The sequence below is a fragment of the Pan troglodytes genome, chromosome 9, assembly GCF_028858775.2.
Source record: "Pan troglodytes isolate AG18354 chromosome 9, NHGRI_mPanTro3-v2.0_pri, whole genome shotgun sequence".
NCBI lineage: Eukaryota > Metazoa > Chordata > Mammalia > Primates > Hominidae > Pan > Pan troglodytes.
In genome coordinates, this window is record NC_072407.2 from 92,116,027 (window position 1) to 92,186,416 (window position 70,390).

The following is a 70,390-nucleotide window of genomic DNA, read 5'->3' on the forward strand; positions in this document are numbered from 1 at the left end:
GCTCCCCACACAGCAAAGCTGTCCACTCCCTGGGGATCCGTGGGAGCACTGAGATGCTCATCTCCAAATATCACATATCTCACATCCTCAGAAAGGCTTATATAACAAGGAATCATTTCCGTGCTCAGAGCATTATCCACTGACAAGGAAAAAAATATTATATTAGTGAGTGTTATGAGGGACAGAGGCTCTGTGGCCCAATTATTCACTTCATTTGCTCTTCTTCCAAGAAAATACAGAAAAAAGGAAGCCAAGAGAGTTCAGCCCCATGCATCCATGAAGATGAAATGTTATTACACCTCTACAGCACATACAATTATGTATTATTCCTTAAGTAATAGAGAAAAAATGTGACCATATCACTGGGGAAATAATGATTTAATGTCTACGTCCGCATAGTTTGTTTCAGGACATATGCAAAATGTTTTTTTTTCTTCAATAGAAAACTCTTCTTGTATTATTTGTCTTTAAGATCATCAACAGGTAGACATCAATTTGCTGTGATGTGATTATTTATTGGAATGTAAGTTACGCCTGTTATAGTCTCAAACATCAAAAATTTGGTAGAAATTAACACATGTAAAATTTATAAGTTTCTGAAAAGAATACTCTGGCTTTATATTATCTGTTTAGCTCCTGATTCAATCTAGTCTGGGTTCCTGCCCTCTGCTACCTAGACCTGCTCTCTAGAATGGGCCTAACATGGTTAAGCCATGTTCACAGATCCCTCACCTTTCACTTGTTACGAGATGTATCTGATGGCATTAGAATTGTCCTGATTATGGATATTTTAGTCATTTTCTTTTGTTGATCAAAATGTTCTGATTTTGTAAATAATAAAGGTTACTTGTAGAATGCATGTAAATGCACATAGAATAGAAACAATTAAAAACCATTATGCCAAATCTAAGCCTTCAAAATTGAATTAAATTGAATAAACATGAAATACTGATGCCGCCATGAGAACTAGTGTCTTCATAACTACATGATCTGAATATTTTGTCCTCTTATTCCGCAGTAAAGTATGTATCTTGCTTTACATTTTCATCAAACGGTAAGTCAGGAAATTGAATTTTGATCATTGTAATATTACTATGCAGGTAGAGAAGATGCACATGTTTTGGAAAACTATGTATTACCTATATGTCAAAACTAATAAAACTTAAATGGGAAAAGCCTCAACCAAGGGACCCAATAAGGAAATAATTTGAGGCTGGACTGCCAAGCAGCTGGCTCTTACCTCTGAAGTTGTTGAGCATGTCTAGGACTCCAGTTATGCACCATGAAGTGAGCTCTGGGTTCACTGGCTGGGGCTTTTGCATCTGTGCCAAATCAGTTCTGCAAAAAAAATGGCCTCAGTTATATTTCCAGGCCCAGAGCTAATCACACAGTCATACAAAGATATCACATTTTCATGTAAGATGTTTCCTCACAATTCTGCCACTTTTGGTTATCTGGGTATACATTTTATTCTACACTCTAGGGGCAATAAGGATGTTACTTTTCCTAAACTTTACTTCCATAAAAACCCAATTTCCCCAGATACGTTATTCTCAGACATTATACAACTTCTAAAGTCATTAAAAGTCATTGCCTCCCTCTGCCCATCACACCCCTTGAGGGTATGCGGAAATCCTGGAAATATTTCAGAGAGCAGAAAACTCAGACAAAAACCTTTGGGACCTCAGCCTGCAGTTGTCACTAATGCTAGTCAGTGTCTAACAGAGAATGTTCACTGGGACAAAAAGCTTTAATCTTTTGTGCAAAATAAAGGAGTCTAATTCCAGCCTGAGAACCCTGCTGCTGAGGGGCCCGAGGCAACCATTTCCCTGAGGTCTTTCCTAGAACTGGGTGTATGGTGACGGAGGAGGCCCGGGTCATTGATGCTTTTAGGAACAAAACATCCCTCCTCAGCCCATCCTTAGGGAATCTCTCTCTTCCCTCTGTTTTTTTTTTTTTTTTTTTAACCTCCCACCCCTCTAGAGTAGAAGATGCCTCTATGATTCCTCAGAGTAATTTTGTATTAAGATCTGTGGGGTATGGTTGGTGAGGATGGATGGATTGGGAAAACAAACTTCCGAATGGCAAATTGTTTCTATGTATATTTTAATTCATACAAGTTTTAAGATGAAAACTTTCCAGACCAAAGAGAAGAAGACCTCAGGCCCTCTTTTGAAACAAAATTGGAAATAGCCACAGACAATGATGTTAGTACTCAAAATGTATGCATCCCCTTCATTCACAAGACAACAAACTTCTCAGAAATAGCATTTTTTTAGTGTAAACTCACCTTGCTGATACATTTCTCACATCCTGAAAAAAAATAAAAGATAATGTTAATTATGAGAGATTTTTCCTTCTGCATCTTTTCTCATACTCTTGTTTCTTTCTGTTTTAATAATGTATATCTTTTTATTTCCTGCGAAGGAATCATTCAAGACTACATTAATAACAGAACCTCAACTAAACAATAAAAAGCTTCGTCAGTGGGCATTAAGGAGAAAGGAGCTCAGCAAGAGACAGTGGAGTAAAGCAAAGAGATCTAGGTTTCCAGTGTCATTAATTTCCTAATCTTACTTCCAAGGAAAGGTCTGACCACACATGACAATGATTAAAACAAAACAGAGAACCATATGAGAAACAGAGTACATGGACATTGATGAGCAGCTTTGACAAACCTTGCCCAGGCAAGGGGAAACCCCTCAATGTCTTCAGCAAATCACTGCTGTGTGGGACATCAGAGAGAGGAGGAACTAGGGCATATAAATGGAGTATTATTAACCTTCCCCTGGCCTAGAGTTCTAACGATTTTAGTTGATCTCTCTGTGTGGATAGTACTCCAAATTATATTGAAGAGAACTTTGTTATATGTTATCTGCTAAAATGGCAAAAATTTCCCAAAGATTACCAAAGTATGCAGTAATACGTGAATGGAGAAATGTAATGGTGGAAGTCAGACAGCATGTGTCCCTTAGCTTACAGCAGTGACATATGCAGGTGATATTTGCATGTCCTGGCAGCATTGTCCAGCAAAGGCTTCCTGTCTCTGAGGACGGACCCTCCCTCCTCACCTGGAGCAGCTCCACGTCAGGCATGATGTCTCCCACAGCTCTCTGTACATGTCTTTCATCCTTTCTAAATGTTGGGTCATTCTCACTTGACTGTCTCGTAGTTGTTGGAAAAGCTCTTCTGCTTCTCTTTCCAGTGCCTGCAGATGCCGTTGCTCCTCCTCATCGAGAAATATAGGCATCTTTTGATATTGAATCGTGATTATCCTCTTCCTTACTGACACATAGTCCTGCAGAGACGTTTGGTTAAAAGGATGACATGTTCTCACTCTCAATAGAAAACTTCAAATAATTATATGCTGGGTGTAATCAAGCAACTTATAAACTTTCTGCCTCACTCTTGCAAGGAGTCTTGAATATTTGCTATCTTCTTCTGTCCATCTTTTTCAATGTTCCTATTCTCTCTCCCTCTTCAAATCAAACCTATATAAAGACTCCTGGTTTCTGTCACTGTGATGCTTCTTCACAGTTGTTACTGAGTCAATTGTTTCCTCTATTAATCTCTCTTTTAGGATTTTTCCATGTCTGCTTTGCCTACATGTTAAAAAACATTTAGCCATACACCATATTATGCAGTTGTTTTTACTTTTACCATATTTTTACTCTATATACTATTCTATTTCTTTCGTCTTCCTCACACCCAATCTTAGTGAAATGTTGTCTCATCTAAAGTGTCTGAAAAGGTTTATACCAACCTTCAAATTTGAACTAGGATACACATCATGCCGTTTATCCAATATACTAGAATTCATTTGGCTAGCTTGTGTGGGCTTCTCTGTTTGCAACTCGTATTATATCAATTGAAATCACTACATTTTCTTGGGATAAAATCACTATCTTTCAACGGGTAGTTTGAATTTAGCTAAAAAGTATAAGCTAACATTGTGTTTATTTGCGTGAAAACAAAGAAAACATTTTCATTCTTACCTTTAACGAATGAAATGTGCTAGTTTCCAGATTTAGATTGTTTCGTGTCTCTTGATCGATTTTCCATAAATAGTCCATTTCCTTTATAAGTTTCTCCTGCAAAAGAAGCAAGACACTTAGCAATAATGAAGACAGTATAGCAGATTTCATACCCTTATCAATTAAAAAAAAGAGGCTGTAATTGAAAGAAACATAAATTAAGTTGGAGTGAAGTAGTCAGATTTTTCCAAGTTAAACGAATATGATTCTAATAATTTGGATGTGAAAAGTGATAGAAACATAATAGAGAGTTTTAAGGGACCCTTCAGATAATATCATCAATTTTCTGAGAAACTGGCTTTTACATAACCTGACTTTGAAAAGTGTTCTTGGTGCTGGCCACCAGCTCCACAGCTCCATTCTATATGTTTGAGCAATGTTTTTAAGGAAACCTCCTTTAGTGAAGTCTCAACACAGCTGTGATTAGAGTGCCAAATTAGCCAGCAACATTGAAAGGACACATTTATGTGTTATGATTGACATGGAATAATCACCACCTCCACCATCTGCATTCTCATCACCATCATTATCACAGGCCCTCATCATTCTTATTTGGGATTCTGTATAATTCGAACTGCCTTAGAGGCATCACGTACCCTGCATTCCTCAGCAGCCCATCCTATTGGGCTATGGCTGTGAGCCATGTGCTCTGGTGACTCAGAGCAGGGCCCACAGAGCAATCTCTTGTCAGCCTCACAGAAAAGCTCCTTAGTCTCCTCATGGAGCACACAGATACTGTCTGAGCTCTTGATGTTCTGAGGTCTGGTCTGTCTGGCTAGGGAAGCCAGCTTTTTGAGTACCACATTGGTGTTGAAGTTGGGCTTCTCTGAGATTTTTCTGCACGAAGGGCAGCGCATTGGTGCTCTGCCTTCTTCTGAGCAGAGGCAGAGGCAGGGCCTGCAAAAGCTGTGCCCACAGTCAATGGTGACCGGGTCTATGAAGTAGTTCACGCAAATGCAGCAAATGAGCTCATTCTGGAAGACTTGCAGGTCGTCTGAATCCATGTTTCTGGAAATTAAAAAAAAAAAAAAGTGAGAATTTCTTTCTCTTATTTTTATTTGCCCCGATGAAAGGAAAAAAAGGCCGGTGGACAATTTTCCTTGTCTACTTGAGCTCTGTCCAATATGTCTAATAAGTTAGCTCCAGCACAAACTGAGACATAGTAAATTCAAACATGCTGGATTTATAAAGTTTTCCCTCAATAGCCATTGAAGATTCGGTCAAGGACTCCCTGAGAACCAAGATCCTAAGATGTTCAAGTCTCTTATTAGTAAATGATGTGAATTTGTATGTAACCTAAACCTATCCTCCTGAATACTTTATGTCTAGATTACTTTGAATGCCTAATACAATGTAAATGCTGTATAAATACTTGTAATGCCATACTGTTTAGGAACAGCAAGAAGATTAAAAATATGTACATGTTTGGCAGGGCGCGGTACTCATGCCTGTAATCCCAGCACTTCGGGAGGCCGAGGCGGGCACGTCACGAGGTCAGGAGATCGAGACCATCCTGGCTAACAGGGTGAAATCCTGTTTCTACTAAAAATACAAAAAATTAGCAGGGCGTGGTGGCAAGTGCCTGTAGTCCCAGCTATTTGGGAGGCTGAGGCAGGAGAATCACTTGAACCCAGGAGATGGAGGTTGCAGTGAGCCGAGATCGCACCACTGCACTCCAGCATGGGTAATGGAGTGAGACTCTGTCTCAAAAAAAAAAAAGTACATGTTCAGTACAGCTGCTTTTTTCTCCCTGTAAATATTTTTTATCTGAGATTAGTTGAATCCACGGGTATGAAACTTATGGATATGAACAACCGTGATGCAAATAAGAAAATGAGACAACAGTCCTCATGACATTTTTGTTAAACAAGCCGTGCTCTCAGTCATTCCCAGTTACCTAGACAAGCTTAAAGCCTGGGTGGAGGGTAAAAGCTGGGATGATTTCTGAGTCACTTATGTAAGCTAATTAACGAAGAAGCACATTCTGAATGTCATCCTGTCTCTGTCATTCTATCTCTCTCAATAATTCCATGATGATAATATATGAAAGACACTTAGTATCTATGGTATTATTCTATACTCCCTGCCTCCAAACTCACCTATGAAGTTTGCTCAGACAATTATAAATAAAGTAGCTTTTATCTAAGATTGAGTAATCAGAGTGGACTGTCAACTCCTAAAATTATCAATCATTAAATTTGTCCTTTTAACTTTAATATCAAAACTCTTCCTTTCAATACATTAAATGTAAATAATACCTATTATTTTTAATTAGGAAAGTTTTTTCCCATAGTCAATTCTGATGATTAGAGAGAACACTTTCACATTCTGAAATAGCCAATATTTCAACTCTAATTAACAAGAATTAATCAACAACTAATTATCTTCTAAAATAACAAAAAAAGTGAAGATATGTATTAGGTTTTCCACTCTACACTAGAAAATCCAGAAATGCAGTTAATGGAAGCATGGCCGCCAATTCACCTTTCCCCTTAGTGACTTGGAAGTTGCAGCTTCTTGGGAGCCCTTGCTAGTTGGTTAGATCTATTGATCTATTTTCTTTCTTTTTCTTTTGCTTTTTTTTTTTTTGTTGCTGTTGTTGAGATGCAGTCTCACTCTGTTAGGCAGGCTGGAGTGCAGTGGCGCGATCTCAGCTTACTGCAAGCTCCACCTCCCAGGTTCAAGCAATTCTCCTGCCGCAGCCTCCCGAGTAGCTGGTATTACAGGTGCCCACCACCATGCCAGGATGATTTTTTTGGATTTTTAGTAGAGACCGGGTTTCACCATGTTGGCCAGGCTGGTGTCTAACTCTAGACCTCAAGCGATCTGCCTGCCTTGGCCTCTCAAAGTGCTAGGCTGCAAACATGAGCCATCATGCCCAGCCAATTAAATCTATTTTCAACAGCTTGCAAATCTAGTCTGCAAACTGCAAATTTTGAAGACACAGCAAATAAGACCTTTGCAACAAGAATTTTCAAAGTAATTCAACATTTTTAACGTTCGCTTTGGCGTACATTATAACCACTACTACATGACCACATTCTGGTGAACATTTTAGATATTTTATGGGTTCTATCATTGCATTAAACTATGGAAATATATCTTTTCACACTTAAGAAAAATCTAACAATACAGAAAACAGTCACATAAAAAGAATCAAATAGCAAGGGAACACAAACCATATCTTACAAATTGAAGATACTTTATATTGATTTTCTGTAAAATCACTAAGACAGTTATTTGTTTGCTTAGAAAAGACCCAAGCATGCTGCCAGGTAAATTTAAAGTATGTTTAAGAGTAAAAGTGAGCATGATGGTTTTGCTGCACACTGTATACTCACAAGGCTACTATGAATGGTCTCAGTCTAGAAGCTCTGTAGATATCCAGATTAGAAGTCACTCCTGGCTCTTCAAAGCCCAGCAGCCACAAATCCAGTGGGGGCTCACTGAAGGAGAGAGAAATCTCTGGACAAGCATCCTTTTAAAGCGTATGGGCCCACGAAAGACCACACCCACTTCCTGAGGTTGATTAGATTGCGTAGAAAGGGGTAAATTGGCTGATTAGGTTTATAAAGTATTGAAAACCAGACTTGACGGCTCAAAGCTCAACAGACAAGTTTGGAATGAGATGCAAGAAAGTTGACTTAACACAGTTTATTTAAAGAAATATTTTAAGTATAACAATTATTTCACTAAATATTATCACATCGAATTTTTTTTTTTTTTTTTTTTTTGAGACGGTATCTCACTCTGTCGCCAAGGCTGGAGTGCAATGGCTCGGTCTCAGCTCACTGCAACCTCTGCCTCTCAAGTTCAAGCGATTCTCCTGCCTCAGCCTCCCAAGTAGCTGGGATTACAGTCACCCACCACTACCCCCAACTAATTTTTGTATTTTTAGTAGAGACGGGGTTTCACCATGTTGCTCAGGCTGGTCTCAAATTCCTGATGTCAGGTAATCTGCCCACCTTGGCCTCCCAAAGTGCTGGGATTACAAGCGTGAGCCACTGCACCGGGCCACATGCTAACTTTAAAATTTTGTTTCTCACTCTGTTTTAAAATTATAATTGCTTAAGTGCCTAGCCGTTATTTGTTTGAATATGTTCAAAGATAAAACATTAACTGGGATTACCAACATACCTGTGGTGTGTAACTCTCTTGTTTAAAAAAGTATAACAAGGAACTTAATTGTGTTTCACAAAATTGTATATATAAAGGTTGATATAATTAGCTGTATCGGCCTGTTTAACTTATTTTTACTATTTTATGACTATTTCCTAATGATGGATTTATATGAAAATAAAATCTGTTTTTTATTTATCCACCCTTTTGAATAATTTTAAAACTGAAACTTTACATATATATGTACATAACTATCTATAACAATGTTATGTATTCATATTTTTAAAATCATATAATAATTATTTACACAATAATAATAATTATTATTAGTTTTTTTTTGACATGCAGTCTCCCTCTGTCACCCAGGCTGGAGTGCAATGGCACGATCTCGGCTCACTGCAACCTCTGCCTCCCAGGTTCAAGTGATTCTCCTGCCTCAGCCTCCCGAGTAGCTGGGATTACAGGTGTCTGCCACCGTGACCGGCTAATTTTGGTATTTTTAGTAGAGATAAGGTTTCACCAAGTTGGCCAGGCTGGTCTCGAACTCCTGATCCGCCCATCTTGGCCTCCCAAAGTGCTGGGATTACAGGCATGAGCCATGGCACCTGGCTGCTATTTACACAATAATTATGTGCATAATTATCTTTAATGGTGCCTGAAAGTTATTTTTAACATGGTTGCCATACTAACAGATTTTGTTGTCGTTTACCATGATTTAATAAATCACCAATGTTAATACATAGTTGTATTCATAAATTATCTAATGTTTGGGGAGTTAGGTCATTTCTGTAAACTTAAAATTAACAAACCTTGCTAGAAGTTGAAAAAGTAAAAATCTATATGAAGTCACCATTTACATATTAATAGACATTTAAAAAATTATAAAATTCATAAAAGCCAGCATATCCTAGAAAAAGATGAAGTGGCTGTCTTTTTAATCAGTCCATGACATTGAAAATTAGTATGTTTTCTGAAGTGTCATTTGATCAGCATTATGCTTCAAAAAATATATCCAATAAAGTTAAGAAAAGGTAATCATAGATATATATATATGCAGACTTTTCCACAAATGTTGTTCTTTGAAAACAGATTCAAACACTTCTTAAAATGTTTCATATTATCTACTAAGTGTAGAGAAGAAAGACTTTCTGGTATTCTGACTTCTCAGTAAAAATTCAATTCTACATTTTGTAGACTGCCCTGTATTAGACAGAAACAAACAATAAGCAACTTATGAGATGCATATAAAAGAATAAAAAATAGTTGCAAATTTTAGTGCTGGAAGCTGAAAAAGTTATTATCTATTTTACTACAACTGTGTTATCATGCAGGATAGGTAAGAGAGAAAAAGTAGTATTTTCTTACCTAACTAAAAAATACTCTGTCATTCAAGTGAAAATATCAGACATTTATTGATTACCAATTCTATGCTAAAAACTGTTCTAAGTGCTTCACATGTTCTAGCTTACTTAATTGTTACAGCAACCCCATAAGATAAATAATATTTTATACTCATTTAAAGATTAAGAAACATAAGAACAGGAAACTTTAATAATTTGCCCATAGGCATACTCTAATTAAGTAGGAGAACTAGGGTTTGAAACCAGGCAGTCTGTCTCTGAAAACTGTTTTCCTTTCAGTGACATTAAATATGTTGCCAAAGTATGTTCCAAAGCCACCAAATTACATACAATATTTTGGGGGGATGCTTCTTGCATGCTGGCCGAATTGATTGAAAGTTGACAAAGCTTTCAAGTATTGTGCAGGTTTTGGTCCACTTTTTTGAATAGTAATATGTACACTGTCCTACATCTACCATACTGTCCAACTCTCTATCAATGACATTACAAAAAGCCTGTGAGCATGCTCAGCCAAACCCCATAACAAAGGCATTGTGGAAATCCTAGTGTGCAGCGCAGCTCTTCTTTTCAAAGCACAGAATGCCTCAGAGGGTCTCTTATGTGCGCTACTCTGATTACTCACAAAACAAGTGTCTGCTATGGACTCTCCTTACTGGTAGAGATTGGAGCCAAAATTGTAACAAACCTGCACGTTCTGCACATGTATCCAAAAATTAAAGTAAAATTTTTTTAAAAAGTGTAAAAAAAACCAAGACTAAGTCCTTAAGGAGCTCATGGTCTAGTAGTTGATACAAAGGAAGGGACAGTCATCCTAAAAGTCTTCCTAAAAGAAATGACACCTAAGCTGAAACCCAAAGGATGCGGGTAGTCTTATCTTTTCTGATAGTAAAGTCTAAGTGACAGCAGTTGTCATGAGAAAAGATTTTGGGGCCTGGCATGGTGGCTCATGCCTGTAATCCCAGCACTTTGGGAGGCCTAGGTGGCTTGACCGGTCAAGCTGAGAAGTTCGACACCAGGCTAGGCAACATGGTGAAACTCCATCTCCACAAAAAATACAAAAATTAGACAGGCATGAGGGTGCACACCTGCAATCTCAGCTAAGTCTTAGGCTGGATGATTGCCTCAGCCCAGGAGGCAGAGGTTGCATTGAGCAGGGATTGTGCCACTGACTCTAGTCTGGGTGACAGAGTGAGACCCTGTCTCACACACACACACAAAATATTAGTTCTGTTCTCTTCCTGGGTTGATATCCTTCTATTCTATCTAGGCCAGAATGCTTTCTGAAATGGAAATGTGCCTATATCCCTACCTGCTTTACCTTATTATGGGATTTTGATAAACTACAAGAAAGTAGTTACACTCCTCTCGATGTCTTCCAAAACGTACTTGATGTATTTGGTGCTCAATGTATGAATTGTTCTTCCCACAAATGCCTTGGTTTCTAGTAAGGGTGAATTCCTTGTATTTCTTTAACTTGCCACAATCATCCATACTTCTATCATTTTGTATAACGTGATTACCTTGTCAGTGGAAATATAAATAAATAAAATTACTTTGAAGCGCTGTGGCATTGCCCAGTAGAATTGACGATCACAAATTTTATAACCCAGACATTCCAGCTATCGGAAGATACTGTCCGAAAAGAGAATCTATTGGCTATTTACATTAGGAGACATGTTCACAAAATCAAAATACAAAAATCATTCCAAATGTACAACAGCAGAAAATGAACAAGTATATTTTATTATGCACCATTTATCCAACTTTGGGTTTTCCACTACAAACTCACTCTTGATTGTTTACATAAATAGATCTGGACCCTTTAAATATTTTTTTCTTTGCCACGTGTTAAGATGTCAGTCTTTGTGAGTAGAAAGCATTGGAGAGAAATTCCAAAAAAGCGCTTCCAATTTGCTTTGGAAATGACACCTCCAGTGTCTGGCCCGGAGGGCATACAGGGATATACCAATGCCCAGATTGTGTACTTCAGGCAGCTGCTATAGCACCCACTTCCTGAAGTTCATGGTGGCCAGGAGAACTCAGCAGCCACGAGCTTCTCCTGATACTGCCCTTTGCCAAATTTGCAGTGGAGCCTGTCTGGCGTGACATTTCTTCGTAAACAGCTTTACAAGTGGCCCAGAAGCCAAGTTTCTGGGGAGCTCTGAAGTGTGGATTTAAAGCAAGTTTTTCAAGCGCAACAGCACAACAACTTCTTAACATTTAGTGAGGCCAAGGGGTGAGGGGACTCTTCATTGGCGACTCCAACTTCACCCTGGAAACAATGGCAATTCCTTATATGTGCTCATCACGTATTATTTAGACTTCTCCTTACATTCTACTAGACAATATTTCCTTGCTCAAATGTTGTTATAATTAATCATTCTTTATATTAATTTTCCCTACTCACATTATTATATGTTTTCTCTGTCTTGACGGACCCTGAATCTTCCTTTCATTTGAATAAATGCTATCCATCTATCTATCTATCTACTTACCTATCTATCTATCTGAACACTTAAGGACCAGTGGAAAAAAATCAAGTACCATAAAACTACACATGGTATGATTTTACTTAAAAAAGTTCAAAACTACCTAAAGCCAAACCATAAAACATGTAAATAATATAGCCATGTGTGATAAAATTATAAAGAGTAACAGAGGAAATAAAGATAAACACAAAATTCAAGAAAGTGAAAAAGCACAACTGTCATTAGTGCATGGGGAACCCAATGATATTGGAAATGTTATTTTCTTAACATGGCTAGTAGGTTCACAAATGTTCATTTCATTACTATTTTTCTCTATACTCGTGTGTTATATTATAGTCTTTTACATAAATAAAATATTTTAATAAAAAATAATGATTTCTTATGCTATAGAGTGATTACATATACTAAAAGTGTAATTTAATCAGTGTCCCCACTAGAGCGCTGAGATAGTGATCCTCTCAGCCTTGGAAGGCCAGGCAGGGCGTGAGACCTCTGGCTTGGAGCAGTTGTGCATATTCTGCAGTGTGCTCTATGACAAACTGATGATTTCCCATGTGTGAAGCGACATGAACACATTAGACTTGATTCCCCGAAAATGCCAGATGAGAGTTTTACGATATTTGTCCATTCCCCTTGGATTTAATACTGACTTTGATTCTTCCACTTCAGAATAACCTTGTATAATTATAAATTTTGATTTTTTATTTTTAATCCACCACGAGAAAATAAAAGAAAAAATATATACACAGACAAATATATGAACACTCACATAACTGTATATACTATCCATCTTTATTTCTAATATACTAATTTTAAAATACATCAATATACCCATCATGACTCTTTCTGAGTGACATACCACACAAATTCAATATAGGTTCTCTAAGGAATCCTCTTAGGCTTCTTGTTTCAAAGCCTCTGAAGCTGCCTGCACAGTGAAGGTTGCAACAAAGCTTTCTCTTCACTTCTCCCTTAGCCTTGCATGGGTCCACTTTCCTTTCAATATCAAACAGAGCGTTAGAAATTCCTGGAAATGACTCCCCTGAATACTTGCTGTGGCTGCTTGGAGCATAAATGACATACCTGTTGATAAAACAGTATACTGTTTACTAGTTGCCCAAATGATATGGAAGAGAAACACAAGGGCACTCTACAATTCTAACATTGACTATTTCTAATTTAACAATTTGAACCAGCCACTTGTCAACTAAACTTCCACATTCAATCAACTCTAAAGACTAGTATGGCCAGGCGCAGTGGCTCAAACCTGTAACCCCAGCATTTTGGGAGGCCAAGGTTGGCGGATCACGAGGTTAGGAGTTCAAGACTAGCCTGGAAAGCATGGTGAAACCCCGTCTCTACTAAAAACACAAAAAATTAGCCGGGCATGGTGGCACGTGTCTGTTGTCCCAGGTGCTCAGGAGGCTGAGGCAGGAGAATTGCTTGAACCCGGCAGGCAGAGGTCACAGTGAGCTGAGATCGTGCCACACCCTGCAATCCAGGCTGGGATACAAAGCAAGGCTCCATCCTTAAAAAAATAAATAAATAAATAAAATGGAAAAGACTAGTTTATGAAATATGTATTAATTAATAATATTTGACTTCGAACAAATAACCCAAGTGGTAAGTGGTTCGATGCTACAACAGTAACAATGATTAAGTAACCACAGCAATCATGCTTGGTAATAAAGTATTTACTTACAATTTTTCTAATTCTTCAAGATACACTACACGCAATTGATATTAGTATTTCCCAGAGGAGGAAATTGAGGTCTGAGAAATCAAGTTGCTAAATGATTTGTCTCAAGGCACATTAAAAGTAAGTGCTGATTTTTTAATATATCATAATAAATGATAGCACAACTGTGATCGTTAAAGTCCTGTTTGTGATTAGTCAACCATCTGTTGTGTTTTTTCTTGTCATTTTTAAAAATGCCACACTACCATGTTGGAGTACTTAACATAAAACATGAAGAAATATCAAAAACAATTTTGTAATGCTTCATATGACCACGACAGATGAATGTTTTACAGAACGGGCAAAGACATTTCACGTCATAGACCTAGAAAGGAAGGACAAACTCTGAAGTGATAAATAAGGCCAGGAGCGGTGGCTCATTACTGTAATTCCATAAATTTGGGAGGCTTAAGTGGGAGAATTGCTTGAGGCCAGGAGTTTGAGACCATCCTGGGCAACATAGGTTACACCCTGTCTCAACAAATAAAAGTACAAATATTAGCTGGGCACTGTGGCACGTAACTGTAGTCCTAGCGATTTCGGAGGCTGAGGTGGAAAGATTGATCAAGCCCAGGAGTTTGAGGCTGCAGTGAGCTAAGATTGCACACTGAACTCCAGCTCGGGAGACAGTGTGAGAACCCGTCTCTTAAGAACAACAACAAAATAAGCTGGGGCGATGGGTAAGTTAAAAATATGCTGCCATTGGCCAACCAATCAAACTGTTTAAAACATGCTCTTACTCCCAAGCCAGACACTTTGATAATCCCTGGACAGAAAGATGGAGCCATTTCTGGCTGTCCGATGACCTAACCCCTTTCAAAACATATAAGATCAACCTGGGGATAGTCAATGTTTGGCAATAGTCAAGATTTAGGAATTAAAAAAAACCTCTAAATATCAAAAATATGAAAAAGAACAAATAAGTATGTGTTTATTATATACCTTACATATAGAGAGGTTTATTGGGTTTTGTGTATATGTAAACAAAAATACATTTAAAATAGGAAAGGGGCTAGAATTGCACACACAAGAATATAACCATGATTTTATATTTTTCTGATGGAATTAGGCAGATATTTATTTTCTGCCATGGCTTTCTTGATCTTCACAGTTTCTAAAATAAACATTATTTTAAAATAAGAAACAAAAAGATACTGAAAATAAAGATATGCAAAAATTATATTACATCATATGAGAGAATATTACATTTATCATTTACTACATATATCTTGAAATTTTCTATTGGCTTGCAAGAAATCAACTATGATATTTTTCCACAGTACAAAAAAAAAAGGAAAAAGCGATATTATAACAGGGAATCATTTTTTCTTTTCCTACCTATAAAAACATCTATCTGGTAACCCTAAGGATCAATAAATGCTCATTACAGAAACATTGGTTGATTATTCATGATTCTCAATAGTATTGGAATGAGAAATAAAATGAATATAGTAATAACTTCATGAAAATGTATTTCTAAACACAAAATAAAAATGTCAGAACAAAACTGAACTTAATCAGTCAGCTCTGGGGACTGGTTCCAGGACACTGATAGATACCAAAATTTGTGCATACTCAAGTCCTGCAGAAAAGACACATATACATGAAAAGCAGGACCCCTCTTCTGTGGAATTAACAAGCTGAATGTGAAAAAACCACTAAACAAATCAAATTGATTTATCAGAATAATAATCCAGATTTTAGTATAAATTATTTAATATTTCATCTTTTCAAGTGATTTTCCAACTAATATAAGTACAGCATTCTCAGAGTCTGAAAAGACTTTCTGGATTACCTTGCTCTGCCTCAGTGAGGAAAGGTAGCTGCCTAAGTGGAATCTGAAGCCACATCTGACCTCCCTTGGGTTAACTGGCCGTAATATAACTCACCACATGCTTAATGCCCTTTGACATCCTGGTCTTCATATTGTTAAGACAATGAAGTAGGCAATAATAGAAAACAAAATATTTCTGAAAAACATGGCTAAGAGTCCCAGTGGGACGTAACAGTTTTGCTTTATTTTGTTTTGTTTTTTGGAAAAACATTCATAATTTTCTTACTTTACATTTTTCATTAGTTCTTTATTGGCCACATCTGAGGTTCTCAGAGTCAAGCTCATGTAATGAGTATCATTCTGTGAAAAAAGTTCTAACATATCAAAGCTAAAGGAAAAATAATTGTTGAGGTTTGTTCCATAGAAATAAATTTACTCACTTAAAAGCCTGTTTTCTGGATTTATGTCCTTCCTACTTTGTGATATTTCTAACAAAATCATTTTCTGTATGCAATACTAATATTTAAAAAGATAAGTTTGAAAAAAATAATTTGGCAAAATAAAGTTTACCATCTTTAAAAATAAAAAGTTGGCCCTATATACATGGAGTTCTTTCCTTCAGTAATGTATTTTATTATGTTTTCTTAAGACATGGAATTTCTTTGCCATGTTGTCCAGGCTAGTCTGGAACTCCTGACCTCAGGTGATCCACCCACCTTGGCCTCCCAAAGTGCTGGGATTACAGGTGTGAGCCACCTCACCCAACAAGAATAACAACTTTCTAAAGAAGCCATTTTTTTTTCTCTCTCTCTCGCTACAGGATTTGGGAGACATGGTGGCAAGGTATGTTATTGGCCATCAGTGCAAGCTGGAGCACAAGGCATGCTATGAAAAACATCAAGCTGTTTCCAACAAAGTGAAAACATAATTTACTAACACCATAATGTGTCAGTGTGATTGTGTGTGTACTCATGTGTTTGTGTTGTATGTTGAATGTTACCTATGCCTTTTATCAGACATTAACCTTTTCTTACTTTTCCAAGTGACTCAGGGGGTTATGTTTTGAAGAGTTCAATGCAGAAGTTGCTAGAATACAATTTCCTCTTTTTAGGATTCAGAATCATAATTAGAGATCAACCATTTGGCGGCAGATAGGGAGAGAGGCATTTATCTTTCAGTGGCAGTAGGTTACAAACGGAGTGAAGAGTTAGAAAGATTCCCTAAGAGCCACAAACCCATCCTAGGATTGTGGAGGTACATTACAATATCAGAAGTGGGTTTGAATGAAGCATTTTCTGTTGGAATCTATTTCTTAAACACAGACATCAGAAACTTAACCAACTCAACCTACTTCCTTGCAGGAGTGAATCCGTGCTGCTGCACATGCCCCAGCCTGTGAATCCAGAGCTCACTACAGGGCCCATCACTGGACTGGTGGATAGGTTCAACCGCTTTCTGGGTGAGTGTCACCCTCCTGGTGGGATCAACATGCAATGCCTTCAATTCTGGTTTTCTATGGGCAGCCTTCCCAGTGTAACGATCTTTCATCTAGAAGAAAATAGTCTGTGAATAGGTATTTATATTTATAGTTTCACTATCATCAAACAGACAAAACTAAAAAAAAGATGGTGGAATCAGCCATATAGCAAATTTATCAGAAAAGTAAAACATGCAGAAGGGCTTTTTAGGATGTAGAACCATTCATGTATGGTTCAACCGTGATACAATTTCATGTATACAATTATTACATGAAGTATACAGAACTGAATTAATTCAGGACATTTCAATTTCAAATTCAGTGCAGTTAATGACTGATTTGAGTGACAGTGTTTTTTTAAATACATTTCAGGTGAAGTTTCATAGCATTTATAATTTTAATCATGTGCATTTTAATCAACCAAAGCATACACGAATAACTTATATAACAATGCAAAAACTGAGAATCTGTGAACAGTAGGAATGTGATTTTTTGGTTGATGCGGCCTTAGATAGAACTCCAGGATAGATCATGATAAATCCAGCAAATAAAAGAAGTCTGTGCCTGAATCTGGCATGAAAGTCAGATAATTCTTGCAAGGAAGCTGCACTTTTCAGAAGGCAGATTCAGATTTTCTCTTTAAGTATGAATTGACTAGTTTAAGTGGCAGATTATAATATTTCTGGCAAAGTGATAACTTTTTTATTTGGGTCTAAGGATGGCTCCCCACCTCATCTCCTGTCCCCAGCCTCCTGCTCTGCCCTGACAGAGAAGAGACAATGAAGGTTAATTTTATTGCTGTGGACTTGGCTGCAGTGCAAGAGGTTCCAGTTTTTCAGTTGTTATGAAAGGTCGCTAACTAGACATAGACATGACCTTCCTCCCCTTTATAATTTTGAGTTTATAGAAATTGTGATCATTGAAGTTGAGCCATTTACTTGTGCAGATATCCTAACACCCTTTGATTCCAACATTTTTCCAGGCAGAAGTTTCTTTCTAATCTTGACCTGTGTTTTCTAGTGAGAATCTCTTTCTTATCTGAACATAATAATTTATAAACTGCTTTTCACTGGAACAGTCTCTTGTTTCTACAGTGGAAATTTCCTTCACTTGGGAAGTAACCAATTACAATATCAGGCTGTTTGAGGATGTGAGAAGTTTGATGTTGAGACGTGAATCTTTGCATTCTGACAGATCTGACTATTTTGCTGCATGGGGAGCCTGGGTCTTCTCCTCTGGCAAACACTACTGGGAGCTGGATGTGGACAACTCTTGGGACTGGGCTCTGGGAGTCTGTAAGGACTCCTGGATAAGGAAGAATAGCACAATGGTTAAATCTAAGGATATATTTCTTCTTTTATGTGCCTGCTGTCCTGACCCATATTTCCAGGGATAACCTGGCATACGTAGACACTATGTAAAGCCCACATCCATTAGAAGTTTATAACACTATGTTTTCATGTGACTGTTTTCTTGTTCCTGCAGTGCATATTTTCTGGGATAATAAAATAACCACTTGGTACATTCCCCTTGTTTGAAGTTCTGAGACAGCTACTCTTCGGTTCTGTTGATCTCAACATTGCCCCAACTCCAACAAAATCTAAGTGTTTTCTTGATGGCGAGCCCTGCCATTCACTTTTGGAAGATATTACCGAGAGGTGGACGTTGGGCAGTGCTGGAACTGGGCTGTTGGATTTTGCAATGATTCTTGGACAATGAGAAATGACATGCTGGTTAACTCCAAGAAATTTGTTCTACTTTTTTGTGTCAAGAAGGCTACTGGTGTCATCTCAAGACCTCTTCCCCACTATTATCTCAGTATACAGAAAGGTCTCTAGGCCAGATGGGGGTGTTTCTAGATTATGAATGTGGCATGGTAAGCTTTGTTAATGTGGCCAACAGTTTTCTCATCTGTAGCCTCTCTGGTTCTTTCCCTTACCCTCTTACAACTTTGCTTTGTTTTGCTTTGCTTTGCACTCACAGAATCAGACATAGGTCAGTAACGTGACTAAAGGTATCAGAAACACCAACTTCTGAGAATGCTAAATACTGACTACTTGACATTCTTTATCTTTTTCTATGAAAGTTTGTACATTTTTAAAAGTGTGGAGGTATACATTTGTTTTGATTTTCATTAAACTACTGTCTCTTAGAATACTGCGCATGTCTTCTCTTATATGCTGTATCTTTTCTTTCCCTTGATTTCCAAGCCAGCCCAGGTATATGAATACCTGAGTGTGTTTATCCAAACTGATGGGTTAATGCAAGAGCACAGGTTTCTTCCCCCTGAACTGGAATTTTCTTTTCTCTGTTCCACATCTGCTAAGTCCCATTTCATCAAGTGTAAGTTCCAACATTTCTTCAGGGAATTCTTTCTTTAACTCCTGGACTAGATTAGGCTATTTGTTTTAAAGACTCAGAAAGCCTTATACTTTTCTTTGCAAAACTCACAGTGTAATAGTAGGCAGGTTTTCTGCTTCTCAAATTACAAGAAAAGAATTGTGTTTGTACTACACACAGGTATATTCCAAGAAAGTACACAATGCTTAAAATATAACTGATATTCATTAATTGTCTGTTTGAATAAAAGAATAAATGCACAAAATAATTATAAAAACATATGATGCAACTGTTTAAAAGGCTACCAAATTTACCCCTATATTCCTACTGATTTTGGCTACTGAATGTAACCAAAATCAACAGGGATACTGAGAAATATTATTTAATAAAGTTATAAATTGGACTGCTTATCAAATTGAAAGCTCAGTCCATTTTCTTTAGCTCAAGAACAAACTATCGATGGACACAGATCTTAAGAGAGTGACAATGATACAGATAAAAAGACTGAAAATCTGTAAGACTTTAGTAATTTCACCAATGGCATCCTGCAGACAGTTACCTGGGAACATGTCATTACCAGAATAGAAAGTAAGACTCACTTTTTGCTTCAGAAAATACAGAATACTCAGAAGCCTCATTACATTTTAATAAAACTCCAAATTTATTTAGGTCTTTGAAGTTTTTAAAATACATGTGCAGTAAAATATCCTTATTATCAGAAATACCTATATTTTGATCATGTTAATTTTGTATGAAGCCTTTCCTTAAGTATCGACTGGAAATTGGTTCCAGGACTCCCCACAGATACCAAAATCCTTAGATGCTAATAATCCTCAGATGTCCTTACATAAGTTGGGGAAGTATTTACATGTAGCCTAAGCACATCCTCCAATGTACTTTAATAATCTCTAGATTACTTAAAATACTTAATGCAATGTAAATGCATTAAGTGTAAGTAGTTGTTACCCTGTATTATTTAGGGAATAACCACAAGCAAAAAAGTCTGCACATGTTCAGTGAAAATGTAATCATTCAATTTTTTTTCCTGAAATTTTTTAATCCATGATGAGTTGAATCCATAGGTGCAGAACCCATTTATATGGAGGTCCAACTGTATATCAAATATCATATTTAATGGTGTATTTTCTAGTATTTAATTTAATTACTGGCAATATGGCACACAACAAACATATCAAAAGTTTCTGATATGTGTTTTTTGAATTTATTTAAAGCAATCCGGGAATGCCTCCTTTAATGAGGATTGCTGAGAACAAAGTCTAAAAAAGGCTGACTCCATTTATAAGGAGTAACTCTGATCCAAAAGTTTAATGACAGATGGGTTGCATAATGGGTTATTTCAATGATAGGAGTAATGCAAACATACAGTTCTGTAGTCATTTATATTTTAATAGCATTATACTGTTTTAACCATCCTCATCTTGTATATAATCTCATTGTATATTAGAATACTACTATTAGAGCAGTAAAGAAGAATGGATAAATACGGTCAGCTTTTTGCTTTTGTTTTCTTTTGTTTTTGAGACAGGCTCTCACTCTGTCACCCAGGTTGGAGTGCACTGGTGAGATCACGGCTCACTGCAGCCTCGACCTCCCCAGATCAAGCAATCCTCCAACCTCAGCCTCCCAAATAGCTGGACTACAGGCTGAACTGTCATGCCCAAGTAACTTTGTTCTTGCTGTTGTTGGAGAGACAGGGTCTCACCCTGTTGCCCAGGCTTCTCTCAAGCTCCTAGCTCAAGTCATCCTCCCACCTCAGCCTCTAACAGTGCTGGGACTATAGGCCTAAGCCACTATGCCAGGCCTAAATACAGCCAATTCAACTGAAGTTTACATTATTTGTGTTTCACTCTCTTTCATTATAAGAATGATCTGTGTCTTAAAATGTGTTCTTGAACATGAATTACTTTATGATTGCCCCTTCATAAGAATAGTTCTTAATGTTTAAGAATAATTCACAAAAATATGAAAATTCCTTCATAAAGAATGACTTGAATTAATAGAAGGAATACTAGATACAGGCAGTGGATAATCAAATTTTAAGTGAATTATCTTATTCTGTCCTACAATTGTAAGAGAAAGTGATCCTCCAACCTCAGCCTCTCAAAGTACTGGGAATTATAGGCATGAGCCACCATGCCTGGCATAAATATGGCCAATAATTTAAACTTCAGTTTAATTGGCTGTTCTTATAAGTTTTTGAGAGAAATATGTTTCTCTTATAATTGTGAGGACTGGATGAAATAATGCAGATACAACCTCCACTGATAGGGTAGAATCTCCACCCCGGAAAAGCAGGTCTAGGGTTGCTATGCCCAAGTTTCCCACTGGCTGTATCTTCCGTCCCTCAAGGGATAAGACAAAACACCGGGAGACACCATCCCCCTACCTACCCCAGCACAGACTTGTAGAGCGTGTGTGAGTGCTAGAGAAGCCCCTGTCAACTCCTTTGCAGTGATGCAGAGATTCATCTAGGAGGACTGACAGGCTGTAAAAACTGAGAGCTTTGCTCAATGCCTCACAGTAATGATTGATTTTGAATCGGTCATGAAGAGGTACATTCCCAAGGGCATTGTCAAAAACAATGGAGACCTTGGTTGGGAACATTAAAGAGGAGCTTGGAATCTTTAGCATGCTTTGTAGCAAGAAATAAACTTCTGACAGCCAGCCAGAAGTTTACCAGAGAAAACCAGGCAAAGAGAAAGCCAAGAAAAAGTGTCTTAGGATCTCTAATTTCTGGAGATCTGGAAGGCTGTGTATCTGTGCTAGCCTGCACCCACTCAAGAGCAATCAAGGTGGAATGCGGACAAATTTGTAAGCACTCCCCAAGCTAACCACTGATTCATCAATAAAGAGCCTTTAGCCCTACTGGCTGAAGAGCTAAAGCACAAATTCTGAGTGAACACTGGGTGAACAATAAATTATTCTGTTCCAGGGAGTGATTCCTAGAAGCTAGACTTAAAAATAAAATCACAATCATCTCCGGTGATCTGGAAGATTGACCATGCACTGTCATTGCAGTAACCAGAGAGAGGATCTCTGAGCTGTTAGTCCACTGAATGTGGGACATAATTGTCCACTTCCTGATCTGTGAAAACAGTCTCCACGCCACACACACATTGAATGGTAAAGGATAAAAATCTAACTAACTAGGAAGGCTTAGCCACAACTTTCGAAATACAGATTTAGGTAGAAATAGAGATAAATAGATACAAAGATTGCTGAGTTTCATGTTTAGCTGAATTCATAGTAAATATTTATCATCGTGAATAGGTTCATCTCAGAAGCCAAAAGCATAGCTACTCTCAGATGAAGGTTGCATATATATATACATATATATGTGTGTGCATATATATAATATACATATATATTTCAAAGCAGTCATTCATATGTATATTTTTCAATTAGTAAGCTAATTTTCCAAGCACTATTTTTCATATATATATATAGTCCCAGCACTTTTAGAGGCTGAGGTGGGACGATCACTTGAGCCAGGAGTTGGAGAGAAGCCTGGGCAATAGGGTGAGACCCTCTCTCTCCAACAACAGCAACAACAAAATTACTCAGGCATGACAGTTCAGCCTTTATCCAGCTATTTGGGAGGCTGAGGTTGGAGGACTGCTTGATCTGGGGAGGTCGACCCTGCAGTGAGGCGTGATCTTACCACTGCACCCCAACCTGGGCGACAGAGTGAGAGCCTGTCTCAAAAACAAAACTAAACAAAACAAAAACAAAAAGCTGACTGTATTTATCCATTCTTCCTTATTGCTCTAATAGCTGTATTCTAATATACAATGAGATTATATACAAGATGAGGATGGTTAAAACAGTATAATGCTATTAAAATATAAATGACGATAGAATTGTTATGTTTCCATTACCCTTGTCATTGGAATATGGATCCTGTCACCTTAGTAGTCAGCATAGTACCCAATAGGTAGTTTTTAAAAAATATATCATAATCATTTATTAATGTGGAGAAGATCCTTCCAAAGACAGCTCCAATGTCCTTGTCACACAGAGGCAGCAGTGGTCAGGAGCTCTGCTGACCAATGCTTTTGGTGCCTGTTTAAAAGGAAGACATTCTGGAAAAAAAAGTCAGGAAACTTCATAAAATAAACAACAAGAACAACAAACACCTTTTCTTCCAGAATAAGTATTTTCTGACACTCACACCTTCAGGCTGTTGCCCCTGTTGGAAGTGAGAGAATGACTAGTTTCTGGCAGTGTGACACCATGAACATGCTCCTAGGCTAATGGAGCAGACAGAAGAGCTCCCTCCAAGAGAGGCTCCCTGCAGCCCTCCCCTTTTTTCTTCTGAAAATGTGTGTCTTTCTTTTCAAGCCACGACTTAAAGTCTTATTTTGTTCCTACTCTTAGAAACAGTCAAAAAGAGCCCCATACCGTACCGGCCATTTTATGAATCAATGTAATTTTAACGCAGAGGGATAGTAAAGCATTATTTGTCTCTCTGGCCTTGGTTCCTTTTCCGCATACTGCAATCATTCAACTACATCTTACACTCTACCATGTCCACGTCACTGCTTATGACTAGAATAGAAGACTGAACATCACTTGTGCCCACGTGCAGATAGGGAGAATGTTGTCTGGTCACATTACCACTTTAGTGGAAGGCACTCTTTTAAAATTCATCAGCCAGGTCTGCTATTATAAACACTGGGTCAAAACCGTGGTTGACTTCAAAGTGTTCTCAGAAAGTTTGATAATACACTATTAAAAGACGGTTTTCCATCTGAAAACCTGACTGGTGGCAACCTTCAATTGGCCCCTGCATTTCCTCTGAGCTGAAGCAGCCAAGGGATGGAATCGTTTGCATGAGGAGTTCTTACTGCCACTACAGTTGTTAGAAAATATGGAATGATCCCTCTGCCCTCCAGGTGATTGAAAGCTAGGCAAAACAAGGTTGTTTCTTACTGAGCGCAAGGAAGCAATGTGTAAGAAAACTTTTAAGGCATAAATAATACAAAAGGGCACACATTTTTAGGACACATTCACATGACATTATACTGCAAAAAAAAAAAAAAAAAAAGAATGATTTTCTCTGATTTGAATTAAGATCCTTCACACAGTTGACTCCCAGGCCTGTTTTGTGCAGTTGGTTACAGGCTTGAAGTCAGAAGATGACTGGTTGTTTGCACATCCTCCGGTTTCCTGGGGCTGCTGGAGGACCCCTGAGGGGCTGTCCAAAGGAACACCAGGCGGAGGCCATGTTGTCTTTTCAGCACCGTCCTCTGAGATAGGTGGCAAAATAAGAGGATTCCAATGTAAATTGTTGCTGTCTGTTTCTGAATAGACACAGCTGTCTCCTCTAGTGAACTCTTCTGGATTTTCTGTGCGATCACAGCTGACATCGTTTCTATTATCCTGACAGCACTTTTTTCCTCCTCTGTAATAACACACTTTGTGGATGAACCAAAATCACCAAAAACTGCCACGGATACTGTTACAGGGCCACTCAAAATAATACCAACGCTATTGTTGGCAAGGGATTGGTAGAAACCCAAAAGAGAGGAGTTAAGAGAAAGAATTGTCAAAGTCCCCTGATGAATCTGTATATGTTCCATGTTTCTACCCCACTTTTTTCCATTATGCAACCATGAGCTATGAGTGGTCACAGGTTTGGCAGAACAATGTAGTTCTGCAGGTCCACCATGTTTCTGGACGGTAGAGAGTGGCTCGGAAGTAAAATAAGGTGCCACGTCGGAACTCATGGAAGAGCAGAGAATCATGACAGTAACATACAGCAGTGTCCATATGGGTCCAAGATTCACATGCAGAGTGCCAGATTACAGAAGCAGGCAAGGCACGCTTACAGAGCAAAACCCAGGCCTTGGTTCACTTTCCAAGGTACTACAATTCAGGGTAATCAGACGCATTCCTTAACCTTGACTCCTTACTGCATACTAAAGACTTTGATCAGTCTTCATGCTGTCCATAGGGAGTCTCCAAAACTCAGAGTAACAGTTGGCTTACATCTTCAGTGATTCAAGTCTGCAAGGTGTATATGATTGTGCTTCGGGGGGAAAGCAGAGAAGCCACTTTCTGTACTTACAACGGAGTTCACTTCAGTGCTACAAACATCACCGCAGCCCTGCTTGTAATAAAGTCCAGACTAGCAATCTGCCTTTGGGTTGAGCTGTTCTCCTACAAGATAAGCTGTTAAGTCATGCCTTGATTTTAGATCTCTCGGCCGGGCAGGCTAAGCATCCGGAGTTCCTGTGGGGCAGCCGGCTGGGAAAGCCACCCTCAGGTCCTTCCCTCCGACGCCACGACGGCTACTATGGAAGCGGCTATGGTGGCAGCGGCTGCGATCCGAAGGGGCCCCTCCATGCGCCACGCAGGGCAGAGGACGGCGCGGTGTCTTGCAGGCCAGGACGCAGGCGCTGGATAGGTCAGGCGGGCGCTGGGTCCTGGTTCTTCTGGCGCCTTGACTCTGGAGCCGGGCATCAGGGCTCTGGATATGGGACCTGGGGCGCGCCCCCGCGGCAGCGCTCCTCCAGGCGGAGGGGAGTGGACATGTAACCGGGCGGGTTCAGGGCTGCCCGGAGCATGCCAGGAGCAAGAGGAGGGATCCTGTGAGAGACAAGCGAGGCCAGCTGTAGAGGCCGCCTCCCATAAGTAGTTTTTTAAACCCATCCCTCTCCCTCCACTCACAAGTAGACCACAGAGTCTATTTTGCCCATACTGATATCTCTGTGCGTTCAATGCTTAGCTCCCAATTATAAGTGAGAACATAACAGCATTTAATTTTCTGATCCTGCATTAATTTGCCTAGGATTACAACCTCCAGCTCCATTCCCATTGCTGTAAGAGAGTTGGTGTGCCCAGAGTAAAGTCCTCCATTTAAGCTCCCATTCACAATTACACTGACTCCGTTGAGAACCTTATGGTGAAGGTGGGAACAGCCACTGCTGATACCGACATGGCTCAGTAAACCTCCATGAACACTTCCATTTATCTCATTTGCTCCTGAGAGAGTGGTGTATTACATCATCTGCCCATTAATATCTGATCCTTGATAGAGGTATCCTGGAGGGTTATATTTCTGTATGATATTCTGCTGGCGATTCCTCCGCAGGCACATTTCAATGAAAACCATAAGAATGAGGCCCAAGACACCCAGCATACAGCCAAGGATCAGATAGAACAGGTCACTGCTTCTGTCAGGGCTGGTTGCTGGCCTCACATTTCCTTCACTTCCTGAGGAATTCAGACGGGTACTCAAGTCTTTCGGATACTCAGAAGCTCCAGGAACGCATTTTACTTTAGTCTCGCAGATCATCATACTGCTAAACTCACTTTCTTCTCCTTCACAGAAGCACTGCATTTTAATGCCATAGGAAGTTTCTGACAGCAGATGGCCAATCATGTGCCACTCCTTTGAACCTTCTGTAACATCCCTCTTATAAACATTGTCATTGTCATTATCTGTGGGTCGGTAATAGATATAAAAGAATGGAAGCGTTATTATTTCACGGAATGTATGTCCACTTTAGCACAATCTGAGTAATGCTGACCGCCTCTGTGTACACAATGTGAGGTCCATTATTGGACAGTTGGAAAAAAGTTTGGGGAACCCAGTCACCTGATAAGGATGAGACGCTGAACTCTGAAAACTCTCTTCATAATGGTTGATAGCAACGACCCTAAATTTGTATGTTGAACCTGTTTCTACACTACAAACTTCCACAGAAATTTTGGAAGGAAGGATATCTTCAGCTGCCACCAGCCAGTCACTGGTCCTCATCCATTTATATCTGACCTCAAAGGCAGGGATTGAAGAATTCCCATCTGCCCAAGGAATTCAAGTGACATAGACCAACCTCTCTGACACAGTGGAGATAATCAGGTGATCTGGTGCCTCTGGAGCACCACTGTGCCTAGATGAATCTGTAAGCACCACTCCAAAATTGTTGTTTGAAGCTTCTGAAACAACAGGATACTCGGGGGTGCCTGTGGGTTGAGAGGATGCCTGGGTGTTTTTTGATGACGCTGTTTTTTCTTTGCTGGTTCAGAAGGTAAGCATGGCAGGTGGGTTTTCACCTGCAGCACTTCTTGCTACCATCAAGAGTTCATAAAGACTAGATGGCTCTATTTCAGCTAAATGAAGCTCACTTTCACCTCCTGGGATTCAAACCCTGTGCCAACTTCCCACCACACCAACTTCATACTCCAGATTTTGATACTTCACAAAATAGGCATTGATGGGCAGTCCACTTTCCTTGCCTGCCCTCCACACCAGGTTGTATGTATCTGCTATGGGGGTCTGTAGGGTTTCAATTTGATGGGGACCTCAGAAACAGAGATGCCACCAGCATTTTTCTCTGATGGTGATTCCACTGCACTGAGATGTACTTTCTCTGGAAATGAGCTGAATAATCCACTTTCTGAACCATCTCTTATTTTTTTCATTTTTCTGAGTAACATCAAAAAGTGCAACTGTTTCTGCTTTTGTTTGTTTCAAAAGGAACAACCATGAGAGGTGGTTCTGCCTGCATGGTACCATGTTCATTTGTAGTTTCGCAGATGTATTTCTCCACATGCTCCTGCATCACAGCCTGAGTATGGAGAGAGCTCAAGCCAGCTTGGGACATGATGAAATAGACAGGGTCTGGGTCCAAGATTCCAGGTCTTGATAAGTGTGACTTTTGGGATTTAGATCTAAGGACTTAAGACAGATGGCTGGTTATCAATCCGTGGATGTCATACCAACAAATGACTGGACCCAGCAGCCTGGTAGCACTGTAGGACAGAGTAAACAAAGTCTCCATCTACCACTTCTATGCTTGCCGGTGCCATAATTATAACTTGCTTGAATCCATTGCCTTTTTCTATTTCAAGTCTTCCAGTAGACTGCATAAATCCAGCCTCATTATCTGCTAAACACTGATGTAGCCTAGTATCTTGCATAATAACCCCACTGAATTTCAGTCAATTTCCTGCAGTTCGATGTCTTGAGGAAGGATGATTAGGCTGTGAATTATGAAACCAGTTATGGTTGGCAGGTGGGTTCCTACAAACATCAGAGATAAAGTGTACTGTGGAAAATAGAGACACTATCTGATCCTGTAGTCCCTTAGAGTAGGAGCGTGTTCAAGTACATTAACCATGTATGCCACATATTTTACATCTCCAGAGTTGTTTCCCACCATGCAGGAATCGTTTCCAGAGTCCACTGGGTCAATGCTATCTATGGCAAGATGAGAACACAACCTTCTCCAGTTGCTTCCCGGGGCAACATCCTGCCTGTTCTTTAGCCAACACACTTGAGGAGCCAGGACCCCACTAAACACACACTCCAAAGTTACACGGCTATGTGAATGAACAGCTAATACCTGTGAACGAGCAGGGGAAGAATGCCAAAATCATCTGAAGAAAGGTGACTCACAAGGAGCTTTTGGCCAATGGGTTCAACTCTTAATTCATGTGTGGCCGGATTATAAGCTGCACATTTGTGTGATCCCTTGTCCTCTGAGGATACATTCAAAATCTAAAGATGTTCTTGTGGAGGGATTAAGTAATTCTTTGTGGAATGCTTCAGCCACTTCCCCTGGATTTTAGCGCACACGTCAGCTTTGGGGTTACTCTCTGGTACCCTGCAGCCAATGAAACCAGCACCTTTATTATTTTGCTGTAATAAAATGCTTTGTGGATGAATCAAAATCACCAAGAACTGCTGTGGATACTGTTACAGGGCCACTTACAACAACACTGACCTATTGTTGAGAATGCATTGGTAGTAACCCAAAAGGGAGGAGTTAAGAGAAAAAAATTGTCAAAGTCCCCTGATGAATCTTAATATATTCCATGTTTCTATTCTATTTTTTCCATTATGCGACCTTGAGATGTGAGTGGTCACAGGTTTAGCAGAACAATATAGTTCTACAGGTCCACTAAGTTTCTGGACGGCAGAGGGTAGCTCAAAAGTGAAATAAGGTGCCATGTCTGAACTCCCAAAAGAGCAGAGAATCGTAAGAGTAACAGACGGTGGTGTCCATAACGGGCCAAGATCTGGATGCGGAGCGCCAGATTACAGAAGCAGGCAGGACAGGCTTCCAGAGCAAAACCCAAGCCTTGGTTCGTTTTCCAAAATACTGTAGTCCAGGGTAAGCAAACACATTCTTTAACCTTGACTCCTTCCTGCTTACTAAAGACTTTGATCAGGGACAGTCTTCATGCTGTCCACAGGATGTCTCCCAAAATGAGAGTAACAGCTGACTTACATCTTCAGTGATTCAAGTCTGCAAGGTGAATACACTTGTGCTTGGGACGGAAAGCAGAGAAGCCACTTTCTGTTCTTAGGGTGGAACTCACTTCAGTGCTAAAAGCACATCATAGCAGTTCTGCTTGCAATAAAGTCCAAACTAACAATCTGCCTTTGGGTTGAGCTTTTCTCTTACAAAATAAGCTGTTAAGTCGTGCCTTAATTTTAGGTCTCTCCACGGCGCTGGCTAAGCATCTAGAGCTCCTGTGTGGCAGCCAGCTGGGAAAGCCACCCCTGTGTCATGCCCTCCGGCGTGAGGCAGCGGCTGTGGTGGCAGCTGTGATCTGAAGGGGCCCCTTCAGGCCCGGCACAGGACAGAGGAGGGTGTGGTGCCTCGCATGCCAGGGCAGAGGCTCTGGGTTGGGCGAGCGGGCCGCGAGGTCCCAGGTCTCCTTGCACTGTGTGACCTCAACTGGGAACTAGGGCTCAGGGGTGGGTAACTGGGTTGGGGGTGGGGTGCGGAGTGACAGGATCCATCCCTGTGGCAATGCTACTCTAAATGGAGGCCTACGTACAGGTAACCAGGTGGTCACAAGGCCCAACAGGAGCAGGAGAGGAGCAGGAGGAGGAGCGATCCCAGAGACAGACAGGCAAGGCAGGCTGTAGAGACCGCCCCCAGTCGGTATTTTTTCAAGCCATCCCTCTCCCGCCACCCTCAAGTAGTCCACAGAGTCTATTTTTCCCATATTGATGTCTATGTGTGTTCAATATTTAGCTCCCCATGTAAGTGAGAACATACAGCATTTGGCTTTCTATCCTGCATGAATTTGCTTAGGATTAAGGCCTCCAGCTCCACCCACATTGTTGTAAAGGACATGATTTCATTCTTTTTATGGCTGTATAGTATTCCATGGTGTATGTGTACCATATTTTATTTATACAGTCTACCACTGATGGACTCCTGGGTTGATTATGTCTTTGCTATTTTGAATAGTGCAGCCATGAACATAGGAGAGTATGTGTCTTTTTGTTAGAACGATGTATTTTCTTTTGAGTATGTACTCAGTAATGAGATAATTGTATCAAAAGGTAGCTCCGCGTTAAGTTCTTTGAGAAATCTCCAGACTGTTTTCCATAGTGGGTGCACTAATTTACATTTCTTGCTCTATCTTTAGTTCACAAAATTTCTACTAGACTCAGCTCAGGGTTGCAGCCCTGACTGCAGCAGGTGCTAGGGCTTCCCTAAGTAGATACTGTGCACAGGTAAAGAGAGAGCTCAGATCCCGGGGTTGTGAGAAGAGAAGCAGAGGAAGGAGTTAAGGAGAGGGCCACATTTGGATGCCCTGAGGAGGGATGACAGGCAGATGTAAGGAAGGTGGTACTGTGCTAGTCACTGGTGACATCCTCCTAGTTCCAGAATCTCCTGGAAAGCAGGAAGCCTCACAATTCCCAAGCATGCTGCAGTTCTGGAGGGCACAGGGCTACTATTCTTCCCAGCTTGACTCTCTTTTCTCCCAATAAACATGGGACTCTGAAGCCAGGAGTCAGAACGAATTATCTACCACCCACACAACGTTTAAACCTTCGATTTATGATTGAATTACACACACACACACACACACACGTGCAGGCACACACATGCATCTGTCGCTGTAATAAAACGTCCTTAGCTAATGCTAGACAGATCTGTGATCTGTAATTATCTCTACCCTTTTGGGCAACAAGAATAATGAATTGATTGACAAAATTGATTGACTCCTGGAAAGTAGTGTAAAAATGTAATATATATGTAAGACACATGGTGTCTTCCCCCTGTGACATTAGCAGCAACATTCCCCTAGAATATTACAAATAATATCAGAGGGGGTGTACACACATAATGTACATACCTTGTAAAATTAGGAGTAGCATCTCCCTAAGATATTATTAATAGTATCACAGAATGTGTACACACATGGCTTATACCCCATATGATGTTAGGAGTTACATCCTTCTAGTATGTTAGGAATAATACCACAAAATTGTTCACACATGGATAACGGCATATGTAATATCAGGATTAACATGCCTCAAAAATATTACAAATAACATCACAGGGGGTGTGCACACATAACGTACATGCCCTGTGACATTAGGAGTACATTTCCCTGACACATTACAAGTAATATCAGAGAGTGTACACCTTCTGTGACATTTCGAGTAATGTCCCCTGGATAGTACGAATAATATCATAGGGTGTACATCCCCTGTGACCTGAGGAGCAACATCTTTCTTGGATAATGCAAATAATATCACAAAATATACAGCCCCTGTGACATTAGGAGTAACATCCACCTAGGATATTATGAATAATATCACAGGAAGTATACTCCGTGTGACAGTAGGAGTAACCTCCCCCAAGGATATAACGAACAAATGCAGAGGATGTACATGTGTTGTGACATTAGCAGTAACATCCATTTAGGATATTATGAAAATTATCACACTGTGAACACCCCCTGTGACATTAGGAGTAACATCCCCCTACAATATTGGGAACAATATCACATGGTGTATATTCCCTGTGACATTCGAGGTAACATTTCTTTAGGATATTATGAATAATGTTACAAGATGTACAGCCCCTGTGACATTAGGAGTAACATCCCATAAAACTATAACGAATAATTTCACAAGGTGTACACGCTCTGCAACATTAAAAGTAACATTTCCCTAGAATATTATGATAGTATCACAGAGTGTACACACCCTGTGATATAGGGAGTAATATCTTGTAAGTATTATACAAGTAATTTGATAAGGTGGACAAACCCTGTGACACAAGGAGAAACATCCCTCTAGGACATTACAAATAATATTAAAGGGAACACACCCCATGTGACAATAAAGGTAACCTCCCCTTAGGATATTACGAATAATACCACAAAGAGTACACACACAGTGACATTATTATTAATGTCCCACTAGGGTATTGTGAATAATATCACAGTGTGTACAATCCTGTGACATCAGGATGAACATTCCCCTACAATATTACCAATAATATAGCAGGGTATACACCCCCTGTGATTTTGGTAGTGCCATCCTCCTAGAATATGGAAAATAATGTCCCAGGGTGTTAACGAAGAGGGGCAGTAGAGGTAAAATCCTAGTAGTGGAGTAATATTACCCCTCCTCTCCCCCCAGGATATTACAATCCACGGTGGACACACAGCGTGTTTACGTTATTGTGAGTAATACCTTCTCCGCCTCTGGAGATTACCAACTGTCATAGAAGGGTGTACATCCTCTGCACTATTTGCAGTAATGGCATCCTCTTGACCCTGGATATTAACAACAATATCAGGAGAGGATGATATTACTCCCAATATCACAGAGGGTGTATACCCCGCCTGTCATATTATTCCTACTATCCAGAACAAGAGAGAATGATATTACTCGCAATAGTGCCGGGGTGTACACCCCCCTTGTGATATTGTTCCTAATATCCAGGGAGGGAGAGCATGATATTAATAACTCCCAATATCGCTATGGGTGTACACCCACCCTGTGATATTGCTCCTAATATCCAAGGGGTAGAGTATGACATTACTCCCAGTGTTTTTTTGGAGAGTGTTTCTACCCCCAGCGGCATTGGGGGTAGTATCATCCTCTCCCACGTTGAGATTAGGAACAATATCACAGGGGGTGTGTACACACCCTGTGATATTGAAAGTAATATCAGCCTCTTTTCTCCTGGATCGTGGGACCAATATCAATGGGAAGCGTACGCTTTCTGCAATATTGGGAGTAATGTCATCCTCTCCGCCTTTGAATATTAAGGGCAATGTCACAGGGCGGGTGTACACTCTCTGTGATATTGGCAATGTTATCTTCTCCCCAAACTGCATATTAGGAAAAATATCACAGAGTGGGTGTACACCTTCTGCGATATGAGTAGTAATATCATCTTCTCCCCTTCTGGATATTAGGAACAATATCACTCCGGAGTGTACACTTTCTTCGAGATTGAGAGTAATATCATCCTCTCCGCCTTTGAATATTAAGAGAAATATCACAGGGGGGATGTACAGCCCCTGAGATTTTGGGAGTAATATCGGGCTCTTTCCCTCCATGGATATTAGGAAAATATCTCACGGTGGGTTTACACCTCCTGCTATATGGGGAGTCGTATCCTCTCTTTTCCTGGATATTAGGGACAATATCACAGGGTGGGTGTACACAGCCTGCGATATTGCTGTAATATCATCCTCTCGCCCTCCGGGTATTAGGAACAATATCACAGAAGGGGCGTACACTCCCTGTGATATTGGGAGTAATATCATTTTCTCCTTCCATGAATATTAGGAGCAATATCCCTGGGTGGATGTACACCCACTGTTACATTGGGAGTAATGTCATACTCTACCCCCTGGATATTAGAGGCAATATCACAGGGTCGGTGTACACCCATAGCGATATTGGGAGTTATTAATATCATGATCTACCTCCCTGGATATTAGGAACAATATCACAAGGGGGGTGTACACCCCGGCACTATTGCGAGTAATATCATTCTCTCTTATTCTGGATAGTAGGAATAATATGACAGGCGGGGTGTACACCCTCTGTGATATTGGGAGTAATATCATCCTCTCCCAACGTGGATATTAGGAACAATATCACAAGGGGGGCTGTACACGTCTTTGATATTGGTAGTAATATCACCCTCTCCCCCTTGCATATAAGAAACAGTGTGATAGGCGGGGTGGACACCCCCTGCGATATGGGGAGTAATATCACCCTCCTCTCCACACCTGGATATCATGACCCACGGTGGACACACAGCGTGTTTACGATATTGTGAGTAATATCATGCCACCTCTAGAAATTATGAACAATATCACAGATTGGTGTACACCCTCTGAACTATAGGGAGTGATAACATCCTCTCCACCCCTGAATATTAGGAACAATATCAAAGAAGTGTTTATATCCCCTGTGATATTGGGAGTAATACCATCCTCTCCCACGTTGAAATTCAAAACAGTGTCACTGGGGGCGTGCCCACCCCATGTGATACTGAAAGGAATATCATCCTCTTCTCTCCTGGATCATGGGAACAATATCACTAGGGTGGTGTACACTTTCTGCAGTATTGGCAGTAATATCCTCTTCGCCTTGGAATATTAAGGACAATATCACAGGGGGGCTGTACACATCCTGCGCTATTAACAATAATATTATCCTCTCACTCCCTGCATATTAGGAAAAATATCACAGAGTGGGTGTACACCTCCTGCGATATGGGGAGTAATATCTTCTCTTCTTCTGGAAGTAGGAATAATATCACATGGGTTTGTGCACTTTCTGTGATATTGGGAGTAATATCAACTTCTCCGCCTTTGAATATTAAAAACAGTATCACAGAATGGATGTACACCCCCTGCGATATTGGGAGTAATATCAGCCTCTACCCTCCATGGATATTAGGAATAATATCCCAGAGTGGGTATTCAGCTGCTGCTGTATGGGGAATCATATCATCCTCTCCCTTCCTGGATATTATTAGCAACAATATCACAGGGTGGGTGTGCATAGCCTGCAACATTGGGAGTAATATCTCCCTCTCCCCCTCCGGATATTAGGAACAATATCACAGAACGGGTGTACACTCCCTGCGATACTGGGAGTAATATCATTCTCTTCTTCCGTGAATATTAGGAGCAATATCACTGGGTGGATGTACACCCACTGCTACATTGGGAGTAACGTCATACTCCACCCCCTGGATATTCGGATCAATATCACCGGGTGGGTGTACACCTACTGCAATATTGAAAGTAATACGATGCTCTCTCCCTCCATGGACATTAGGAACAATATCATAGGTGGGTGTACACGCACTGCGGTATTAGGAGTAATATTATTATTAATTATTACTTATTTATTGTTAACATTAACATTAATTACCAGTATCAATATTGAGAAATAATTGCTAACAAAAAGGTTTCATATTATTAACATTAATATTAATTATTGGTACCTAATATTATTGTTTTCTAATTAATAAGATCAGTATCAATTGTTAATGTCAGTCATTATTAATTAATATTAATAATTTTATTGTTATCATTAATATATTTAATAATAATTATCATTATTATCAGTATTGATTTTAAATCACTCATTTAACAAAAACTCAGGCTACATACAACTACGCAAAGGGTCTAACATTGTAAGCGTTTAGGGACTGCTTCAATCATTCGCTGACACAATAACACTTTTCAGCAAAGAACCCCTATGGCCCTCAACATCTACTATTAACCTTTATATTATTGTTCCAACCCTGGCCCTTTCTTTCGCTCTTCTATTGTGAACCCCCATCCCTATACCAGATCCTCTAATTAATTTTCAAATAGGCCTCCTATTTTTACTAACCTTATCAAGCCTAGCCATCTACACTATTCTATGATCAGGAAGAGCAATTAAATTCAAATTATGCACTAATTGGCACATTACAAACTGTTGCCCAAACAATTTCATATGAAGTAACCCTAGCCATTATCCTGCTATCAATTCTACAGATAAGTGGCTCGTTTAACTTATATTCACTCATCACAATGCAAGAAATCCTCTGACTGCTCCTATCATCCTGGCCCCTAGACATGATATGACTTGTCTTCACACTAGCAGAAACTAATCGAGTCCCTATATTATATATATATAATTTTTTATATATATAATACATATTATATAAAATATAAATATATAAATATTTGTATATTATATATTTTATGTAAAATATAAATATACAAATATTTATATATTAATATTTTATATAAAATATATAATGTACAAATATTTGTATATTATATATTTTATATAAAATATAAATATATAAATATTTGTATATTGTGTATTTTATATAAAATATAAACATAAATATTTGTATATTATGTATTTTATATATAATATAAAGATATAAATATTTGTATATTATGTATTTTATATATAATATAAATATATAAAGATTTGTATATAATATATTTTATATATAATATAAATATATAAATATTTACCTATAATACAAAATACATATAATATATATGATTATATATAATTTTTATACCCTCTGTAGAGGGAATTATTTTTGTTTCTATATCCATCCATAATAAAATACTGTGTCTGTCCATAATAAAAATACTAGTGGAAAAGTAGGAATTATAGTCACGTAAGAGATAAAAGAAAATCTGTTAGTATCAATATATTAACACATATAGGTGGTGTTGGTTCTTACAGGGTTTAGTAAAATGCATTCTCATTTTCTAAACAATTTCCACGTTACTGTATATTTATTTTTCTCTCTTTCATGATTGGAAAGAGTGCAACAATATACATCCCTATACAATCATCCTTGATTACATCTAAGGGAGCTTCGGCGGTAGTAAAATTACAGGGTTAATATATTCATATAGGTATTACAGGGTAACCAAACAAGATTCCAAATTCTTTCATCAGCAAAGCCCAGTGTAATCCTAAACCAGGTAGCCACTCTAATTAATGCAATTAACTCAGATACATAAATACATACATATATATGTATATGTCTGCATGTGTGGATGCACTTAAATGGTTGCAAATACCATCGACTTTTCCTCTCAAACAGTATTTTTGTTGAGAATGAGGTATATTCACTAGTTCATCAAAAATATTTTTTAAATTCTTAGATGATTACATTTGTTACAGTGACCAGCTGGATTAGAATTAGATTAGGTTTAAAATGATGAAAGAATCTGGGAGAGGGGGCAGAGTGTTGGTTGTTAATTAGCACATGGATCAAAGGAGAGCACTGAGGTGTTTAGAAGCCACAACATTGATAGGATAAAAGCCAGAACTAACAATCCAATAGTAAATCTCTTCACTGTGGTATTTTCTGCCACTTCTGCTCCATAAGACACAATTTAACCACTTTGACGTGGTATCTGCAGTATTCGATTTTAGTCTACATAGCATTTTCTCTCAAATGCATTGTTTCTCTCTCCTTCATCTTCCCTCCCTTCTTCCTTCCAGCTGTATTTTCTCACTAGAGAACACTAGTAGAATGTTCTCCCAAATTTCAGATTTCAGATACGCGTCTGTAAAATAACATTATGGAGACACATTTTACTTGCTACTGAATACTTGGTTGTTTTCATAAGTTCACAGCATTACTACTGTCCTCCAAAAAACGGTTTCCCATTTCCACAGCTAATCTCATCATTGACTCTGCCATCCGAGTTTCTTCTAGGCCACTCTGGAAGAATCTGGAAAAATACTTAAAATACATTTTAAGTATTCATCATGCACATGTATTGCATTTTATTTTATATATGTTCGGGTGAATATCTTTCTCCACTAATTGTTTGCATTTCAATTCTTGTATCATGTTTTTTGAAACACAGAAGTCCTCATGAATATAAACCAACTAATTTTTTTTAATTGTTAATTTTTGTCCTGGTTAAGAAATCCTTATGAGAATATTGTATCAGGACTTGAATCTTCAGGACTTGAATCTATTTGGAATTGACTGTGTGTTTTGAGGTAGGAGTCAATATTTAGTTACTTTTTTTAAAAAAATTCAATTAATCCAGCATTGTTCTGATCACCTTGTGTATTTCAATGTAGAAGAGCACACTAATAATGCGGGATTATTTATATATGTGGCGAGAATTCCAAAATGAAGCCCAGCATGGAAGGTCAAATGATATTAACTCAAAGGATAGATTAGTACAATGAAACATGATGGATAAGTGCAATATAGTTAGATAAAGAGAAAGGAAAACAACATTTCCCAGTTATCATTAACACTTCACTCCAAGTTTTTGCATGAAGCAAAAGATCCCGACTCTCTTCCACTGATTTTAACTCCATTCAGACATGTCTGTCAACTATTATTTCACTCAGTGGCAGTCAGAAATAAAGAAAAAAAAACAGAGAATATATTTCATGCCATGATCATGAATAATGATTTTTCAAAAATTAATTAATAAAGAACCAATACATATACTTTCAGTGTTTTTACCACCTTTAATAGTAACACAATAAATGAGTTTTAATAACAGAATGCAATTCAAGACATAAAACAGAACCTATTTGTCCTGTTTGATAAGGCACAAGGAAGAGGGCTTTCTGGGATGAAGGGGTTCCCACAGCAGATGAACACATATCTGATCTATCTCTGGTCAGAGGTGAATACAGCAAAAGATAGGCCTGAGAGGAGGTGAGAAGGAGCAATTAGGGATGGTGTATATAGGGGAGCTTTGATTAACATCAACGAAGCTCACAGTTCTAGCTTCACAATCCAGGAATAGTCCTACATGGTTGGTAGGTCTTGGGACATACTGCAGTGTAAGTGGGGAGGTGGTAAAGAGGCTGCACTGAATGTCATTCTTAACACACCCAAGACTAAAGAGTCCCTCCTCTCCATGTATATTGCCATTCTGATTCATCCCTTTCCAATACTTATTACAGACACCAAAGGCCCAATTCCAAGAGTCCCCCACATGGACCTCCCAGTAATATTTGCCGGAGGTGAAAGTCTGAGCACCCCACGCAAGAAAACTTGTAGGTGTTGCAGTGATATGGGGCGCATTTTGACGGTCACATCCAATACAAATGCTTCTGAAATCTCCACGTCGGAAGATATGACTGTTGGCTTCATTATGAGGCAGAGTAATATCCACTGCAAAATAAATAAATAAATAAATAGAAAGAAAGAAAGAAAAAAGAAAGAAAGAAAGAAAGAAAACATGCATAGGCATGTGTAGATAAGCAAAAATTGTTCTATCAAGCAGTTAATTTACCAGGAAACGTAAAGTCACAAGGACACTTTTGCTTGTAACTTCTAATAAAGTATAGAGATGATTAATATTATCTACAAGACAAACAAAACGCTAACCACAGATATTAAAGATGTTTTGAAAACTTACATACTGAGAGCCAAATGTAAGATCAACTTCTTTCAATCCAATTTTCAAAGCAAAATTTGCACATTATATGCCCTAAATGCTATGCTGTTATCAAGATCATTATTAGAAATGTTTCTTATTCTTAAAAACTAGTGCTATCATTTTGGAAAGAATGTGAAGATTTTCAGTTACTCAAGAACTGCTCTAGATAACTGGATAAAAATCCATAAGTAAATGTCATAAGTGATCATTTAAAGCAGATTTCTGCAAAATCTTTTACCAGTCTCTCTGTGGCCCTCCATGCTAGCTTGGGGCTGAAGCTGGATTTTAGACTTAACATGTAGCTTTTCATATTGCAATTAAACTGAACTTCTTTTTGCTTGTAATTTTACTTGTATTCGCAAAATGATTTCTTTTTATTTTTACCCATTAACTAATGTTCTTGGAAATACATAATATATATCCATTAAAAAATTAAAAAACCCCAAGAATCTCCAGTGAACTGTATTCCCCAAAAGAACAGTTCTTAGCTGTTCAAATGAATACACCAAAGAAATGTAAAATTTTGTATTTAACATTAAATAACTCACCTTCATTCTGAGCATTGTTCCATTTGCTCCTTTTTTAGATTTGCTACACTACTCCTTTTTCCCATTACATTACTCAGTACATATGAGGCCATAATGTATTTGTTTTTCACTATCTTTTAATCTTAATGCTATAAATAGGACTCTACAGACACAGATACAAAAGGGTTGCATGATTATATTGTTCACTTATGTCTATAAAGTAGTAAAATATTTGATAAAGGGTGAACTATTACCTATGTGATCCTAACAATAAGAAAATTTAGATAGTGGGAGTGCTGCCTGTGGGTGGAGACTTACCTCGGAATTGGTTGAGCCTGTCCCTCAGTCCAGTGATGGGCCCTGCCCTGAGCTCTAGATTCAGAGGCTGGGGCATGTGCAGCAGCACGGACTCACTCCTGCAAGGAAAAACCTGCAGTTACAACATCTACAGCCATAAAATAAATAAAAATCACTACTTGTGTTTAAAAGACATTTCATGAGAATCCTTTGAACCCACAAATTTGATAATTCAAAAATTATTCCTTCCTTTTTGAAATTAATTTCGATTTACAGTTTCAGAATTTTAAAGCACAGTGGGAGAGTCTGAGTCAGAATTCAGTCTGGTCTTTCCTATTTTTTGCCCCAAATGTTTAAGGTTCCTTAGCCTTATGGCCTTGAGAATATTTAGAAATGAAATTCTGAGTTCCACTTCTTGGCAGACTCCCCTGACACCTTTGTCTGAAATAGCGGGGTTCTGGGGAGACTGCTGCATCTGCTGCTTCCTTTTCAAGATAAAGAATGTGAAACTTGTTCTAGGCAGCTAGACCTGCCTTTTTGAAACAAGCTTCCCTAGAGACCTATACAGTTCTAACACTCCACAGTTTTTTCAATCTGTTTTTCAGAACTGTTAACTGATATGTGTATAGGTATGAACAACAAATCATCAACTTTTTCACTGCTAAAATACTTCTCCCACTTCTCTCCTGCTTCCTCTGGTGACTTTCTCACCATCCACAAAAAAAACTTCATCTTTCACCTATGCAGGCTTTTAAGCAATAAAACAAAGTCAGGAATAAACATGTTTTTTTTTTAATTTTACTTCACTATTTATTTATTTATTTATGTGTTTATTTACTTAGTGGTCTTGTCTTTTCTGGTGTGGGAACAAAAGTAGATGCAAAAAAGAAATAAAGTAGTATCAATATCTTAATCATTTATGCCATGACTTTGGTAGAGCCTGCTTTGATATTCGTGGAAAGTGAAAGAACCTATGCTAAAATCCAGGTACACTCTCACCTGTATAATATGTCTCCAAAAGCCTGTAAAAAAAAAAAAAATAGAAAGATTTAGTGCAGTTCACAAGATGCATCTTTCATTAAGTTCAGTGTGACATTTGGAGTCAGTTCCTCAAGATATAATTTCCCTACCATCTTCTCTTCTGCAAAGCATTTTCTATTTCTTCTGTAACGAAAAACCCAGTCAGTCGTATTGTCACTAATTAATGTCCTGGGAAAGTCTGAGTCTTGAAGACATTCTCTAAAGAAGTGAAGGGAGAAGAGGCCCAGAGAGTCTATGCTCCATGGTAACCTCGAATAACCTACTCAGTCATCTTTCCCAGAACCTATTACCCAAATGAGTGGATCCCAAAATAATATTAATGTGAGCCTAGATTCCCAAAACTTCTGATCTTGCCATGTCCTCAAATTAACCTAAATGTAAATGAATCACTCACTATTTTATACATGTTTGACAACCCGAAATGTATTATTGACTTAGTTGGGGAATAGTTATTGGGGCTGTTACCTTGACCATTCCACAAAGTTTTGTGGCTGGTGGATAAAGTAGGAGGGATCTTTGGCCTGGTAGAATCCCTTGGCGGGGCTATACTCTCCCAATAAAGTAGCATTAGTTATGCGAATGTGTTTTTGGAAACACATCATGGAAATAAAGGTAGGGAGATGGATTTCAGCCATGAGGAAAATACTTAAACATGTGAATATTCAAAAACCTGAAACCACGTTGTGAGTTTGTACCTGAAGTAGCTCCACATCTGGTTTATGGCACATTTTCATCAGCTCCGCATACGTTCCTCTTAAAATCTCCCTCCTGTGAGCCATTTTGGTTTTACTTAAATGAAGTTGATGAAAAATATCTTTCCCCTTCTTCTTCAGCATCTCCAAATTATGTTTTTCTTCTTCATGATGAAATGCAGGCATCTTCTGATACTCAGCTCTAATAGCTTCTAGCCTTACATTCACATAATCCTGCAGTGATAATGGGTTAGTCAAAAGAGAAATGTATATATCCATCTCCTATTAAATCTCACTGATTCCTTTTGTCTCTCGAACATCCAGTAGTTTAAACCTCAGTCTTGCCAGTTCTTAGAATCCACAAATTTTTTTCCTTTCCTTTCTTTCTGCATAAAGATCAACATAGACGTATCTGACCAATTACATTAAATTTATTCAAGATAATGAGTGTTCTAAGATAGTTGGAAATAAAAAAAACCACAATTTGAATTTCTCTATTCCAACCCATATTTATGGAAAAGTAAGAACAGTTCATGCTTAAGAGTTGGAGTATAGAGCTATAGTTACTAGAAAGGAAATAATTATTTCTATTTCTGAGATACGTAACAAGTTGCTTAAACTCATTATATGTGAAATGACCTTAGACTAACATGTCCAGCTAAATGCATTTCGCCCAGCAAAACCTATCCTAATAAGGCTGCATTTATGATTTGGCCATCTTTGTCTGCCTGAATTCATTTCTTTCCATTCTTTTTCTAAGTCAACCCAATCTGAAACATAGACTTCTTTGTGGTTCCCCAGGCCTCCAAATATACACAAACTCAAAATTACTGCATATACTGTTCTCTCCAACTGGAATTTTACACACACACACACACACACAAACACACAAACACACATATACATATACATGTATACACACTCATGGTCCACACATATATCCATACACACTTTCGTGCTCCCCTTCCGCTTCGAGACTTTGTTCAATTTGAATTTTTCAGTGAGTCTTTTTTCTGACCACCCTATTTAAAAATCAGACACTAATCTCCAGTTTCTGGCCTCTATTGTCCTTTTCTACTTCCCTGCTTGATCATTCTCCAACAAAAAACCTACCACATTCGAACACATCATGTATTGCACATATTTGCACGTTGACCATTTTTGCCTCTCATTTGGATTATACGTTTTGTGAGGACAAAGATGCTTTCTTTCTTCTATACTGGCAAATTTTCTAATTTAATATTCAACATAGACTAGGTTCTTATGAAATACTTTTCAACACACTACTATTAGCTATCATACCCTCAGAGTATACATCCACAAAGAGAAAATCATTTTTAATATTTTTCTGAAGTCCTCAGAGTTCTCCTTATATTTAGATACTAGTTCCCATATTTCGGGCATGTTTGCATGTCTCCCTCAAGACACAAATCCATATTTCTCACCACTTTTCTCATCATATGTTATGTAGTATTCAATATTAATTAGTTGAGATTCTTAATTTCATGGTTGCCCTAGATTTCCCCTGTCACTCTTTCTGCCTCAAATTTTCCATGCAATTCCAAATACTACTTGTCCACCAGCATTCAGAGTAATGCTGACCCAGGCTCAGAAGGTTCACTTGAGCTTTCCATGACTGCCAAATAACTCTCATGCCCAGCATTTATCCAACCAGCACATATAGAATGCTGTGAGATGGCCCAGTATCTTGTATCTGTTGGTGTATAGCTACAGGTTTGTATGAAAACAAACCAGCATGCTTTGGGTAACATCAACGGTTTTGTTAGAAATCCCATCTAACAGTCACACTATTCTACATAAGAAATGAGGCCACTTTTTCTCAATGTTTTCTTTTCTTTCTTTTTTTTTTTGACTCCCAGAAACACTACGGTTTGATATCAAGTTCCTATTCTAAGAGTCACCCATTTGCCCACCATAAGTTCCTGGAGAAGGTAGACTAGTACAGGACTAACCTTCCAGTGGCTGATTCTGGTGGTTTCCACGTTCAGGTTTCTCTGATTTTCACAAGCTTTTTCCCATAAAGACTGCATTTTCTTTAAAAGCTTCTCCTGCAAAAGAGCCATAAATTGAAGCACCAGTGAGGACAATAAAGTAACATGCAGACCGTTTCATAGGGAGGGGGCCCAGAATGAGAGACAAATAAGTCCCCAGTAAATGGCATTTCTTCTGTTTCCCTTCTGCTTCGTCAAAACTCAGAGGTTTGAAGCTAAGAAAGCCCAAAAGAGAGTTGCTTAAAGGGACTCAGAGTTGGCTTTACCCAATCTCCGAGAAAATAGGCCCACAGGAATTTCATGTGTCCTTTATAGAAATACATCTTCAGAGGCATCACTTACCCGGTGTTCCTCAGCAGCCCACTCAGCGGGACAGTGTCTGTGATACCGGTGCTCCTGAGAGCTGGAGCACAGCAAACAGAGCAGGCTCCTGTCCACTTCACAGAATATCTTCTTTGTCTCCCTGTGAGTGCCACACATTTGCTCCTCAGAGCTCAGGAATAGCCAGAGACTGGCTTTTCTGGCACGGGAAGCCATCTTCTTCAATCGAATGTTAGTTTTGAGGTTTCTCTGCTGTGTTGTCTTTAGGCATTCAAAGCACTGAGTAAGAATTGGGATGTCTTGCCAGTTGAGGTAGAAACAGGGCCTGCAAAAGCTGTGCCCACAGTCTATGGTGACTGGGTCTATGAAGTAGTTCAGGCAGATGGGGCAGGTGAGTTCCCTCTGGAAGACTTGCGAGATTCCAGAATTCATGTTTCTGAGGAAGAAAGAGCAACATGTCATTTTGGGGTCTGGGTTGATGAAAAGCTTCTGAACATGTGGAGATAAGTGATAGCTGTAGTTTCTTCTCTTGACAGTGTTCATTAAAGCACAGCAAACTATTTCTTCTGTAACAAAAATAAAAATCTCACACAGAGAGTCTCCCGGCTTTATAGTAGATATTACTGACTAGATGACTCACAACCCCTTCTACTCCTAGTGCCTGTCTGGAACACAATACCAATCTATTCAATTTCCCATTTTTCTGAATGTGGATCTGGAAATTGGGTTTGATTCTAAGTGGCCTAGAATAAATTGTAGTTGTTCCTATTCTTCTTTCGTATAACTGCCGAATGAGTATGAAAGAGTGGGAAAAACTGCCTTGGCCAAAGAAATACGAGAAGATGGCTAGAGGGTCCTAGGATATATTTTGAGAGAGAGACACAACAGTGGGGCAGCAAACCACCATGGCACATGTTTACCTGTGTAACAAGCCTGCACGTCCTGCACATTTATCTCAGGACTTAAAATAATATAAAATTAAAGTAAAATAAAAAACCAAAACCAAAACGAAATAGAAAAACCAATCAAACAACCAAATAAACAAATAAAAAACAGCAATTAAACCAATTTAGGTTGAATAGAAGAGAAAAAATCATTAAAGATATTGGGCCTCTTTATTTTCTCGTGGATTAAATTAACTTCTCCTAGGGATACCCAGGCTCTGAACTAACATATAGTAGGATTTTTGTTAAACTTAAAGAGGTGTAATTATATTTCTAGGGTGTGATGGTGAATTTTAGGTATCAGTCTGACTGGATTAACCAACACCTAGGGAACTGGTGCAGCATTGTTTCTGGGTGAGTCTGTGAAGGTGTTTCCAGAGGAGAGAGACATGTGAGTTGGTGAGCTGAGTGGGACCATCATCCCTCAATGTGAGTGGGCACCATTCAATCAGCTGGTAGCTCAGATAAAAGGAAAAGGCCAGAAGAAAGGCAATTTCCTCTTTCTTTCTCCTGAAGCTGGTTCTGAGGCTTTCAGCCTTGAGCTCAGTCAAGATACCGGTATCCTCAGGACATCAGCTTAAAGACAGCCTATATTAGAACTGCTCAGACTCCATAATCAAGCAAACGAATTTTCCTGATGAATTCCCTCTCGTGTAGAATCACGTGTAGCTTGGGGACAGATATATGTTCTGAGAAATGTGTAAGGAGGTTTTATTTATTTACTTTTTGAGATGGAGACTCACTGTGTCACCCAGGCTGGAGTGCAGTGGTGCAATCTCGGCTCACTGTAACCTCCGCCTCCTGGGTCAAAGCGAGTCTCCTGCCTTAGCCTCCTGAGTACCTAGGATTATAGGAACATGCCACTACACCCGGCAAATTTTCTCATTTTTTTTTTTTCCAGTAGAGATGAGGTTTCGCCATGTTGGCCAGGCTGGACTTGAACTCCTGGCCTCAAGTGATCGGCCCGCCACGGCCTCCAAAAGTGCTGGGATCACAGGCATGAGCCACAGTGCCTAGCCGGGTGGTTGTATTGTTTTGACATGATAGAATATACTTATACAAACCTAGATGGTACAGCCTGCTACACACCTATGGTATACAGTACAGCCTGTTGCTCCTAGACTACAAAACTCTACAGCATGTTCTGTACTGTATACTCTAGGCGATTGTAACACAGTGGTAATTATTTAGTATGTAAACATATTTAAATACAGAAAAGGTACAGTAAACACACTGGTATTATAATCTTATGTGACCACCATGTGTGGTTTATGGTTGACTGAATTGGCTCATGAATGTATCTCTACATGTATACATATACATCCTATCATTCTGTCTGTCTGGAGAGCCCTGACTCATATATAAACTATGGTCTTTGGCAATTTTAAGTCCTTTTCTTTACTCTCCTTTATTTGATAACACTGCTGAATTTTAGTGAAAGAAATGAAAAATCTTAGAATTGTAAATATTCTCCAGAGGTCATCTAAGTCATTTTAAGGAATTTTTCATAGTTTAATAAGATTAAGACTCAAGTGAGATGGCAACCACCATCACGTATCAAATTATATCTTATGTATGTATTTGGTCAAAAAATTGTGTTTTGATTTCCAAACTAGTATGTTTTGGGGAGCTTTCTCATTTTTTTCAGTTTCACTATTTTGCATCTCTCATCATTACCTTACTAATTTAAAGCGATGTGTAAATGCCGAATGAATGGATTAACATTCATTAACGTCTTCTCAATTCAATTGTATAATATTAATACACTCATTACACATATATTTACACACACCTATGTGTACATACATGTATAAATATCAACTCCATATATTCATTATGCATACATATCTGTTGCAGCAAACACTAGATATTTCCATTTTTTCAAAACTATATTGAAGAATGATAGAAAACGCAAAATAACAACAATTAGTATCCTCATAATTCATAAAATCTATAGTAAGAGTATGAATTACAAATGGTATCATTGTGTAGATTTAAGATAATGAGATATTTTTAACACTCTAATTTATTATTTTGTAAAGGAAAGAAGATATAATTTTATCAATATCAGTTTCACTCACCGCTGGGTTCTTTGAAGGGTTCCCACAATGATTCTTCGAGAAATAATTCTGTTAAGTACTCCTCAAGGTCAGGAGCTCATTCGCCGCAGTACTGAGTTTCAGAGGTCACCAAAACGCAGCTCCCTCTAAGTGCGCTCCTTCTCCTTTGGAGAAAACTGAGCTTGTCTCTTCTATGTCCTTTTATAAGAATCTGTGAAGGCCACACCCACCTCTTTAAGTGGGTGGAGTACTGAGAAAGGTTGAGAATAAGATGATTAGGTTTATGCAGTATTTAGATCACACCTTTGCACCGCTGATTAAATTATCATTACTCCTTAAAAAACCAGACATCTATACACAGCAGCTCTCCTGTGACTGAGATTCTTGGTTATTTTCTTGCTTGATGCAATTTTCTTCCTTGAGTCAATTGATTGACTCCTGGAAAGTGGTGTAAAAATTGGTTCCTAATAAAATTTGCAATTTGAAAATATTCTATCTTGAAGCAGACCAATGGTTAACAACTTTGCAAAACCAATATTTATACCCTTGATAAAATATTTGATTGCTAATGTGTTGGCTGCTGGATTTCTCCCAACAGAGAAACATTTTCAGAGTTATTCTTCTCTGCTAAGAGAACATTTCTCTTTTGTCTCCTGGTCTCTGTATGTGTGAGGAGACCTTTTCTATGTCATCTGGTAACTTCTCATTTTATTTTTTCCTTGTATAATTTTGGACCAGCCCATGCCATCTTTTCCTCTCATTCTTCCCTATAAAGCAATGAATTTTGTAAAATAAACAAAGAAAAATGCAAGAAGAGAGGAAGAGGATATCAGTGAAGAGGATGTCATGCTGGACACCGTGTTGTTGTTGGCACACACTGCATGCAATCCTCACTGCCATCAGCAGGGTGGCTTTTATTCTCACATTTTTTTTGATCTATCTAATAATGGGAGGGGAGAGTAACACTATCAGTGTCCCTCACCCAGTGAAATGCAGATTTTTATTAAGAGGCTGTGCCTTGCTCTGTTGCCCAGGCTGGAGTGTAGTGGTGCAATCATAGTTCACTGTAACCTCGAACTTCTGGGCTCAAGGGATCCTCCGATCTCTGCCTCCCAAACATTGAAAATATTTGCTTAGCTCTTACTGGATCTGACTACCAAGTCTACCCTTACATATACGATATTTTTTCCATAGCTCCACTTATACATTTAGTTAAATAGTTTTCAAAATAATAACATTTTAAAGCTAAATGAAGTCAATATGATTTTCAGTTACAAAGCAACACGAAATAAAATATAAACATATCCAAATAAAAATTAAACAGAAATAATAAAATATCTTTAAAAGAACAGTATTTCTATAATTTTCCTTCTTAATTTTTAAACAACAGAGTAAAACAGATCAACTTCACAATTTAACTGAAAGATGATTTACAAATTGTCTGAAAACACTAACTAAAGCCAATAAAACTTTCTCTAGCCACAGATATGACAGCCATGAACACTTTAGGGTAACCAACAATTGTTTTGTCTATTCTCAGGTTAGAGCAGAAGGACCCTCAGGTGCCGACCAGTGGGACATGACAATGTCAAGAAATCTGGGCCACAAACCAGGCCATTCCCCTGAAAATTTGCTGTAGCTTCCTTGGAGCTAAAAAGCCAAGATTCCCAACAGTAGCCATGGGCAGAGGGCTTAGGTACCTGGTCAGTTACCTCTCTAACCACTCACTGCTGCATCAAGCAAGAAAATAACCAAGAATCTCAGTCACAGGAAAGCTGCTGTGTATAGATGTCTGTTTGTGGCAGGGGGTCAAGGTATTCATGCTGCAGAAGACAAGCTGGAATCTCCCTCCACCCCCATTTCGACCCAACCAAGGGCTCTGATTCCTTTCATAAACCTGCCTCTAGTCTTCCCCACCTTTCTCTGTTCCTATCCCCTCTCTAATTGCTGGATGAGGCTGTGCTGCTGCAGCCGACTGTCTGGCCCCTGAGCATTACATCCCCATACTCCAGGCCTTTATTCATCACCAAAACAGCATGGTACTGGTATAAAAATAGGCACATAGACCAGTGGAACAGAATAGAGAACCCAGAAATGAACCCAAATACTTAACAACCAACTGATCTTTGACAAAGCAAACAAAAACATAAAGTGGGGAGAGGACACCCTATTCAACAAATGGTGCTGGGATAATTGGCAAGCCACATGTAGGAGAATGAAACTGGACTTTGTGGCATAGACAAACTTTCTTATTGTTATTCAATGAAACACTCACGTTGGACCTACTGGGAAGGTATTTTGCAGATGTAACGAAAGGTCCTGCTCTTGTAACTAGCAAGTGTACTCAGGTAAGCCTGACTTCATCAGTGAAAGTCCCTTAAAGAAAGACATAGGCATTCCTTGAACAACATTTAAAATAGCGAATGGGACTGCAATCTTCCAGTTGCTCCCTACTGACTTCGGACCAAAGCTTTGAATCCTGACCATTGGGATGCAGCCAGCTGAGGACTTTTCTTCCTAACTGACTTTAACAGGGATCTCATACTTGCTCAGGCAGCCCATCAACTGTGGAAACCGGTTCCTTGCACTTAATTCATATGTGAATCTCCCTAAGTATTCATATATATTATGGGTTCTGCTTTGATTTTTGAACCTTGACAGACTTTTTGAACCTTGACAGACATAGGGCTGACAGATTTGTCTTCACTGTTCTGACACTCTTGAATATAAGTCTTGTGGGGGCTATTGGCAAAGAATTCCTCTGTCAGAATATATTTGAGTAGCCGCTTCTTAAATCTCTTTTCTTTTTTAAATTGTCACATGACGACAAAAATATTTGTTATAGAAAGAAAAATATAATCCATCCCTATCATTTGGATTCTGTATTTGTGAATTAGCCTACGTCCTAAAACTTGTTTATAATCCCCAAATTAATTACTATATTGCATTTCTAGTCATGGCAGAACATCATGGACCATGTGGAGAAAAGCATTAAAATAATAACTCGTATTTCACCCACAAGATTGGCAAAGGTTTGTAAATTCAATAAGAGACCTCAAATTAGTAGTTATTTGGTTAGTCAGTGATTTCTCTTAGAGTGGTAGAAAACAAAAAAAGTTTTATCTTCCTGTTGGACTTCTCTTCGAATATCCTATAAATGTACTAAAGCAGCATTTAAGGCTGGACGAGGTGGTTTATGCCTGTACTCCCAAGCATTTTGGAAGTCCAAGACCAGAGGATCACTTGAAGACAGGAGTTGGAGAACAGCCTGGGCTACAGAGCCATACCCTGACTCTATGAAAAGTTTTAAAAAAACATTAGCCAGGTGGGATGCTTTGAGCCTGTAGTCCTAGCTACTTGGGAGGCTGAAGCAGGAGGATCCCTTGAGCCTTGGAATTCAAGGCTGCAGTGAGCTGTGACTGTACCACTGCACTCCACAAGGAGACATTTCCCCAAGAATAAATAAATGTGCCCTTAGAGGAATGCCTGTATCTTGGATGAAGCTCAATAAACAGTATAAAATGCATCTTAGTTAATTTCCAGTGTATGTCAAATCTGATAGGATTTATGTTACATATGATTCATTTAAGTCATGGTTTTTTAAGGAGTGATGATAATTTAATCAGCGGTGCAAAGGTGTGATCTAAATACTGCATAAACCTAATCATCTTATTCTCAACCTTTCTCAATACTCCACCCACTTAAAGAGGTGGGTGTGGCCTTCACAGATTCTTATAAAAGGACATAGAAGAGACAAGCTCAGTTTTCTCCAAAGGAGAAGGAGCGCACTTAGAGGGAGCTGTGTTTTGGTGACCTCTGAAACCCAGTACTGCGGCGAATGAGCTCCTGACCTTGAGGAGTACTTAACAGAATTATTTCTCGAAGAATCATTGTGGGAACCCTTCAAAGAACCCAGCGGTGAGTGAAACTGATATTGATAAAATTATATCTTCTTTCCTTTACAAAATAATAAATTAGAGTGTTAAAAATATCTCATTATCTTAAATCTACATAATGATACCATTTGTAATTCATATTCTTACTATAGATTTTATGAATTATGAGGATACTAATTGTTGTTATTTTGCGTTTTCTATCATTCTTCAATATAGTTTTGAAAAAATGGAAATATCTAGTGTTTGCTGCAACAGATATGTATGCATAATGAATATATGGAGTTGATATTTATACATGTATGTACACATAGGTGTGTGTAAATATATGTGTAATGAGTGTATTAATATTATACAATTGAATTGAGAAGACGTTAATGAATGTTAATCCATTCATTCGGCATTTACACATCGCTTTAAATTAGTAAGGTAATGATGAGAGATGCAAAATAGTGAAACTGAAAAAAATGAGAAAGCTCCCCAAAACATACTAGTTTGGAAATCAAAACACAATTTTTTGACCAAATATATACATAAGATATAATTTGATACGTGATGGTGGTTGCCATCTCACTTGAGTCTTAATCATATTAAACTATGAAAAATTCCTTAAAATGACTCAGATGACCTCTGGAGAATATTTACAATTCTAAGATTTTTCATTTCTTTCACTAAAATTCAGCAGTGTTATCAAATAAAGGAGAGTAAAGAAAAGGACTTAAAATTGCCAAAGACCATAGTTTATATATGAGTCAGGGCTCTCCAGACAGACAGAATGATAGGATGTATATGTATACATGTAGAGATACATTCATGAGCCAATTCAGTCAACCATAAACCACACATGGTGGTCACATAAGATTATAATACCAGTGTGTTTACTGTACCTTTTCTGTATTTAAATATGTTTACATACTAAATAATTACCACTGTGTTACAATCGCCTAGAGTATACAGTACAGAACATGCTGTAGAGTTTTGTAGTCTAGGAGCAACAGGCTGTACTGTATACCATAGGTGTGTAGCAGGCTGTACCATCTAGGTTTGTATAAGTATATTCTATCATGTCAAAACAATACAACCGCCCGGCTAGGCACTGTGGCTCATGCCTGTGATCCCAGCACTTTTGGAGGCCGTGGCGGGCCGATCACTTGAGGCCAGGAGTTCAAGTCCAGCCTGGCCAACATGGCGAAACCTCATCTCTACTGGAAAAAAAAAAAATGAGAAAATTTGCCGGGTGTAGTGGCATGTTCCTATAATCCTAGGTACTCAGGAGGCTAAGGCAGGAGACTCGCTTTGACCCAGGAGGCGGAGGTTACAGTGAGCCGAGATTGCACCACTGCACTCCAGCCTGGGTGACACAGTGAGTCTCCATCTCAAAAAGTAAATAAATAAAACCTCCTTACACATTTCTCAGAACATATATCTGTCCCCAAGCTACACGTGATTCTACACGAGAGGGAATTCATCAGGAAAATTCGTTTGCTTGATTATGGAGTCTGAGCAGTTCTAATATAGGCTGTCTTTAAGCTGATGTCCTGAGGATACCGGTATCTTGACTGAGCTCAAGGCTGAAAGCCTCAGAACCAGCTTCAGGAGAAAGAAAGAGGAAATTGCCTTTCTTCTGGCCTTTTCCTTTTATCTGAGCTACCAGCTGATTGAATGGTGCCCACTCACATTGAGGGATGATGGTCCCACTCAGCTCACCAACTCACATGTCTCTCTCCTCTGGAAACACCTTCACAGACTCACCCAGAAACAATGCTGCACCAGTTCCCTAGGTGTTGGTTAATCCAGTCAGACTGATACCTAAAATTCACCATCACACCCTAGAAATATAATTACACCTCTTTAAGTTTAACAAAAATCCTACTATATGTTAGTTCAGAGCCTGGGTATCCCTAGGAGAAGTTAATTTAATCCACGAGAAAATAAAGAGGCCCAATATCTTTAATGATTTTTTCTCTTCTATTCAACCTAAATTGGTTTAATTGCTGTTTTTTATTTGTTTATTTGGTTGTTTGATTGGTTTTTCTATTTCGTTTTGGTTTTGGTTTTTTATTTTACTTTAATTTTATATTATTTTAAGTCCTGAGATAAATGTGCAGGACGTGCAGGCTTGTTACACAGGTAAACATGTGCCATGGTGGTTTGCTGCCCCACTGTTGTGTCTCTCTCTCAAAATATATCCTAGGACCCTCTAGCCATCTTCTCGTATTTCTTTGGCCAAGGCAGTTTTTCCCACTCTTTCATACTCATTCGGCAGTTATATGAAAGAAGAATAGGAACAACTACAATTTATTCTAGGCCACTTAGAATCAAACCCAATTTCCAGATCCACATTCAGAAAAATGGGAAATTGAATAGATTGGTATTGTGTTCCAGACAGGCACTAGGAGTAGAAGGGGTTGTGAGTCATCTAGTCAGTAATATCTACTATAAAGCCGGGAGACTCTCTGTGTGAGATTTTTATTTTTGTTACAGAAGAAATAGTTTGCTGTGCTTTAATGAACACTGTCAAGAGAAGAAACTACAGCTATCACTTATCTCCACATGTTCAGAAGCTTTTCATCAACCCAGACCCCAAAATGACATGTTGCTCTTTCTTCCTCAGAAACATGAATTCTGGAATCTCGCAAGTCTTCCAGAGGGAACTCACCTGCCCCATCTGCCTGAACTACTTCATAGACCCAGTCACCATAGACTGTGGGCACAGCTTTTGCAGGCCCTGTTTCTACCTCAACTGGCAAGACATCCCAATTCTTACTCAGTGCTTTGAATGCCTAAAGACAACACAGCAGAGAAACCTCAAAACTAACATTCGATTGAAGAAGATGGCTTCCCGTGCCAGAAAAGCCAGTCTCTGGCTATTCCTGAGCTCTGAGGAGCAAATGTGTGGCACTCACAGGGAGACAAAGAAGATATTCTGTGAAGTGGACAGGAGCCTGCTCTGTTTGCTGTGCTCCAGCTCTCAGGAGCACCGGTATCACAGACACTGTCCCGCTGAGTGGGCTGCTGAGGAACACCGGGTAAGTGATGCCTCTGAAGATGTATTTCTATAAAGGACACATGAAATTCCTGTGGGCCTATTTTCTCGGAGATTGGGTAAAGCCAACTCTGAGTCCCTTTAAGCAACTCTCTTTTGGGCTTTCTTAGCTTCAAACCTCTGAGTTTTGACGAAGCAGAAGGGAAACAGAAGAAATGCCATTTACTGGGGACTTATTTGTCTCTCATTCTGGGCCCCCTCCCTATGAAACGGTCTGCATGTTACTTTATTGTCCTCACTGGTGCTTCAATTTATGGCTCTTTTGCAGGAGAAGCTTTTAAAGAAAATGCAGTCTTTATGGGAAAAAGCTTGTGAAAATCAGAGAAACCTGAACGTGGAAACCACCAGAATCAGCCACTGGAAGGTTAGTCCTGTACTAGTCTACCTTCTCCAGGAACTTATGGTGGGCAAATGGGTGACTCTTAGAATAGGAACTTGATATCAAACCGTAGTGTTTCTGGGAGTCAAAAAAAAAAAAGAAAGAAAAGAAAACATTGAGAAAAAGTGGCCTCATTTCTTATGTAGAATAGTGTGACTGTTAGATGGGATTTCTAACAAAACCGTTGATGTTACCCAAAGCATGCTGGTTTGTTTTCATACAAACCTGTAGCTATACACCAACAGATACAAGATACTGGGCCATCTCACAGCATTCTATATGTGCTGGTTGGATAAATGCTGGGCATGAGAGTTATTTGGCAGTCATGGAAAGCTCAAGTGAACCTTCTGAGCCTGGGTCAGCATTACTCTGAATGCTGGTGGACAAGTAGTATTTGGAATTGCATGGAAAATTTGAGGCAGAAAGAGTGACAGGGGAAATCTAGGGCAACCATGAAATTAAGAATCTCAACTAATTAATATTGAATACTACATAACATATGATGAGAAAAGTGGTGAGAAATATGGATTTGTGTCTTGAGGGAGACATGCAAACATGCCCGAAATATGGGAACTAGTATCTAAATATAAGGAGAACTCTGAGGACTTCAGAAAAATATTAAAAATGATTTTCTCTTTGTGGATGTATACTCTGAGGGTATGATAGCTAATAGTAGTGTGTTGAAAAGTATTTCATAAGAACCTAGTCTATGTTGAATATTAAATTAGAAAATTTGCCAGTATAGAAGAAAGAAAGCATCTTTGTCCTCACAAAACGTATAATCCAAATGAGAGGCAAAAATGGTCAACGTGCAAATATGTGCAATACATGATGTGTTCGAATGTGGTAGGTTTTTTGTTGGAGAATGATCAAGCAGGGAAGTAGAAAAGGACAATAGAGGCCAGAAACTGGAGATTAGTGTCTGATTTTTAAATAGGGTGGTCAGAAAAAAGACTCACTGAAAAATTCAAATTGAACAAAGTCTCGAAGCGGAAGGGGAGCACGAAAGTGTGTATGGATATATGTGTGGACCATGAGTGTGTATACATGTATATGTATATGTGTGTTTGTGTGTTTGTGTGTGTGTGTGTGTGTGTAAAATTCCAGTTGGAGAGAACAGTATATGCAGTAATTTTGAGTTTGTGTATATTTGGAGGCCTGGGGAACCACAAAGAAGTCTATGTTTCAGATTGGGTTGACTTAGAAAAAGAATGGAAAGAAATGAATTCAGGCAGACAAAGATGGCCAAATCATAAATGCAGCCTTATTAGGATAGGTTTTGCTGGGCGAAATGCATTTAGCTGGACATGTTAGTCTAAGGTCATTTCACATATAATGAGTTTAAGCAACTTGTTACGTATCTCAGAAATAGAAATAATTATTTCCTTTCTAGTAACTATAGCTCTATACTCCAACTCTTAAGCATGAACTGTTCTTACTTTTCCATAAATATGGGTTGGAATAGAGAAATTCAAATTGTGGTTTTTTTTATTTCCAACTATCTTAGAACACTCATTATCTTGAATAAATTTAATGTAATTGGTCAGATACGTCTATGTTGATCTTTATGCAGAAAGAAAGGAAAGGAAAAAAATTTGTGGATTCTAAGAACTGGCAAGACTGAGGTTTAAACTACTGGATGTTCGAGAGACAAAAGGAATCAGTGAGATTTAATAGGAGATGGATATATACATTTCTCTTTTGACTAACCCATTATCACTGCAGGATTATGTGAATGTAAGGCTAGAAGCTATTAGAGCTGAGTATCAGAAGATGCCTGCATTTCATCATGAAGAAGAAAAACATAATTTGGAGATGCTGAAGAAGAAGGGGAAAGATATTTTTCATCAACTTCATTTAAGTAAAACCAAAATGGCTCACAGGAGGGAGATTTTAAGAGGAACGTATGCGGAGCTGATGAAAATGTGCCATAAACCAGATGTGGAGCTACTTCAGGTACAAACTCACAACGTGGTTTCAGGTTTTTGAATATTCACATGTTTAAGTATTTTCCTCATGGCTGAAATCCATCTCCCTACCTTTATTTCCATGATGTGTTTCCAAAAACACATTCGCATAACTAATGCTACTTTATTGGGAGAGTATAGCCCCGCCAAGGGATTCTACCAGGCCAAAGATCCCTCCTACTTTATCCACCAGCCACAAAACTTTGTGGAATGGTCAAGGTAACAGCCCCAATAACTATTCCCCAACTAAGTCAATAATACATTTCGGGTTGTCAAACATGTATAAAATAGTGAGTGATTCATTTACATTTAGGTTAATTTGAGGACATGGCAAGATCAGAAGTTTTGGGAATCTAGGCTCACATTAATATTATTTTGGGATCCACTCATTTGGGTAATAGGTTCTGGGAAAGATGACTGAGTAGGTTATTCGAGGTTACCATGGAGCATAGACTCTCTGGGCCTCTTCTCCCTTCACTTCTTTAGAGAATGTCTTCAAGACTCAGACTTTCCCAGGACATTAATTAGTGACAATACGACTGACTGGGTTTTTCGTTACAGAAGAAATAGAAAATGCTTTGCAGAAGAGAAGATGGTAGGGAAATTATATCTTGAGGAACTGACTCCAAATGTCACACTGAACTTAATGAAAGATGCATCTTGTGAACTGCACTAAATCTTTCTATTTTTTTTTTTTTTACAGGCTTTTGGAGACATATTATACAGGTGAGAGTGTACCTGGATTTTAGCATAGGTTCTTTCACTTTCCACGAATATCAAAGCAGGCTCTACCAAAGTCATGGCATAAATGATTAAGATATTGATACTACTTTATTTCTTTTTTGCATCTACTTTTGTTCCCACACCAGAAAAGACAAGACCACTAAGTAAATAAACACATAAATAAATAAATAAATAGTGAAGTAAAATTAAAAAAAAAACATGTTTATTCCTGACTTTGTTTTATTGCTTAAAAGCCTGCATAGGTGAAAGATGAAGTTTTTTTTGTGGATGGTGAGAAAGTCACCAGAGGAAGCAGGAGAGAAGTGGGAGAAGTATTTTAGCAGTGAAAAAGTTGATGATTTGTTGTTCATACCTATACACATATCAGTTAACAGTTCTGAAAAACAGATTGAAAAAACTGTGGAGTGTTAGAACTGTATAGGTCTCTAGGGAAGCTTGTTTCAAAAAGGCAGGTCTAGCTGCCTAGAACAAGTTTCACATTCTTTATCTTGAAAAGGAAGCAGCAGATGCAGCAGTCTCCCCAGAACCCCGCTATTTCAGACAAAGGTGTCAGGGGAGTCTGCCAAGAAGTGGAACTCAGAATTTCATTTCTAAATATTCTCAAGGCCATAAGGCTAAGGAACCTTAAACATTTGGGGCAAAAAATAGGAAAGACCAGACTGAATTCTGACTCAGACTCTCCCACTGTGCTTTAAAATTCTGAAACTGTAAATCGAAATTAATTTCAAAAAGGAAGGAATAATTTTTGAATTATCAAATTTGTGGGTTCAAAGGATTCTCATGAAATGTCTTTTAAACACAAGTAGTGATTTTTATTTATTTTATGGCTGTAGATGTTGTAACTGCAGGTTTTTCCTTGCAGGAGTGAGTCCGTGCTGCTGCACATGCCCCAGCCTCTGAATCTAGAGCTCAGGGCAGGGCCCATCACTGGACTGAGGGACAGGCTCAACCAATTCCGAGGTAAGTCTCCACCCACAGGCAGCACTCCCACTATCTAAATTTTCTTATTGTTAGGATCACATAGGTAATAGTTCACCCTTTATCAAATATTTTACTACTTTATAGACATAAGTGAACAATATAATCATGCAACCCTTTTGTATCTGTGTCTGTAGAGTCCTATTTATAGCATTAAGATTAAAAGATAGTGAAAAACAAATACATTATGGCCTCATATGTACTGAGTAATGTAATGGGAAAAAGGAGTAGTGTAGCAAATCTAAAAAAGGAGCAAATGGAACAATGCTCAGAATGAAGGTGAGTTATTTAATGTTAAATACAAAATTTTACATTTCTTTGGTGTATTCATTTGAACAGCTAAGAACTGTTCTTTTGGGGAATACAGTTCACTGGAGATTCTTGGGGTTTTTTAATTTTTTTAATGGATATATATTATGTATTTCCAAGAACATTAGTTAATGGGTAAAAATAAAAAGAAATCATTTTGCGAATACAAGTAAAATTACAAGCAAAAAGAAGTTCAGTTTAATTGCAATATGAAAAGCTACATGTTAAGTCTAAAATCCAGCTTCAGCCCCAAGCTAGCATGGAGGGCCACAGAGAGACTGGTAAAAGATTTTGCAGAAATCTGCTTTAAATGATCACTTATGACATTTACTTATGGATTTTTATCCAGTTATCTAGAGCAGTTCTTGAGTAACTGAAAATCTTCACATTCTTTCCAAAATGATAGCACTAGTTTTTAAGAATAAGAAACATTTCTAATAATGATCTTGATAACAGCATAGCATTTAGGGCATATAATGTGCAAATTTTGCTTTGAAAATTGGATTGAAAGAAGTTGATCTTACATTTGGCTCTCAGTATGTAAGTTTTCAAAACATCTTTAATATCTGTGGTTAGCGTTTTGTTTGTCTTGTAGATAATATTAATCATCTCTATACTTTATTAGAAGTTACAAGCAAAAGTGTCCTTGTGACTTTACGTTTCCTGGTAAATTAACTGCTTGATAGAACAATTTTTGCTTATCTACACATGCCTATGCATGTTTTCTTTCTTTCTTTCTTTCTTTTTTCTTTCTTTCTTTCTATTTATTTATTTATTTATTTTGCAGTGGATATTACTCTGCCTCATAATGAAGCCAACAGTCATATCTTCCGACGTGGAGATTTCAGAAGCATTTGTATTGGATGTGACCGTCAAAATGCGCCCCATATCACTGCAACACCTACAAGTTTTCTTGCGTGGGGTGCTCAGACTTTCACCTCCGGCAAATATTACTGGGAGGTCCATGTGGGGGACTCTTGGAATTGGGCCTTTGGTGTCTGTAATAAGTATTGGAAAGGGATGAATCAGAATGGCAATATACATGGAGAGGAGGGACTCTTTAGTCTTGGGTGTGTTAAGAATGACATTCAGTGCAGCCTCTTTACCACCTCCCCACTTACACTGCAGTATGTCCCAAGACCTACCAACCATGTAGGACTATTCCTGGATTGTGAAGCTAGAACTGTGAGCTTCGTTGATGTTAATCAAAGCTCCCCTATATACACCATCCCTAATTGCTCCTTCTCACCTCCTCTCAGGCCTATCTTTTGCTGTATTCACCTCTGACCAGAGATAGATCAGATATGTGTTCATCTGCTGTGGGAACCCCTTCATCCCAGAAAGCCCTCTTCCTTGTGCCTTATCAAACAGGACAAATAGGTTCTGTTTTATGTCTTGAATTGCATTCTAGTGTTATTAAAACTCATTTATTGTGTTACTATTAAAGGTGGTAAAAACACTGAAAGTATATGTATTGGTTCTTTATTAATTAATTTTTGAAAAATCATTATTCATGATCATGGCATGGAATATATTCTCTGTTTTTTTTTTCCTTTATTTCTGACTGCCACTGAGTGAAATAATAGTTGACAGACATGTCTGAATGGAGTTAAAATCAGTGGAAGAGAGTCGGGATCTTTAGCTTCATGCAAAAACTTGGAGTGAAGTGTTAATGATAAATGGGAAATGTTGTTTGTCTTTCTCTTTATCTAACTATATTGCACTTATCCATCATGTTTCATTGTACTAATCTAACCTTTGAGTTAATATAATTTGACCTTCCATGCTGGGCTTCATTTTGGAATTCTCACCACATATATAAATAATCCCGCATTATTATTATGCTCTTCTACATTGAAATACACAAGGTGATCAGAACAATGCTGGATTAATTGAATTTTTTTAAAAAAGTAACTAAATATTGACTCCTACCTCAAAACACACACAGTCATTTCCAAATAGATTCAAGTCCTGAAGGTAAGGGGAGCATGACACAATATTCTCATAAGGATTTCTTAACCAGGACAAAAATTAACAATTAAAAAATTAGTTGGTGTATACTAATGACGACTTCTGTGTTTCAAAAAACATGATACAAGAATTGAAATGCAAACAATTAGTGGAGAAAGATATTCACCCGAGCATATATAAAATAAAATACCATATATGTGCATGATGAATACTTAAAATGTATTTTAAGTATTTTTCCAGATTCTTCCAGAGTGGCCTAGAAGAAACTCGGATGGCAGAGTCAATGATGAGATTAGCTGTGGAAATGGGAAACCGTTTTTTGGAGGACAGTAGTAATGCTGTGAATTTATGAAAATAACAAAGTATTCAGTAGCAACTAAAATGTGTCTCCATAACATTATTTTACAGACCCATATCTGAAATCTGAAATGTGGGAGAACATTCTACTAGTGTTCTCTAGTGAGAAAATACAGCTGGAAGGAAGAAGGGAGGGAAGATGAAGGAGGGAGAAACAGAATGCATTTGAGAGAAAATGCTATTTAGACTAAAATAGAATACTGCAGATACCACTACAAAGTGGTTAAGGTGTGTCTTATGGAGCAGAAGTGGCAGAAAATACCACAGTAAAGAGATTTACTGTTGGATTGTTAGTTCTGGCTTTTATTCTGTCAATGTTGTGGCTTCTAAACACATCAGTAATCTCCTTTGATCCATGTGCTAATTAACAACCAACACTCTGCGTCCCGGATTTTTTCGTCATTTTAAACCCAATCTAATTGTAATCCAGCTGGTCACTGACTGTAACAAATGTAATCATCTAAGAATTCAAAAAATATTTTTGATGAACTAGTGAATATACCTCATTCTCAACAAAAATACTGTTTGAGAGGAAAAGTCGATGGTATTTAAAACAATTTACCTGCATCCACACATGCAGACATATACATTTATATGTATGTATTTATGTATCTGAGTTAATTGCATTAATTAGAGTGGCTACCTGGATTAGGATTACACTGGGCTTTGCTGATGGAAGAATTCGGAATCTTGTTTGGTTACCCTGTAATACCTATATGAACATATTAACCCTGTAATTTTACTACTGCCAAAGCTCCCTTAGATGTAATCAAGGATGATTGTGTAAGGATGTATATTGCTGCTCTCTTTCCAATCATGAAAGAGAGAAAAATAAACATATTGTAATGTGGAAATAGTTTAGAAAACTAGAATGCATTTTACGAAACCCTGTATAAACAAACACCATCTATATGTATTAACATATTGATACTAACAGATTTTCTTCTATCTTTTATATGATTACAATTCCTATTCTCCACTAGTATTTTTATTATGGACAGACATACTATTTTATTGTGGATGGACATGGAAACAAAAATAATTATCTCTACAGAGGGTACAAAATTCATATAAAATTTTTATACATTATATATAAACATATATAAAAATATTTATGTTTATATTTATATAAAATATATATTATATATAAATATAAAAATATACAAATTATATAATATATATATTATAATATATAAATTATATATAATATATAATATAATATATAAATTATATATAATATATAAGTATATATACAATATATAACTTATATATTATATATAAATATAGATACAATAGATAAAATATTTATCATATATAAATATATACACAATATATAAAGTATATATCATATATAAATATATATACAATATATAAAGTATATATCATATATAAATATATATACAATATATAAAGTATATATCATATATAAATATATAATATATAAAGTATATATTCTATATATATACAATATATAAAGTATATATTCTATATATATACAATATATATGTATATATTTATGTATAATATATATTATATATACAATATATGAATGTATATATTTATATATTATATATTATATATGAATATATAAAGTATATATTTATATATAATATGTATTATGTATACGATATATAAAGTATATATTGATATATAATATGTTTTATGTATACAATATATAAAGTATATATTTATATATAATATGTATTATGTATACAATATATAAAGTATATATTTTTTTATATATTATGTATTATATATACAATATATAAAGTATATATTTATATATAATATGTATTATATATAAATATATAAAGTGTATATTTATATGTAATATGTATTATATATAAATATATAAAGTATATATTCATATATAATATATTATATATACAATATATAAAGTATATATTTATATTTAATATATTATATATCAATATATAAAGTATATATTTATATTTAATATATTATATATCAATATATAAAGTATATATTTATATATAATATATTATATATAAATATATACTTTATATATTGATATATAATACATATTATATATACAATATATACTTTATATATTTATATATAATATGTATTATATATACAATATGTAAAGTATATATTTATATATAATATATATTATATATAAATATATAAAGTATATATTGTATATATAATATATATTATATAAATATATAAAGTATATATTGTATATATAATATATATTATATAAATATATAAACTATATATTTATATTATATATTATATATAAATATATAAAGTATATATTTATATATTATATATTATATTAATATATAAATTATATAAATATAATATATATTTTATATACAATATATAAAGTATATATTGATATATATTATATATTATATACAATATATAAAGTATATATTTATATATAATATATATTATATATACAATATATAAAGTATATATTTATATATAAATATATATTATATATACAATATATAAAGTATATATTTATATATATTATATATTATATATACAAGATATAAATATATATTTATATATAACATATAATGTATAATATATAAAATATACATTTATATATAATATATATTGTATATAAATATATAAAGTACATCTATAAAATATATAAAACATATATTAATTATGTATAATTAATATATATAAATGATGTATAATTAATATATATATTAATTATATATAAAATATGAAACATATATAAAATATATAATATATAATATATTGTATAAACATTTATATATTTATATTTTATATGATATATTTTATAAATCATATAAAAATTATATATATATAATATAGGGACTCGATTAGTTTCTGCTAGTGTGGAGACAAGTCATATCATGGCTAGGGGTCATGATGGTAGGAGCAGTCAGAGGATTTCTTGCGTTATGATGAATGCATATAAGTTATATGAGCCACTTATGAGTAGATTTCATAGCAGGATAACAGTTATATCATTGATACCTAGGCAGTACATGACACTCAAGAAAGAATAGATTAATCCTCATGCTCTTCATCTTCCTCCTAATCTCTTTACCTGTGCTGCCCTCCAGCTTTCAAAGTGCTCTCAGAGTCATCACTTACACAGTATTTCTTTGCTTCCCCTTCAGTGGGCCAGTGTTTCTGTGCCCCAGTGTTCCTGCGAGATAGAACACAGAAAACAGAGCAGGCTGTTGCCCACATCACAGAACATCTTTGTCTCCCTGTGGATCCCGCACATTTGTTCATTAGAGCTCAGGAATTGCCAGAGTCTGGCTTTTCTCACAATGGACACTAGATTCTTCAGAAGAATATCGGTTTTGAAATCTTCCTGCTGTGACGGTTCCCTGCATGCAGGGCAGGAGTGTGGGCTTCTTCCCAGCAAAGGCAGAGGCAGGGCCTACAGAAACTCTGCCAGCAGCCTATAGTGATGGGGTCTATGAGGTAATTCAGGCAGATGAGGCAGGTGAGTTCTTTCTGGAAGGCTTGTGGGAAGTCTAAGTCCATTTTTCTGAGGGAAGAAACCCAGAAGAATTTATTCTTATGCCATAGAGAGACAAAGATCTATGCAAAGTTTGAATCAGGTTTTGAGTAGGATCAGCTCACAAGTTTAAATCTATAGCAGGATAGAATTTTATTTTACACATAACGAAAATGAAAAACTGAGGCACAGAATTCAAGCTTTGCAGAAAAATGTGTTGGCTCCCTAACGAACACACACACACACCTACTTTCCCAAATTCTTTCCTCCTGTATGAAAAAAAACTTAAGGCTGGGCACAGTGGCTCACGCTTGTAATCCAGCACTTTGGGAGGCTGAGGCAGCAGGATTGCTTGATCCAAGGACTTCAAGACCAGCCTGGGCAACATGATGAGACCCTGTCTCTACAAAAAAAAAAAAAAAGAGGAAAAAAATTACCTGAGCATGCCTATAGTCCCAGCTACTAGGGAGGCTGAGGTGAGAGGATTGCTTGAGCCCAGGAGGTCAAGGCGGCAGTGAGCCATAATCCAGCCGCTACACTCTAGCCTGAGTGACAGAGCAAGACTCTGTCTTAAAAATGAACAAAGAAAGAAAAGAAAGAAAGGAAGAAAGAGAGAGAGAGAGAAGAAGGAAGGAAGAAAAGAAGGAAGGAAGTTTACAGAGTTTTTTGAGGTGTTAGTGTTCCCTAAATTTTATGGTCTTCAGAGGTTCACCCTCCTATAGCTTCAAGGGGTGAGTCCTGACTGATAGGAAAATCAGTCACACTCTTACTTGCCAGTGATTCATTTAGGGAAGACAGCTAACTAAGCTCTTCCACTTTGATTATTTCATTTAATTGTTAACAACCATCTTATCATGACTTCTTCAAAATTACCCTGCCAGTAAGTGTTGGAGGCCTCCCCAGAAGCAGAAACCACCATGCTTCCTGTATAGCCTATGGAACCATGAGCCAACTAAAGGTAGTTCTCAGTTATTTCTTAATATCTTTGGCCAAAATTAAAGAGTTAGGCTTTACTCTCCAAGATACTGCAACAGACAAAAACAAGCCACCACTGTTTTCTAATGTTGTTTTCTTGCTAATTCAATCAACAAGTATTTTCTGGTAAGTTTAGTGTTCCAGAGACTGTTAACCTGGTGATGTACTGGTTAACAAAACATCCTCAAGAGAATTAAATGTTTAAAAATAAACAAGATGATAAAATGCAGTAGTGTACACAATGCCACTTAACCACATGTCTTCTGTCTATCACCCATGATCCAGAAAATGTCTTTAGTATAAGCCATTGGTAAAGATGCATGAAAAATTTACATATAGAAGACATAGTCACAAAATAATTTTTTTTCCTTTGATATCCCTTGTTACCTCAAATAGAATTTACCACTCCAATTCGATTTCTGAATACATGGGAGTTAATAGAATACTCCTAATCCATTTATAGGATCTACACTAAGTAAAAAAATTAAAGACATCTGAAAACTACTTTGTGAGTCCTTATACTCCATATCAATAGTCATGGAATATATTAAGTAATAGGCCAAAAGTTAATCATCATATTAACCAAAAACACATAGCAAGACAAGGTAACTAAATATTTTCATATGGAAATTGGGAAATTTAGTCAATTTTAAAACTCAGCAAATGAGATCATTTCACAGAAGCAACCTAGGTTTGCTGGTAAATTATAATTAGGACATTTTTGTTTTGGTTTGGGAGGGTAGTTCCTCTTCTGTAAATTGTGTACTCACTTAAGAAATATATCTATGTTCTCACCGATGCTTGCTGTAGAGGTAATACTATGAAGTTAGCTCAGGGATCAGGACTCCACATTGCGGTGCTGGTAGCTTTTTTTTTTGCCCTGCACCTTGAGTAAAAGTTTCCTGAGGCCTCCCCAGAAGCAGAAACCACCATGCTTCCTGTATACCCTATGGAACCATGAGCCAACTAAAGGTATTTCTCATGTATTTCTTTATAGAAATGCAAGAACATACTAATACAGCTAAGCAGAGGCCATCAGGACCAGCAACAGTCTGAGCTGGATGAGAGACAAAGCTAAACTTTGAGAAGCAGCAGGAGCTGCCAGGGAGACAGAAAGGAAGGGCGGAGTCCTAAATTCCAGGATGTCTCCTTTAAACCTGTAAGCAGCTCAGCCACTCTCTCTTTACCTGATTCCTCTGGGAAAGAGTTTCCCTAGGTTAAGCCATACAGGGATAGGGCAGGAGATGCCATTTGGATCTAGGAGCAGAGGTCAGAGACTCAGCAGGAAGAGTGTCTCTATGAGAAGCAGACACAGTGGAGCAGGTGCGTAGGTTCACAGGGCCAGCTATGGGTAGAGTCGGGTGTACATTTTTAGAAGCCACAATTCCCAAAAATCTCCTGGCTATAACATCAGTGCACAGAGCCAGTCAGATGGAGGAGGAGTGGGTCCAGGCAATTCAGGAAGAAGTAAAGTAAAAGATGAGTGGTTGCAGGAGAACCCTTTCTCTGTCGAGGTCACTAGACAGAACACTGTAGCCTCCCCTTAACTTCAGAAACAAGCAATGGAGGGTAAAAGTGTTGCCTGGGCCCTGGGAGCAAAGGCAGTAGATAACTTCTCTGTTGTGTCCTCCAGAAGGGCCCAGTCCAGCCTCACAGGCCGAGAAGTCTGTTCAGTTCCCAAGTACTAGAGATGCTGCTATAAGGGATCCCTGAATTTCCTGCCCGAACCACAGGCTCCCCAGCCTTTTCTTCCTGTTTTATTTTTTCCCAGGAAGAAACTTGCCTGTATAATTACAAGGTTCTATGATTCTAAATTCCAACCTAGCCTTCCACATCATTTTGAAGGTATAATATTATTTGTCAAAGTGGGATGATAGAAGATATGTGTGCACATAAAATTAAATTGTTGACAAGGAAAAAAACTAAAATAAAAAAAAGAGAGAAAAAATATGTATGTACAGTGGTTAGCTAGAAATATGCCTTTTAAATATTTGACATGTGGTATGTGGGCCTCAATGTGTACTATTGCACTAGCTTCTCAAATATTAATGGATGTCTTTTAAAAGAAAAACCTCTTGCTAAAAGGTTAACAGTCAAAATTACCCGAGTGGCACAGGTACCAGTCATTAAGTGAAACCTTTCATCTTCCCAGTATAGTACCTGTTCCCAAGCCAGCTTCTTTGAAAATCACTTTTCTCTCATTTACTATTTAGTTTATAAATTGCATAGTAACAATACAGAAACCACAATAGCAGAAAAAACTAATAAAGAATACTTTTAAATGAAAACTCACATCCTAACTCTGCCAAAACATGATAATTAAATCTGAATGCCTCCCTTTCCTGATATATTTTTCACCTAAATATTCAGCTCTGGGATTGCATTGTCTTTGGATTGAGTGAAAATTATTGCCTGGTCTCTAAATCTTCCAGTGTGTGTGTGTGTGTGTGTGTGTGTGTGTGTGTGTGTGTGTGTGTGTGTGTTGAATGTATTTCTTTTTGTTCAGAGCAAACTTTTTTCAATATGTATATATAGATATATATATTTAGGCAGATTATGCCAGTAATTTTCTACAAATGTGCTTTTTTAAAAATAATCTTTAATTAAAAAAATAATTATTATTCTTATCCAGTGGCCCATAATTTTTAAAAACACTACTAATGGAGCTGGGTATGGAGTCACACACCTGCCATCCCAGCTACTTGGGAGACTGAGGCAGGGGTATTTGCTTGAACCTGGGAATGTGAAACTAGCCTGGGCAACATAGTGAGACCCCCATTTCAAAAATCAATCTATCATTTAAAAATAAAATAAAACAAAACAAAACACTACTAATAGCTTTTTAAAAAATATTTCTTAACCAGTTTTCCTAGCACCTTCCTTTCCTCAGTGAAGTATAGAAATATGTGGTCAGGGACTGTGGCTTACACCTATAATCCCAATCATTTGGGAAGCCAAAGCATGAGAATCAGTTGAGTCCAGGAGTTCAAGACCAGCCAAGGAGACATAATGAGACCCAGTCTCTAAAACAAATTTTTTTTTTTTTATTACCAGGGCATGATGGTGCATGCCTGTAGCCCAGCTACTTGGAAGGCTGAGGTAGGAGAATCGCTTGAGCCCAGAAGGTCAAGGCTGCAGTGAGCCATGGTTGTGCCACTGCACTCCATACCTGGGTGACAGAGTGAGACACAGTATCAAAAACAAACAAACAACAAAAAAAAGTATTTGTTTTAGAAAAAACGTTTGGTGAGGTTTGGGCTTAAAAATATATTATTCTAAAATGTTCATAAATATTGTCTAGTAATGATAAGATTAAAGTGACAAAGACAAATTTTTTCCTGTGCAGTTCTCTCACCTTTCCGTAATTTGTCTGTCCCATCCAGCTTCCTAAGGAAATTATTTACAAAATAATGTCTGCATCCTGGGTCTATATATCTGTTGCCTATGAGGAGAGCATTTAAGATCTGAGCCATCTTCAAGTCTTATACTTTGTGTACGGCTCTCATGTTTATGCAGGTTAAGTAAGTTTGTATGCCCTTTCTCTTATTAATCTGTGTATGGTCAGTTCATTTCGGGTAATCGTCAGAGGGTGAAAGGGGAAGCTTTTCACTTCACTCCTACTGTGACGGCCAACTACCTTCTTACTTATTCAGTTTTTAGTATATATCAACACTTTTACATACCTTTAATTTTAAATAAAATTTTGCATCATTTCACTTAAAATTGTATTTACCTTTTAAAAAGGAAATTAAAAATAAATTTTAAAAATATAAAATTTTAAATAATAAAAATAAAATAAATGATTTATATAAAAATTAATCTGACCTGTGAAAAACACTATCAATAGAATAAAAAGACAAGTCGTAGACTAGGAGTAAATATTTACAAAAGCTATATCTGGTGAAGATATATTTGTTATCCAAAATATACAAAGAACTCTCAGGACTCAATATAAGAAAACACATAGTCCAACACAAATGTAAAGATCTGAACAGACATTTCACCATAGAAGACAGATGGATGATAAATAAGCACATTGAAAGATGTTCAACATCATTCATCATTAGAGAAATGCAAATTAAAACAACAATAAGATACCGCTACATCCCTATTAGAATAGCTAAAATTTGAAAGACTGAGCATACTAAACGTTGGTGAGAACATAAAGGAACTGGAATGCTCATACACCGCTGCTGGAAATATTAAACAGTATAGACACTTTGTCGGTTTCTTTAAAAGTTAAACATATCACACCACCTAGTCATTCAAATCCTGCGTATTTACCCAAGACAAATGAAAGCGTATGTCCAAATGGTTGGACATTCATAGCAACTTTATTTGAAATAGCAAAAACAACTGGAAGCAACCCAAATGTCCATCAAGAGGTGAAAAGATACACTAACTGTAGAATATCCATACAATAAAACTATCTTTTTTTAACTACGGGGCAAAAAACAAAAAACCAAAGATAGAATCTAACCTCTTGGTAAATACCTTCACTATTTGGGTTTTTTATAACAGAGAATTCATTCTTTATTAATACTCTTGACTATGAAAATATTTTGACATCAAAAATCTGCAAAATATGAATAAACAAGCAAACAAAGGACACACAGCTTTTTTTATTTTTATTTTATTTTTATTTTTTTTTGAGACAGTCTTGCTCTGTTGCCCAGGCTGGAGTGCAGTGGGGCGATCTCTGCTCACTGCAAGCTCTGCCTGCCGGGTTCACACCATTCTACTGCCTCAGCCTCCCGAGTAGCTGGGACTACAGGCACCTGCCACCACGCCCGGCTAATTTTTTATGTTTTTAGTAGAGACGGGGTTTCACCGTGTTAGCCAGGATGGTC

At 37.6% G+C, this 70,390-nt stretch overlaps 2 protein-coding genes and 2 pseudogenes across 2 annotated transcripts; 1 reads left to right on the forward strand and 3 right to left on the reverse strand.

Annotated features, from left to right (window-relative positions):
• The window catches only part of LOC129136350 (putative tripartite motif-containing protein 64B), a 5,400-nt pseudogene extending 362 nt beyond the window's left edge, over nucleotides 1-5,038 (reverse strand).
• A 19,394-nt stretch (nucleotides 5,039-24,432) lies between these two features.
• Nucleotides 24,433-34,028, reverse strand: LOC112208001 (cell adhesion molecule-related/down-regulated by oncogenes-like; annotated as a pseudogene).
• Nucleotides 34,029-38,665: 4,637 nt separating this feature from the next.
• LOC112207962 (tripartite motif-containing protein 49D) lies at nucleotides 38,666-44,895 on the reverse strand. Its single transcript, XM_054661754.2, has 6 exons — nucleotides 44,458-44,895; nucleotides 44,077-44,172; nucleotides 42,107-42,337; nucleotides 41,370-41,392; nucleotides 40,392-40,489; nucleotides 38,666-39,278 (listed from the first exon to the last, which is right to left on the reverse strand). Exons 1-6 carry the CDS (start codon nucleotides 44,866-44,868, stop codon nucleotides 38,779-38,781), a joined length of 1,359 nt encoding a protein of 452 aa, XP_054517729.2. The 5' UTR covers nucleotides 44,869-44,895; the 3' UTR covers nucleotides 38,666-38,778.
• Nucleotides 44,896-49,332: 4,437 nt separating this feature from the next.
• LOC112208015 (tripartite motif-containing protein 49D) lies at nucleotides 49,333-60,221 on the forward strand. Its single transcript, XM_054661766.2, has 8 exons — nucleotides 49,333-49,788; nucleotides 51,148-51,358; nucleotides 53,948-54,362; nucleotides 54,648-54,743; nucleotides 56,484-56,714; nucleotides 57,429-57,451; nucleotides 58,332-58,429; nucleotides 59,544-60,221. The coding sequence occupies exons 3-8, from the start codon at nucleotides 53,952-53,954 to the stop codon at nucleotides 60,041-60,043; spliced, it is 1,359 nt and encodes a 452-aa protein (XP_054517741.2). The 5' UTR covers nucleotides 49,333-49,788; nucleotides 51,148-51,358; nucleotides 53,948-53,951; the 3' UTR covers nucleotides 60,044-60,221.
• The last annotated feature ends 10,169 nt before the right edge of the window (nucleotides 60,222-70,390 follow it).

Bases quoted from the DNA above. Each gene is read 5' to 3' on its own strand.
- LOC112207962 (XM_054661754.2), bottom strand. From the start codon at position 44,868: ATGAATTCTGGAATCTCGCAAGTCTTCCAGAGGGAACTCACCTGCCCC. The intron at 42,338-44,076 runs GTTAGTCCTGTA...TTATCACTGCAG, and splicing joins CCAGAATCAGCCACTGGAAG to GATTATGTGAATGTAAGGCT. The intron at 39,279-40,391 runs GTAAGTCTCCAC...TTTATTTTGCAG, and splicing joins CAGGCTCAACCAATTCCGAG to TGGATATTACTCTGCCTCAT.
- LOC112208015 (XM_054661766.2), top strand. From the start codon at position 53,952: ATGAATTCTGGAATCTCGCAAGTCTTCCAGAGGGAACTCACCTGCCCC. The intron at 54,363-54,647 runs GTAAGTGATGCC...GCTCTTTTGCAG, and splicing joins GGGCTGCTGAGGAACACCGG to GAGAAGCTTTTAAAGAAAAT. The intron at 57,452-58,331 runs GTGAGAGTGTAC...TTTTCCTTGCAG, and splicing joins TTTGGAGACATATTATACAG to GAGTGAGTCCGTGCTGCTGC.